Source organism: Lolium rigidum, chromosome 5, assembly GCF_022539505.1.
Source record: "Lolium rigidum isolate FL_2022 chromosome 5, APGP_CSIRO_Lrig_0.1, whole genome shotgun sequence".
Classification (NCBI taxonomy): domain Eukaryota; kingdom Viridiplantae; phylum Streptophyta; class Magnoliopsida; order Poales; family Poaceae; genus Lolium; species Lolium rigidum.
The window spans coordinates 136,710,118-136,782,206 of record NC_061512.1 but is presented as its reverse complement, the minus strand read 5'-3'; the positions used below and the strand labels follow the sequence as shown (position 1 = coordinate 136,782,206).

At 47.4% G+C, this 72,089-nt stretch overlaps 3 protein-coding genes across 4 annotated transcripts in view; 2 read left to right on the top strand and 1 right to left on the bottom strand.

Moving 5' to 3' along the window:
• Positions 1-37,206: 37,206 nt before the first annotated feature.
• On the bottom strand, positions 37,207-41,529 carry LOC124653161 (eukaryotic translation initiation factor-like). Of its 2 annotated transcripts, none has more exons than XM_047192226.1 (7): positions 41,405-41,529; positions 39,521-39,680; positions 39,271-39,368; positions 39,046-39,133; positions 38,618-38,968; positions 38,296-38,538; positions 37,207-37,642 (listed from the first exon to the last, which is right to left on the bottom strand). In XM_047192226.1, the coding sequence occupies exons 2-7, from the start codon at positions 39,560-39,562 to the stop codon at positions 37,328-37,330; spliced, it is 1,137 nt and encodes a 378-aa protein (XP_047048182.1). In that variant the 5' UTR covers positions 39,563-39,680; positions 41,405-41,529; the 3' UTR covers positions 37,207-37,327. The 2 variants fall into 2 exon arrangements, with proteins under 2 accessions (XP_047048182.1, XP_047048181.1); XM_047192225.1 differs by having other exon boundaries at positions 39,521-39,583; positions 41,405-41,416.
• Positions 41,530-46,409: 4,880 nt separating this feature from the next.
• On the top strand, positions 46,410-48,776 carry LOC124653068 (probable serine/threonine-protein kinase PBL16). Its single transcript, XM_047192119.1, has 5 exons — positions 46,410-46,759; positions 46,981-47,276; positions 47,483-47,618; positions 47,731-47,991; positions 48,257-48,776. Exons 1-5 carry the CDS (start codon positions 46,696-46,698, stop codon positions 48,601-48,603), a joined length of 1,104 nt encoding a protein of 367 aa, XP_047048075.1. The 5' UTR covers positions 46,410-46,695; the 3' UTR covers positions 48,604-48,776.
• A 19,951-nt stretch (positions 48,777-68,727) lies between these two features.
• Positions 68,728-72,089, top strand: part of LOC124652637 (xylan O-acetyltransferase 4-like) — a 4,338-nt gene continuing 976 nt past the window's right edge. Inside the window, exons 1-3 of the mRNA XM_047191682.1 lie at positions 68,728-69,468; positions 69,568-69,939; positions 70,045-70,200. Of these exons, the coding sequence (XP_047047638.1) occupies positions 68,981-69,468; positions 69,568-69,939; positions 70,045-70,200 (1,016 nt within the window). The 5' untranslated portion in view covers positions 68,728-68,980. The remainder of the gene's footprint in view (positions 69,469-69,567; positions 69,940-70,044; positions 70,201-72,089) is intronic.

Sequence of the window (72,089 nt, the reverse complement as noted above, 5' to 3'; positions counted from 1 at the left end):
CAATTTTACAGCCCTAGAGCAGCAGCAAGCAAAATATACCCAATTTTACAGCCCTAGCAGCAGCAGCAAGCAAGCAAGCAACCTAGCAGCAGCAGCAAGCAAACAACCTAGCAAGCACATAGCAGACAGCAGCAAGCAAACAACCTAGCAAGCACATAGCAGCGAGCAAGCTAGGACTCTTGTCTCACATACAGCCAAAGCAGATTTAAAATTTCAGTCCAACAACTTAACTCACAAATTGCCAGAGCACTAGGCTAAAATGATCACAACAGAGTCATATATTCACTCAATGTAATTTTTGGGTAAATTGGTTGGTGCATTCAAATTTTTCAGCTGCTAAACCTACTACATATTTACCATGAAGTTCTTTGATCAGCCAAATTTTCAAACCACTAAACCTACTCGTCAAGAGAGAACATTTACAAATTTCCATTTCAACGAGAGAACATTTCCAAATTTTAAAACCACTAAACCTACTTGTCAACAAAGACACTTGTATGCTTTCGAGCCATATTATATATGGAACTATAAATACAAGAAACAGCAATGCAAGTAGCATATGTGGGGAAAACCATAGACTTCCCAAAATAACATAATATACATGTAAACATCAAAATAAAGGATGGGCTCAATGAGCTAAATGATACACATATGCAGCAAGAACATCAAGCTTTCATCCAGTAAGCTAAAAAAACTAACTGCTTTAAATTGTAAGCACATAGCAGCAGCAAGCAAGCTATAAGCTACTGCCACCTAAACCTAAATTTCCTAAACCTACCAGCAGCAACAATCAACCTAGCAGCAGCAGGAGGGGAGGAGCACGGCGGCTACCTGGGAAGGATGCGGCAGCGTCAGCGGTCGAAGGCGAGGTCGCAGGCGTGCGGCTCCTCCGCGGTCGAGGACGAGGTCGAGGGCGTGCAGCTCCTCCGCGGTCGAGGACGAGGTCGCGAGCGGCGTGCGCTTCTCCACGGTGCGCAGCTCGGGGAGCGATGAGGCGAGAGGATGGGGCGCGGCGGTGGGAGAGGTGGTCGCCGGCGGGGATTCGAGGGGAGTGCTGCTCCTGCTCCTCGCTCCGCGGACGTGCGCGACGTGATGCAACTCGAAGAAGGTCGCCGACGTGCTTCTCCTGCTCCGCGGCGAGCTTGAGAGGATCCGCTGGGGAGAGACCGTGAGGTGGGTGGGGATCGAGGGGGGAGGCCGCCGGCGGGAGGTGAATCGAGGGGTACCGCGCGACGCCGCCGGGGTCCGTGGTCGCCGGGGTCGCGCGCGTCATCGGGGTCCGAGGTGAATCGAGGTAGGGGTGTCGCCGGTGGGAGGTGGCGTCGGAGAGGGCGTCGCCGGTGGGAGGTGGCGTCGAAGAGGGGGAGCCGGTGAGATCGAGATCGATGCGCCGGTGGGGAATGGGGAATGGGGATGGGGAGAAGAAGATGGTCGGGATTAATTTGGCTAAGTCCCCGACCCCCCTAAGCAATGGCGCATTGCTAGGGGTGCGCCACAGTCATGGCTTAGCAATGGCGCACCACTAGGGGTGCGCCACTACGACTTTAGGATAGGGTCAAAATCAATTTGGCTCGTATTGTTGACAAGATCCGCACCGTACCGCAATGGCTAGCTATCTGTCCCCTGTTTGGTTTACCCTGGCCGGCCAGGTTCGAACCCTGGCGGCTCCAATTTTTTTAACTTTTTTAAAAATGATTTAACCTAGTAATAAATAGCATAATACACCAAAATAAAAGGCATAAATAATTAGAATTATGTAGAATATTTAAAATACTGTAGAATCTAGAAAATATCCAAAAATATAAATTATATGTCTATTTTGATCGGTACAATATAATGTGTAGATTAACAATATGACATCCATTATTCATACAAGAAAATGATACATAATTATCTTTTCACAATCTTCTTGCCCTTCTTTCTCGCGGTTGAATAATTTAGCCCGGAACTCCTTGACTTCTTCTCTTGAATGGACGGCCTTTAGGTAGGGTGGTCCTGCTTCTTCTTGTTGTGTATGGTTCTTCATCATCGTCGTCGTCATCTTCCATCTTCGGATCGCCGTACTTGGTCAAAGTCTAGCTCGTTGGCGGCTCCATCCATTCCGATGATGCTCCTTTTGCCTCTCCTCACGACAACACGGCTGGGCTTTTGCGGGTCGGCAATGAAGAAGCATTGGTCCACTTGGGAAGCTAGTACCCATGGCTCATATTTCGCGGTGACCTTTGCGCCCGCTGTCTTGGATTTGGCTTCGGGTATAACCATGGTGGTGAAATGCCGGTCTTCTTTTATGACGTTCTTGGCCCACCTGACACGGAACATCGGCACATTCTCTCCGGCGTAGCTCAGCTCCCGGATCTCCTCGATCTTTCCGTAGTATCTCTCGCTTGACGTCACCGGTGTAGGACTCCATCGTTACCCCGGAGTTCGATAATCGCTCTTCATGTCCTTTTCCTCGGTGTAGAATGTGTAGCCGTTGATATCGTACGCCCGAAATGTCATCGAGGTTGTGTTCGGCGCCCTGTGACAAGGCGAATATGAGTTTTTCTTCCGCGAGAAGAATCCTCGTCTATAGGGTACGTCAGCATCTTGTCCTTGAACCACCGCGTGAAGGTTGAGTTGTGCTCTTTGATTATATCTCCGTCCGTCCTCTGTTGGCCCCGATCACTCGTACGTCTTTGCGATGAAGGTTTTGTGCTCTACCACCCAAGGATCGACCACGTCTATGTGTTGTAGCGCGACTAGGTTTGCTCTTTCAAAGTCGGCGATTCGACCCTTGAAGTCGACATGCATTTCGCGGCTACCGTCGCGGTGACCCCATCCGGCGAGCTTCCCGAGATGCCTGTTTACGGGCAGGCCAACGGGGTTCTCGATTTCTAGATAACTCGTGCGGAAGGAGATGCACTCTTCGGTCGAAAAGCCCTTGGCTATGCTTCCGTCCGGACGTGCCCTGTTGCGAACGTACCCTTTGATGACACCATTCATCCTTTCGAACGGCATCATGCTCGTGCGAGAACGTCGGCCCCGGTTGGATGATATCCTCCACGATATGTACCAGCGGATGCACCATAACGTCGAAGAAAGCGGGCGGGAAGTACATCTCAAGCTCGCACAGTATCACCACGATCTCTTCCTGTAGCCTTCTAAGTTGCCTCACGCCAACAGACTTCCGAGAGATGACGTCGAAAAAGTTGCATAGGCCAAAAAGCATTTCATGGACGTGCGCGTCCATGATCCCACGGATTGCAACCGGAAGTATCTGCGTCATCAGCACGTGACAGTCGTGAGACTTCATCCCGCTGAACCTCTGCTTCGCTTTGTCTAGGTACCTGCTTATCTTCCCCGCGTAACCGTAGGGAAGTTTTACTCTAGGAGACAGTCGAAAAACTGCTCGATCTCCTTCGACTTAGAGTGAAGCACGCGGGGGCGGTAATATTCAATCTTTTTGGCATTTTTTCCCTTGCGACGACTTTGCGTGTCCTCCGCCTCATCATCGTCATCGTCATCATCATCATTAGGGCGTCCCGCGTGAAGCTCCTCCCCGATCCCAATTGATTGCAAGTCGTACCTTGCTTTCGGCCCATCTTTGGTCTTCTCGGCATGTTCGGGAGGGTACCAAGCGGACTCTCGCACACGTTCTTCGTGATGTGCATGACATCAAGGCTGTGAGGCACACGGAGGATCTTCCGGTACGGCAAGTCCCAGAAAACAGACCTCGTCTTCCATACCTTAAGCAGCGGCTCCGGCGCCTTTCGCTTCTTTCCCGGCGGTGGGCACTCTTTCCAATTTTTCAATAGCTCGTCTATTTGCTCGCCGCTTCTCGTACGTGGCCGTCTTCGGGGTTCGTCTTCACCATCGAACAGATCCTTGCGTTTCCTCCATGGGTCGTCCTCGCGAAGCCACCTTCGATGTCCCATGAACACCGTTTTCGAGGACCCGGGATCTCTATCTAGCTGGCGGTACGTTGTGTCGTCCATGCACCTTACGCATGCATTGAATCCGTGGACCACCTGCCCCGCGACATATCCGTAACCGAGAAAGTCGTGCACCGTCGTGAGCATTGCGGCTCTGTTATCACCGGAATTTAACCGCGATCAGGAGGTGGGCCGCGATCAAGATGAGCTTGGAAGAGTATGTATGGAAAATCCTGAAGCGGCCTGACACGAAGGAATTGGGCTGAATTGCCCGTGTATCTTTATGGTAGATTGTATGTTAGATTAAAAGTTAGAGTTTGTCTCGTGCACGGTTTAGTGCACGCCCGCATTAGAAAGTCCCCTGGACTATAAATATGTACCTAGGGTTTATGGAATAAACAACAACTCACGTTCAACCCCAAAAACAAACCAATCTCGGCGCATCGCCAACTCCTTCATCTCGAGGGTTTCTATCGGGTAAGCGACATGCTGCCTAGATCGCATCTCGCGATCTAGGCAGCACAAGCCCACGTTGTTCATGCGTTGCTCGTCTTGAAGCGCTTTTGATGGCGAGCAACGTAGTTATCATTAGATGTGTTAGGGTTAGCATTGTTCTTCGTTTAAGCATGCTTACGTAGTGCAACCCTTGCATATCTAGCCGTCCTCACGCCTATCTCAGGTGTGGGGGCGGCACCCGCTTGATCATTATTTAGTAGATCTGATCCGTTACGATTGCTCCTTGTTCTACAAGGATTAGTTTAATATCCGCAATAGTTTGGCCTTACAAAGGGGGAGGATCCTGTGGCACGTAGGGTGGCGTTCGCAAGTCCTAAACGGGATGTTCCTAGGATCAACTTCATGTTGGTTTTCTGGCCTTGTTTAGGATCGGCTTACGAGCACCGTGCGTGGCCATCGGGCCCAACCTGGAGTAGGATGATCCGATTATGTGGTGAAAACCCTAGATCGTCGTAGATCTCATTAGCTTCATCTTGATCAAGCGGGACCACCAAGTATTCGTACACCCCGTACGGATCATGGGTGGATCGGCTCTTTGAGCCGATTCACGAGGATAACTGAGAGCCGATCGAGGCTCGTATTTAACGTTTACGTGTATGCCCTGCGAGAAACTAAGCGAGGCAATCTCATCACCTTCACGACCAGGTATAGGTCGGGTGGCACGCCCTTGCACTTCGCAACGCCGCGTGTGACCGAGAAGAGCATTGCGGGCCGTCGCTCGGAGGGGTCTCAGCCAGCCGCAGCTCTAGGCTCCCCCGGCTCTACGGTGTTGACAAGGCCGCTGCCCGCCGGTGGGTTTTGGCGATCAACACATTACGGCACGCCCGGTGGGACAATCGTCTACATCAACCACATCGCCATCTACATCCGAGATGGCGGACGGCACGCCGATCACCTACGAGGATCTGCCGACGACCTCAAGAAGCAATACAACGAGATCAAGGCTACCCTCGAAGCCGACCTCATCGGCTCTTTTCGGAGAACCCGTTCGGTGGCATCGAGATGGAAGGGGTTCTCACCGGAAGGTGCACTCGATGGGGTAGACCTTTCTTCCCCGTCGGAGGAACGCACCGAGGTGCTGCGGCAGGAGATCAACTACACGGTGGCTCACTCGCTACACCGCCACTGCGAGAACTTGGTCAACGTGCTTGGAGCGTGTCGCTCTGCGCGTGATCCGAGGAGATCATGAGCCACCGGTACTCGCCGTCGGGACCAGCTCTCGGGACGCATCAAGGAGAGTTGCCATTCCGGTCCCGTCCACCGCTGCGATTTGCGTTGGCAGCACCTGCTGAAGTGCCGACTACACCGGCATTCCGCGTCTACGGGATTGGTGGCGACCCCAGTGACTACCAGTTCTTAATGGAGGCGCCTAAGGAGATCCCTCATGGGTACGCGTGCATGTATGTGCCGGATTGTGGTGACTGGGCACTCACAAACCAGGCCACAACATCGGGGACTCCGGCGAAGACTGGAGGAACGTCGGCGACGGAGCAGACGTGGCTAACTAAATACGCCACACCGACGAAACTCCCGAGCCCAGCTCCTGCAGCTGGCTCAGAGCTGGAAAAGCAAACGTGGGAGGCCAAGTACGCCACCCCGGCGAATCTTCGAGTGCAACTCCTACGGCCAGCACGGCGGATCAGATCGGTACCATGCGAGAGACCGGTTCGGCATGATGCCGAAAAGAAGGGCGGTCGGCTATTCCAAGCCGTACCACGACGATTACGAGATGATCCCGCTGCCACCAAAATATCGGCTCCACGACTTCTCCAAATTCAGTGGATCAGATGGCTCCAGCTCCATCGAGCACGTCGGCCGATATTTGGCTCAACTAGGACCGGCTTCGGTGTCGGATCAGCTACGCGTGAGGCTCTTTTCACGGTCCCTCACGGGATCGGCTTTTGGATGGTACACCTCTCTACCGGCGAACTCCATCCAGTCTTGGAAGCAATTGGAAGAACAGTTCCATATGCAATACCATTCGAAGCTTCCGAGTCCGGCATTGCCGATCTAGCACAACTACGTCGAAGCGCGGGGAAACGGTGACGAGAATACATCCGGCGCTTCGGGAATCTTAGGAACCGATGTTATTCGGTTCGTATAACTGAAAAGGAAGCGATCGAGTTGGCGGTAGCAGGCCTTGCAACACAGCTCAAGGACATGGCCTCCCAAGCAGATTATCCCTCGCCGGCGCACATGGTTCGAAACTATCGGCATATGAACAGCGCCACCCCGACCTGTACCAAGACAAGTTCAAGCGTGCGGTAGTCATGGTCGATACGGAGGAGGATGAAGTGCCTGCGGGAGGCCAAGAGATAGCGATGGCTGAGTGGACTCAGGGAGGAACCCCTGTGGCCTGCAAATGGGTAAAGCCACCAGGGCCGCCCAGGGGATTTGATTTTGACGTGACCAAGACTGAACAAATCTTCGACCTCCTGCTCAAGGAGAAACGGTTGACGGTTCCTGAAGGTCTCAAGTTCCCCACGGCGAAAGAGCTAAACGGAAAGCCGTACTGCAAATTCCACAACTCGCTTTCCCATGCCACCAACGACTGCCGGGTGTGGCGTCAGCACATCCAAGCGGCGATAGAGAAGGGGCGGCTAATTTTCAACCGGTACGCCATGAAGGTCGACACCCAACCCTTCCCCGCCGTTAACATGGTAGAAATCACCTACCACGAAGGTTGCCGGCCAGGCCCCTCGTTCAGCATCAACATGGTAGGGCACTGGAAACCACTGCGGCAAAGATGGAGATGAGGGCAGCTGCTCTCACAGCAAGGATACGGATGAGGCCGCTCCATGCGATCGGCTCCGTCATGATGGCAAGCGCTATGTCACGGAGGGAGAGGTGAAGAATATAAGATATCGGCGACCCCTCTCCGATCACCTCCTCAACAAATATGTTAATCGGTATGGTCAACGCCGGCGACCCAATTACGGTGATAGAGAAGATCGTTTGGCTAGAGAAGCCGGAAGATATCGTCGGCGAGGATCACGATGAGGAGGAGCATGAGCGCTATGCCACGGAAGCATCAAGGGAGCAAGACGACAACGCCGGGCATTGGGACTGCCCCTTCTTCGGACACTCGCTGGGATTCGGGAATGAGCCGATTGCCCACAATCGGCAATTGCCCGAATGCAATCGAGAAAAGAAGGAGGCAGCCAACGTGTCTGTGTTCGAGCGCTTAGGGCCTCTCCCACCACAAAGCAAACGCGCTGAGTCACCTCGTTGGGCAGATCTTGAAGATTCAGAAGACGAGGGAGAAGTGGAAGAAGACAGGTACCACCGGCCAAGGTGGTGCCATGACGGACTCAGCCGTTCCCAGAAGCGCAGGGTTCAGCGATTGCGCGGCCTGGAGGAAGCCGAAAGGTTGTACCTGCATACGCTAAGAAAGGCACGGCCTGATCTGGCTGCAAAGGTTCGGCGAACCCTGGATGAAGAGGGTCGTCCACGGAAAATGGAGTGGCGCCCTAAACAGAGGAAAGCCGATGATGAGACATCGGCTGGCACAAACATGGTACTCGTCTTGCCGACGGAGCGTAGCGCTCCACGACTCTACGGAGCACACAAGGTGGACGACGGCAGGCGCATCAAGTCGAGAGGTTGGGTTGGTTTCATCCAGCCTGACCAAGTAGCAAGATCAAACCAATGGGCAAACCGAGGAGAGGCTGATCCTTGTGATCGGCCCCAAAAAATTTACGAAGGGAACTTACAAAACCTTCAACGAACAAGCAACGTGGAGGCCGATTCCAGCAATCGGCCAAAATTATCCTCACCTACCTTTCTGCCTGGGTTCAACATGTTATCCAACAGAGCCGATACCATCAATTTTCTTGACGAGAATCGGCTCGGGGGCACCCGAGTATATGGAAATACGAGGATATACAACAGAAGCATCTCATCTTTTGTTGATGGGTATTGGAATATGGGGGCCGATGCACAGGTCGGCCGTAAAAAAAAAAAATGAAAATTCGAAAATTTTCGAACACAGCCGATGCAGCAGGCATCGACTTAAGGACATGAAAGCCGATGCAGGGCCATCGACTCAAGGGAAATTTCTTCAAGGACAATGTCAGGAGCAGCATGTCAAGAATCAAGAAACAGCCGATGTGTAGCCATCGACTCTAGTTGTGCGAGGATTATCAAGCCTTCACCAAATCCAGGATTTCCAACCGGTGGGGCTAGTTATCGGGCATTCAGAGGAAGAAAGAGGGTCGGCAGTTCTCGCCTCGAGTAAGAGCTCGGGGGGCAGCTCACCTTGAATGCTTTCCGCTCAGAGAAGCCGATTTGTGTTCAAATCGGCTGACGCCGCATAAGGAAATTCCCCGCACACGATCAGGCCCAGGTCTACACAGTTCATGCGCGTATTCCTCGTCTCTGTTTTGCATTGGCTGAGACTCGGGGGGCAACAGGCCTGGTAGATCGCTCTGTTGAAGGGCCGGTGCGTTATTATCGGCTTATTACACATTGGCAAAGAGGGCAAATCGGCAAGGTCAGTAGGAGAGGCAAATCGGCTCAATCAAACTCAGAAGAAATCGGCAAAATCAAAGTGGGGAACAGTTCTTCATTGATAGGCGGGATTTCTTACATAAAGAACTGAATTGCTCTCAAAAGGAAATACGAGGGGATACATTGCCCCATCTACCACTACGACCCTATGACGAGAGGTCCTATCTACGGGCCGTCATTGTCCTCATCATCATCCTCCGAGCTCTCATCGGCGCTGCTGCCGATGGGCTCTTCGTCGCTACTCCCGTAGCCCTCCATGGGGGCCTCATCCCCATCCTCGTCGTCGCTCGCTGTCGTCGTCCCACCACATGCGAAGGCGCTTCGCTGGTGGGTAGCCCTCGAGGAGTCGTCGTCGTCGTCCTCCTCCTCCTCCTCTTCTTCCTCCATCACCCCCTCGGAGGAGGTGAAGTCGTCCCGGGAGAAGCGATCGTCATCGCTCTCCTCCTCCGGTTCCCGTCGGCGAGGAAACGGAGGTCGCTCTCCCCGTCCGTCGAGGACTGGTCGTCCTCGGACCGGATGGAGAAGTCATGATCTCGACTCCTCCCCGGCCGCAATGGCGCGGCGGGTATTGGCCGCATGGACCGCCGGCTGGGTTGTGCTCCGGCGTCGGCTCACGGGACATGGAGGACTGGGCTGGAGGAGTCCGATGGGGCTGAGGAGGAAGAAGACATGATGGTGCGAGGAGGGTTTTTGGACTGCTAATGCGAGGATGCGAGTGCGGAACTGTTCGTAGCGGTTAAATAAAGGGGGATGGTGAAAATTCAATGCCACAGCAGTTTCCGAGGAAGTGGTGTTTGAAAGAAAGAGAAAAGACTGCCAAGTCACGCGGAGAAGTTGAGAAGGCAAGTCATCATGATAACGGATACTGCGACGGTTCTGCCACGACATGACCCGACGGGAAAAGAACATGATGATTTTGGAAATAATATTTCCAAAACCAGGGGGGCATGTGTTATCACCGGAATTTAACCGCGATCAGGAGGTGGGCCGCGATCAAGATGAGCTTGGAAGAGTATGTATGGAAAATCCTGAAGCGGCCTGACACGAAGGAATTGGGCTGAATTGCCCGTGTATCTTTATGGTAGATTGTATGTTAGATTAAAAGTTAGAGTTTGTCTCGTGCACGGTTTAGTGCACGCCCGCATTAGAAAGTCCCCTGGACTATAAATATGTACCTAGGGTTTATGGAATAAACAACAACTCACGTTCAACCCCAAAAACAAACCAATCTCGGCGCATCGCCAACTCCTTCATCTCGAGGGTTTCTATCGGGTAGCGACATGCTGCCTAGATCGCATCTCGCGATCTAGGCAGCACAAGCCCACGTTGTTCATGCGTTGCTCGTGCTTGAAGCGCTTTTGATGGCGAGCAACGTAGTTATCATTAGATGTGTTAGGGTTAGCATTGTTCTTCGTTTAAGCATGCTTACGTAGTGCAACCCTTGCATATCTAGCCGTCCTCACGCCTATCTCGGGTGTGGGGGCGGCACCCGCTTGATCATTATTTAGTAGATCTGATCCGTTACGATTGCTCCTTGTTCTACAAGGATTAGTTTAATATCCGCAATAGTTTGGCCTTACAAAGGGGGAGGATCCTGTGGCACGTAGGGTGGCGTTCGCAAGTCCTAAACGGGATGTTCCTAGGATCAACTTCATGTTGGTTTTCTGGCCTTGTTTAGGATCGGCTTACGAGCACCGTGCGTGGCCATCCGGCCCAACCTCGGAGTAGGATGATCCGATTATGTGGTGAAAACCCTAGATCGTCGTAGATCTCATTAGCTTCATCTTGATCAAGCAGGACCACCAAGTATTCGTACACCCCGTACGGATCATGGGTGGATCGGCTCTTTGAGCCGATTCACGGGATAACTCGAGAGCCGATCGAGGCTCGTATTTAACGTTTACGTGTATGCCCTGCAGGAAACTAAGCGAGGCAATCTCATCACCTTCCCGACCAGGTATAGGTCAGGTGGCACGCCCTTGCACTTCGCAACGCCGCGTGTGACCAGAAGAGCATTGCGGGCCGTCGCTCGGAGGGGTCTCAGCCAGCCGCAGCTCTAGGCTCCCCCCGGCTCTACAGTGTTGACAAGGCCGCTGCCCGCCGGTGGGTTTTGGCAGTCAACAGGCTCTCATAGGGAAATATTCTTCCGCGGCGGCGTCCCACGTATTGGCAGGCGTGTCCCATAGCGTGGCTAGCTCCTCTTTCAGAAGCCCCATATACAGATTGATGTCGTTCCCTGGTTGTTTCGGCCCTTCAATTAGCATACTCATTTGAATGTACTTCCTCTTCATGCACAACCGGGGGGGAGGTTGTACATCCACACAAACACGGGCCAGGTGCTATGCGTGCTGCTCTGGCTGCCAAACGGATTGACTCCATCGGTGCTCGCGCCCAGCCTTATGTTCCTAGGATCGTCCCCAAATTCCGGGTACTCGAGGTCCAACGCATTCCACCGGCTAGCATCCGAAGGGTGTCTCAACATCCTGTCCTTTTTCTTTTTCTTCGGATCATCTGCGTCATCTTCTCCCTTCCTCATCTCCGCGTGCCGGCGCATTAGCTTTGCTTGCTTAGGATCCGCGAAATACCGCTGCAGACGAGGAGTGATTGGAAAGTACCACACCACCTTCCGAGGAGCTTTCTTCCCCTTCTTGTACCGACTGACGCCGCACTCCGGACATATGGTACACTCTGCGTGCTCGTTCCGATAAATGATGCAATCGTTCAAGCACACATGGTATTTCACATGCGGTAAATCCAGAGGACACACGATTTTCTTGGCCTCCTCGATACTAGTCGGACACGTGTTACCTTTGGGAAGACGTTCCTGCCGAGAATCACATGTTGTCGTTGAAGGATGTGTCGGTCATTTTGTGCTTTACCTTCATCTCCCGAGCCATGAGCGTTACTTTCGAGCGGGTATCCTCCGGCCTGCATCCTTCATACAATGGAGTAACAGCGTCTACCTCCGGTTGATCCATCTTGGCTTTCTCTCGGGCGGCAGCTCTTGCGTTACTCGTACGCTTGAGAAGCAGCTCTTGAAGATAAGGGTCCTGCACCCGGTCCATCGACGATGGTTCATCGTCTTCATCTTCATGATCGTCATGATGACCTCCATCTTGATCTTCCTCATCATCGAGTCCAGGATCCCCTACATTGTGGTCATCATCATCTCCGGGATCTTCTACATCCCGATCATGCCCGAGATCTTCTACATCCCGATCACCTCGGCCTTCCTTACTTCTTGTTGAATTCCCATGGACAAATTCATAATCATCTTCGTCGCCTTCCCACCGATAGCCATCCATGAAACCACGCATGAGAAGGTGGTCCCGCACCATATCGGCTTTAGGGTCCATAAGGCTCGTTAGCTTGCATCTTCGACACGGACATCTTATCTCCTTTTGGTTATTTCTAATCATCTCGTCCGTCGCGGCTTTCAAAAACCTAGCCACAACGCCTTCGCTCATCATGCGGACCATGGTCGCTCGCGGATATAGAGAAAATGGATATCTTAGCATACCAAAAGAAAATTTTGGCATGACCTTCCCTAAAAATAGGACATGTATATGCGTAGTATGCCCAACATTCGCCGAAACGGAAATGAATCAACGTTTCGGCAAAATATTGGCAACTCCATCGCATTTCAAATCCTCGCAAACAAAAACACATGCAACACATGTGTGGAGGCTTCGCATATACAACACACATGTGGATCCGGAGGCTTCGCATACAACACACATGCACGTGACGCTTTTCGCGCATGCGCACGTACACATGATATCATCGAGCTTCGCACATAACATATGTGCATGACGTGTGTGCAAGACGATCGGAACCGTTCACACACAAAGCATAAAACCAACAAAGTTACCGATACGGCGAGACCTAGAGTGTTGGATGAGGTAAAAAGTTGAGATTGAGTAGGGTATTGAGCTAAGAAAACTTCACCGTTAGTTACCTATGAAGAAAATTAAGTTTACCAACTTAATTTTGGTGAATGAAGAGGTGAAAATGAGGTGGGAAGGAGGGGCAACACGACCAGATCCAGATTTGGTGGGAGGTGGTGGTGGAAGAGTGTTTGGGGAAAGTGGGTGGCACATGTGAGTGGAGGGTGAAAAGCGAGGAAATGGTCCCGGGTTAGCAATGGCGCACCACCTAGCCGTGCGCCACTTGCTAGGGTGACATAGCAATGGCGCACTTGCTAAGTGGTGCGCCACCTGCTCACCGTTACACTGTAAACCCACGCCCCTGCCCAACTTAGCGGTGGCGCACCATGTCGGCGGTGTGCCATACCTAGTAGTGGCGCACCAAGCGATGCGCCATTGCTAAAGCCCTCATCTCCGAAGGGCCCTGGCCACCTCCTAGCGGTGGCGCACCACAAAGACATGCGCTATAAGTAAGCCATGTAGCAGGTGGCGCACCATGGAGACGTGCACCACTATTAGTTTTGGGTGGGAGCTGGCCTCCTGCCGGGAATTAGTAATGGCGCACCACAAACAAGGTGCGCCACTACTACATTTGTAACAGTGGCCCACCATTTTGTGGTGCGCCACTGCTAAGTAGTAGTGGCGCACGGCCATCATGGTGCGCCACTGAAGTCAACCTTACGGCTAGGCCTTTTCCTAGTAGTGACGGACGCGCTTTACCGTAGACACTTGTATCTGTCGGGGGCGAGCGGTAGGCTGGGGAAGCCTTAAGTCCCCACGACATTGTCCGTAGACACTTGTGGCCCGAGGAACAAGCGGTAGGCTGGGGAAGCCTTAAGTTCCCCACGGTATTGCGGTCTATGATGGGTTGCAACTACCGGCAAAGGAGTTTATGGTAAGAGCCCAGAACTGTTGTTGTGGTCGGGGTCCACCCGTAAGTGGGAATAATGGGACCGACGAGGACCCAGGGTCGGGGTATGCAACAAAGGGTGAGTGTGCGAGGTAGCAGAGGAACATGATTGACTAGGACCTTATACCGGGCCTCACACCGAAGGAAGTGTGGATGGGAAAGCTGCCCGGTTGGCACCAAGGTTAAGATCTCTTATGGGTAAAGCAACAAACCTATGCAGAGTGTAATGAATCGTGACCTATCACTCCTTGTTCCGGGATTTGGAACTGCGAACGCTGCAGGAAAGGAACTCCATGAAGTTCTAGTAAACTGGTGAAGGCTGACGGACATAGTTCTTCGGAATAAAAGCAACCTCTTGAAGAAATGTTTATCAAAACTTGCATTGGTATTAGACTTTCTGGTCTAGTATCGTAGCTAGTGCATTAAACACCTCTTTTCTATAATGAACTTGTTGAGTAAGCTCATACTCATACCACTCTTAAATCCCCTGCTTAGATTGTCTGAGCTATCTGGAGGAGGACAACGACAACCCTGAAGGAGCCGACATCATCGGCTATGAAGAACCAGACCTCTCTGGAGGTATCGAAGGTGTAGACTACCTTATAGTCTACGGAACCGGGGAGGGTTCCGGAGGAGAACAAGCTTAGACCGACAAGTAGTAGTAGTATCCGAGCAGAACGAACTTCTAGTACTTAACTGCTCGTTGGAATAAATGTATCACCTAGTAAGACTTTTATATTGTAAGTTTAGATGGGTTCGCCTCGAACCCAGGAGTATCCCTCTTAGGACCCAGGAGGAGCTCCGAGATGATATGTACATTATGTTTGTAATAATAAATGAATGAGTTATGGACCTGCTATGTTCTGTTGTACTACTCTGAGGGATGTAAATATTTGCGGAATGGTACTTCGTGAATGTTATATCAACGACTGGCATACTACAACATGAAGTGGTATGCAGGGTCACCACAGTTGGTATCAGAGCAAAAGCTTTGACCTTAGGTTGGAACCTAGTAAATGGGACGAAACGATAGGAGTCAAATAGGATTAGTAAAGAATTCTCTAAAAATATGGTGTATATTCACTTGGGAATAAAACAATCATATGTTTTAGTGCGATAATTCTTTATTATCACTATTATGATGCATTATTACTAGGGATTTCTATTTTCGTGCCCTCGGGTCCTTAGTTGTACTCAGTTTTCCCCAACTCCTTAGTTTTTCCTCAGTTTTCCCCAAGCCCTTGTCTGTAACCCGCAGAAGGAGCTCGGACGGAGGATTCCCGTTTAGTTGACGTTGGTTGGTGCTGGCAAGTGGGGCCGCTGTTGGTGCCCCGCAGTGGACATGTCTCCACTTATCCAGATCATCGTGGGACCCACAACTTGTCCACGTTAGTGCGCCGGACCCACAGCTTACCCGGGTGACCGTTGCAAAATGGGAGCCCGAGCTAGCCCCGCGCCCGTGCCCGTGCCATTGCTTCCCCTTTCTTTCTCCGCGCCCCATTGTTCTTCTTCTCCGCCGCCGCAGCCCTTCTCCGGCACGCGGGTGATGTCTAGTTTCTCTTCGACCTCCCGTTCTTCATGGCCGCAGTATGGACCCGTGCCTTTGACAAGATGCCCCGACCGCCCACGTCGGGAGCCTCTGAGCGGTCGATCCGTAAGACGGACGAGAACGGCAAACGTGGACGTGAGTTCGTTGCATGCGAGAGCTTGCCATATAGAGAGGGGGATAAGGTTAGATCTCGCTCCAATTTCTCTCGTTTTCTCTCGATTTTCTTGTTATTCCCTCGAATTTGGGATTTAGGGTTCACGTTGTTGTTTTCAGATCTTGAAGAAATGCAGGCATTTCGAGTGGATCGATGTGTACGTTCAGAGGCTTCAGTTGCAGGAAACAATTGGCGCTATTGGGGGGCCCAATTTGGGAGGGGGGGACTTCCTGTAGAGAATGCGGCGGAGAGAGGAGCCGTTCCGATTAGGGACCTTCCGATTATGCCTAATGCTCCCAATGCAGAACTGGTGGAAGTGAAGGGAGAAGTGAAGAAAATGAACAAGCAGTTAAGGCAGCTGATCGAGTTGAAGAAGCAAGCTAATCTGATGGATGGTTGTTTTTTTTTGTTGTATAATTACGATCGGATTCTTATCATTGCTCACCAGGCGCTAGAAGTTGTTACAAGGGATACCTTGTTACAAATCCATTATTCGAGTTACATGTACTTGTAGTTGTTTTCAAAGTTAGTGTGTGCATTCACCGAAATTACCAACTATATTCCCTAAAAGAAAAGGAAAGCTAAAGATAGTTGATAATTGTTAGAGGGGTGACAAATAATGCAATCACCGAAATCCGCAAATATGTATGCCTCATGTTTATACCAAAATTATACCACTTTTAGGCCTTTCAAAATACCAATACTATATCCCAAACTATATTCCCTAAAAGAAAAGGACAGCTCAAGATAGTTGATAATTGTTAGAGGGGTGACAAATAATGCAATCCCCGAAATCCGCAAATATGTATGCCTCATGTTTATACCAAACTTATACCACTTTTAGGCCTTTCCAAAATACCAATACCATATCCCAAACTATATTCCCTAAAAGAAAAGGACAGCTAAAGATAGTTGATAATTGTTAGAGGGGTGACAAATAATGCAATCGCCGAAATCCGCAAAAATGTATGCCTCATGTTTATAACAAAATTATACCACTTTTAGGCCGTTTCAAAATACCAATACTATATCCCAAACTATATTCCCTAAAAGAAAAGGACAGCTCAAGATAGTTGATAATTGTTAGAGGGCTGACAAATAATGCAATCACCGAAATCCGCAAATATGTATGCCTCATGTTTATACCAATACTATATCCCAAACTATATTAAGTGGCAAACTCGTTATTGCATTCTCCACCGACAGAGAGAGAGAGAGATGGGTGGCCACGAAGAGAGAGAGAGAGAGAGAGAGGTTGCCACGAAGAGACGGATAGGGGTATACTGCCTGTTAGATCGGTGGATCAACGGTTCGTGGAGTCGATCCGTGTGACAACGGCTCAACCAATCGGGATAAGTTTGGGCTTCTCGGAGCATTTGTGACAGTACTTGAGGGCAAAACTGAGTAGTACTAAGAATCCAAGGGCACATAAATAGTAAATAGACTAAGGGATTCAAACAAAAGAATTACAAAATGAAAAATGTGTGTTTTGTACAATATAATTCATATTGGGCTACATCAATTCAAATATACATGAGTGTGACAATTATGGCATCATTTAGACAAACTATGTTTTGGGAAAGATGTTTTGCAAAGGGGTTTGGGTGGAAAACCATGCATCTTCATAGCTACACTAGTGATTCTGAGAAGTGGCAATTTGTGGTAAAACTTGATTTATATATGTTTGTTAAGGTTTTCTAGGTGGCGAGGTTGCGTAGGAAGACTCCATGAGTAGTTGCCACTATGTTTTTATTTTTCGGATTTTTTGCGCATGAAATGACTCAATTAGCTATGTTAATCTCATTTGTTGACTCTCTCGTTGACCAGCTACTTGAGGGTAAAACTGAGTATATTGCACTTGCCGGTCTAAGTCCTCGAGGGGAAAACCGAGTACGGATAAAATTTCTGTATAAGGCCCGAGGTTATAAGCGAGTACACCAAACGTCCCGGGGTTAGACTCGTGTAGCGGTGCACGCTGCAGCCGTGCATAGCGGACGCGTGTTGCGGTACACGCCACCTTCGTCTTTATAGAGCCCCTCTTTCTCTCCCTCGACGCACGTTCTCACTGGCTCACTGCAACCGCCTCTCATGTCCCATCATCTTCTCCACAACCGAAGAAAAAACCCCGAAGAAAACCGCCGGCGATGGAGAAGAATGAGATGCCCATTGTCGGCACATCAGCCGCCGCCCCCGTCCAGGCCCCTGTCGCTGCTTCCAACGTAGCAGGCCGGCGCATCGGCCGCCGCCCCGTCCAGGCCCTCGTCGCTGCTTCCAACGTAGCAGCCGGCGCATCGGCCGCCGCCACCGTCCGGGCCCTCGTCGCTGCTTCCAACGTAGCAGCCGGCGCATCGGCCGCCGCCACCGTCCGGTCCCCGTCGATTGGGACCCGTACGAAGCAGTGCAGTACGACGCGCCGGAGAACCCCTACGACACCACCATCGTCGACAACGAGCCGGAGGTAACCCTTTGTTCCCTTGTTCTTATCTCATTTCAATCATTTTGTGTTAGATCTAGCGTTATTACGGTTCGTCCGTTCCTAGTTCAATCCTTTTTTGTTAGATCTTGCGTTATTACTGTTCGTCTGTTCCTAGTTCGATCCTTTTGTGTTAGATCTTGCGTTATTAGTATTTGTGATTTGCTTTTGTTTAAGATTTGTGCCGATGATGATGAATATTTGGGCATAAATTGATTCGGGGTTTGGTCAGTAAACAATTGGTGTGTACAAATTTGTTGTGCATGATCTTTGGTTTGCTGACTCAAATCCTGGATATAAGTGTGTCCAATGTAACTGAGGCTACCTCTTTTTTTCGAGCCCATATTATCATGCATGATTTTTGTTCACTCTCTGTTCCATCATCGTTGCAATTGACTCCGTGTTTTTTGCACGATCTTTGGTGCTACGTGACAGGTGCAGAGCAACGACGTCGACAGCGACGACGAGTCCTTCCACACCAAGACTCTTCACGTCCTCGGGAGGCTGCAGTCCGGCCATTACGATGGCCCCTTTGCTCGAGGCATTTACAAGTACCCCTTCGCAACGAGAAGCTCCGCGCCACCGACTTCAACTCCCTGGTGAACCATGCTGAATCCATTGGCGGATGTGGCGCTAGAGTTGGAAGGACCGTGAACGTGCATGCGTACATGGCCAAACACAAAGCACTTGGGATTCACTGCGCAACCTCCAAGCGAGTCACACGCGCTACCCGGAGGCGTTGAACGTGCCTACTGCACTCTCGTATGTGACTCGCTCTATCCGTAGAGCAGCTTAATTTCATGTAAAATGTAGCTTATGTTGGATCTATCGGTACTACTTTTGGATCTGTCTCGAATATATCTATGCTATGTTGGTTGCTGTATGCAGCTTATCCTATATTTTCTCTCGGATTTGTGCCCTAGATTTCCTACCCGATTGGGTAAAAACGAAGGCATAAAGAAATGAATGGCGTTAAAAAACAGAAGGAGAAGCTGCTCTAGATTTGCTACCAATTTGGGCTATCAAATATGAATGAGATCGAGCGATAGAGAGGAAAAAGGTACATTGAAAACTGCTAATCTGGGCGAAAGAGACAGAAACCACTCGTGCCCCCGTCCCGGACCCACACGGCTCCACACGCTACGGCCACACAAACACGGCCTCGTCCTGTCCCACGCGGTCCCTTCCTACCAGCCCCACACGACGCGGTCCCACACGACGCGACCCCACAAACGACACGACCCCACTCGTCAGCACGGAACGGTCAACTTAACGGATTCCTTCCGTCCGAGCTCCTTCTGCGGTTCAGACAAGGGCTTGGGGAAAACTGAGGAAAAACTAAGGAGCTGGGGAAAACTGAGTACAACTAAGGACCTGAGGGCACGAAAATAGAAATCCCTTATTACTAATCTTATATTCTTTCTATTCTACAGCCAACTATGGCAAGTTCACGCCCGGGACGAAACGTGAAAGTGAAGCCGTCAAACTTGAGTGAATACGATGGAGGACTCGCAGACATTCTTTGTGCCATGTTGCTTGAATTTGGGTGTGATCCCCAAATCCAAGTAATGAAATACTGGTACTACGACGGACCAGTACTGGCGAAGTGTAGGGTAGGGCTAAGACTTCCGTAATCCCTAGGTATGAGCGTAGTGATGCCAGCAGGTGAGGCTAGACTATCAACACAGCCTACCACATAGCCATTATGAGAGCCATCACTGATATTCGGGAGCATAAGACGAAGGAGCTTATGGGTTCCGAATTCACTCATATTCCTCATATGGAGGAGGAACATGATCCTATGCTTAACCACTTCAAGTTTGCAAAACGCAAACCAGCAGAAGCCGCTAAGTATATGGATAACAGCCGCAACCTCATCGTCATTGTTCTATCGGTTGAACCGTCATTTGACGGGAGCAATTGATACAATGCTAGAGGAGTTCACTGAGCCCAAGGAGGAGACCAAGGAGAGTGCACCAATGGAGAATGAGGTTCACACACCAGTTTATTCAGCTGGTGATTACATCAGTATTGATCATCCCGAACAACAAACCACACCCATGACACCTAGGTACTTTCCTAGTAGTTCCCATGGAGGATATGAGGGTGGAGATGAATCCGGAAACAATCAGTGTTCCGTGACTCCTATAGAAAACTCCACAGGTTGGCGTTGGGGATCAGATACTGGAACCCATAGTGATTCAGTTAGATATGACCAGGAGATGAATGAGGACGCCACGACCCAGAACCAGAGTTATCCGCATAATGGGGAAGATGATGGAGGGTATCCGATACAGGTTGAGTCGGATACGAATGTTGGAAATACCTATGGTGGAGTTACAGGGGAGTACACCCGATGGGTGGATTATGATGCACTGAATGACCAGTTCATGAACACAGATTTCTCCCCGGGATCATCCTCCGATTCCGACTACCAGTCGACGGGTAGACCTTATGTTCCAGGTTTTGTCAGGAGGACTACACGTTCCACCGGATGGAAGCCTGGAATGTACCGGGAGTGAAGCACGACTAGAGACTACCATAGGAGGCGAGACTACAATACATTAGTACCACATGTATTGTAGTATGTAATATTTTGTAGAAATTTGTACATATACTTTAATAAGTGAGTTTGCATACTCACAACGTCACTGAGTATTGTAATAAGACCACTTAAGTATGTATATACAGGGTATATGTTTTGTATGCTTTGGATTTGCTTCTTGATTTCCATTGCGTGACTAGTTCTGTGCACAAAGTTGAGCTCAGAAAACTTGCGCATGGAGTAATTATGAGTACCACTTTGTGTTGCAGAACTAGGGGGATATGTCGGGACCGGTAGGTGAGGAGAGTGAAGCGCAGCGTATGGAGCGCGAAGCCAAGCAGAAAGAAGAGGCCGATGAAGCAGCCGGAAACCGCTTCCACCACCACCACCACCCATGACGCAGCAGAACTTCCTCCAATACATGCAAATGTTGGAGGAAAGGCAACGTATAACTTTGGAGCAGCGAGAACAAGTTCTTATAGGAGCTGCTTCAACAAAACAGGTGGAAAGGCCCGAGAACCAGGGAGTCACCTTGTCCGACTTCCGGAACACTAAGCCTATATCCTTCGCATACGCGCCCGAGCCAATGGACGTGGAGGATTGGTTGATGGACACGGAGCGAAAGCTCAACACCGTTGGATGCAATGACCTGGAGAAGGTCAGATATGCAACACACTTGTTGTGTGGACCCACCGCATCATGGTGGGATAATATAGTAGCCGTTTATCCGGCCGAGAAGGTATTTACCTGGGAGGAGTTTAAGAGGAAGTTCAGGGAATCCAATGTCCCTGAAAGCATTGTGGAGTTGAAGCGTCGAGAATTTGAGAGTCTCAAACAGAAAGATAAGGCCATCCTGACTTATGTCAGGGAATTTTCAAAGTTGTCCCGATATGCTGTTGAGGAGGTCAACACCGAGGACAAGAAGAAAAAGAGGTTCATGCGGGGATTAAATCCCCAGTTCAAGGTTCAGCTCAGAATGATGAGAGCGACTGAGTTCTAGGAGTTGGTGGATGCAGCCATCACTCTTGAAGATGACTTCAAGCAACTGCAAGAGGAGAAGAGGAAGAAGGCCAAGTTTGAGCCTAAGAGATATGTCACCAACAAGTCTAATACTGGTTTGAGTTTCATACCAAGGTACAACAACAACTACTACTACTACTACTACTACAATAGCAGGAGGAACCAAGCGTTTCAGACTGCAAATCAAATAGTTTGTCGAAGCTGTGGACTCCCAGGACATTTTTCCAAGGATTGCAAGAAGCCAAAGATAATATGCTTTGGTTGTCGCCAGGAGGGGCATATGTTGAAGGATTTCCCCAAGAGAAAGAATGGAGGAGGTCAGTCAGGAGGAGGAGGAAATCGAGGCGGAAACACCGAAGGGAACTGGAAGAACAAGAAACCCTTCGGCAAGTTAAACTGCACCAGCTTGGAGGAGGTGGTGAACTCCGATCAGGCAGTGATAGGTACGCTCTAGATACTTACTCATCCTGGCAAAGTACTTTTTGATACTGGTGCAACTACATCATTCATTTCTCAGCAATTCATCATCAAACATGGGATTAGTTGCACTAAGTTAGATACACCCATAACCATACTTTCCGCGGGGGGAACGATAGTAGTAACGCATACCAAACAAGGACAAGTCATTATGATCAATAAATGCGCATTTGACGCAGACCTGTTCATTTTACCGATGAAGGACATTGATGTCATTCTTGGTATGAACTGGTTAGAGGCTAATGGAGCATTGATCGACTGTGTGAACAAGACTGTGTCTTTGAAAAGCCCCGATGGAAGTAGGATGATCTATCAAGGAGACAAGCATACACAGATCGAAGTCGAGCTACAATTGAATAGCATGAAGGAAGTGAAGTTGGAGGATATACCTGTAGTAAATGAATTCCAGGATGTGTTTCCTAAGGAATTACCTGGAATGCCACCAGATAGGGAGATAGAATTTACTATCGACCTAATTCCAGGCACAGCTCCGATTGCTAAAGCACCATACAAGATGGGGCCTAAGGAGTTAAAACAACTTAAGGAGCAATTGGATGACTTGGAACAAAAAGGATTCATACAAGAGAGTATTTCACCATGGGGATCATCAGTTATCTTCGTGGATAAAAGAGATGGAGGTAGAAGGATGTGCAGAGACTACAGGAATTTGAATAACGTTACTATCAAGAACAAGTATCCACTTCCTAGAATACAAGATCTATTTGATCAAGTTAGAGGCGCGGGAGTCTTTTCCAAGATTGATCTAAGGTCCGGTTATCACCAGATAAAGATCAAGAAGGAAGACGTTCCGAAAACAGCCTTTGTCTCGAGGTACGGACATCATGAATATCTAGTAGTACCTTTTGGATTAACCAATGCCCCAGCAATTTTCATGAATCTCATGAATAAGATCTTCATGCCATGTCTAGACAAGTTTGTCATCGTATTCATTGATGATATCTTGATCTATTCCAAAGATAAAGCTGAACATGCTGAACATCTGAGGATAGTGTTGCAAACACTAAGAGAACACCAACTCTATGCCAAATTCAGCAAGTGTGAATTTTGGCTAGATCAAGTAGAATTTCTTGGTCATGTTATTAGCAAGGATGGAATAGCTGTTAACCCAAGTAAAGTAGCAGCAGTTTTAGACTGGGAAGCACCAAAGACTGTCAAAGAAATACGAGGATTCCTCGGAATAGCAGGATACTATCGGAGATTCATTGAAGGATTCTCCAAGATAGCAGGACCGATGACTAAGCTGTTAAGAAAGAACACACCATTCGTATGGTCGGAGGAGTGTGAGAAGAGTTTTCAAACTCTGAAGGAGAAACTCACCACAGCACCGGTGTTAGCAGTTCCGGAAGTTGGCAAGGATTACACTGTGTACTGTGACGCATCCAAACATGGATTGGGTTGCGTACTCAAGCAGGATCGGAAAGTAATATCCTATGGATCAAGGCAACTTAGACCTCATGAAGTGAACTATCCAACACATGACTTAGAGCTAGCAGCAGTTGTATTTGCACTTAAAACATGGAGACATTTTCTCTATGGAGCCAAGTGTGAACTCTATACGGATCATAAGAGTCTCAAGTACTTCTTCACTAAGAAGGAACTCAATATGAGGCAGAAAAGATGGCTTGAACTAATCAAGGACTATGATTTGACCATCAATTATACACCAGGAAAGGCTAATGTTGTAGCAGATGCCTTGAGTAGGAAGAGCACTGGAGGAGTGGAACAAGAGTTATCACCGGAGTTGAGGAAGGAAATAAGCCAAGCCCAAATACAACTTTGGGAGAAAGAAGCTCATGAAGGACTATCGGCTTTACAAGTGGCCGATGAGCTAAATGTTAACTTAAAGAATGAGATAATGATGGGTCAATTGGATGATCCATTCATCGTAGAGGAGATGAGAAGGATAGATGAGGGTAGACCATCAGAATTTCACCGAGGAGAATCCGGATCATTATGGTTTCAGAAGAGGATTTGCGTTCCGGATATTGCTGAGATCAAGGAAGTAATACTCCGGGAAGCCCATCAAACACCATACTCTATACATCCGGGAAGTACAAAGATGTACATGGATCTCAAGGAATTATTCTGGTGGAATAATATGAAAAGGGAAATATCACAATACGTGGTGGAATGCCATACCTGCCAAAAAGTGAAGGCTGAACATCAGAGTCCGGCAGGAAAGTTACAACCTTTACCAATCCCAGAATGGAAATGGGAGGAAATAGGAATGGATTTCATCACCGGACTACCCATGACAAATAAAAAGAAGGACATGATATGGGTAATCGTGGACCGGTTGACGAAAAGCGCAGACTTCTTAGCGGTAAATCAGCAGGATAAAGAAGAAAAACTCATTGATCTTTACATCAAAGAGATCGTGAGTAAACATGGAGTGCCCAAGAAGATCGTGTCAGATCGAGGATCCGTGTTCACATCAGCATTTTGGAAGCAACTACATGAAGCTTTATGATCCAAGTTAGATTATAGTACCGCCTATCATCCTCAGACAGGTGGACAAACTGAAAGAACCAACCAGATCCTAGAGGATATGCTTAGGGCTTGTGCCCTAGACTTCGGAGGATCATGGGAGGAGCACTTGCCACTAGCAGAGTTTTCATACAATAACAGCTATCAAAGCAGCATCAAGATGGCACCATTCGAAGCTTTGTATGGACGAAAATGTAGATCACCCATATGCTGGTATGAGGCTGGAGCAAGCAAAGAGTTTAATCCTGATTATGTCAAGGAAAAGCAACAAATCATTGCCATTATAAGAGATAGGTTGAAGATAGCCCAAAGTCGGCAGAAGAGTTATGCCGATCAGAAGAGAAGAACATGGGAGCCACAAGTTGGAAACATGGTATATCTCAAGGTGAGCCCGATGAAAGGACTTCCGAGATTCGGAGTAAAGGGGAAGTTAAGCCCTAGATACATCGGACCTTTCAAGATACAATGGAAGCATCACCCCGAGAGGGAAGCCACCTGGGAAAAGGAAGAAGACCTGAGGAAAACATACCCCGAACTCTTCAGGTATTACAACCACAACTTCGGGACGAAGTTTTCTTTAAGGGGGAAAGGCTGTAATGTCCCAGGATTAGAGACGATCGAGGGGTAGATTTTAGAAAGGGATGTGCATTGCATCGTAAATTCTGGGGAAATTTCGCGCTTTTAAAACAAAACTGCATCGAAGGGGGACAAGTTTCTCTCTCGACACCTTACAGGGTTAGGGTTTCGAGAGTGCGACAAACTTGCTCCTATTAAACTAAATTAGGGTTTCGAGAGTGCGACAAACTTGCTCCTATTCAACTAAATTAGGGTTTTGAGAAGAGAGAAGAGATATTGCATCACAAACTTAAGTTGCATGATTGAATTCAAATTTAAATTGCATGATTGAATTCAAATTTAAGTTGCATGATTGAATTCAAACCAAAGTTGAATTTGAATTTCAAATTCAAACATTAAATAAGTACCATAATTCCATTGTGAGTAAATTCATTAAGTAAGTAATAAACAATACACATTATGAATAATTCAAACAATAAGTAAAGCTCATTAGAGAAAACCTTGAGCTTTATTGATTATCACACAATATACATTGTATTTACAATATTCACAATTGAAATAAAGAAATAATACAACACATTACAAGAATTGGAAAAATAGAAAAAGACAAGAAAAGAAAAGTACAATATATTGACCTATCCTAAATCTACAAGCTAATCTTTATTTAGTCTTGAGCTTGATGATCTTCATGTCCATTTGATCATCATCTTGATCCCTGCACACAAACACAATAAACACAAGTTATGCCAAGTGGCATAGCCACTTGGCAGGTTAGAAATAAAATGGAATTGGAGAGGATATGACCAAAGCTGCCGAGCTGATCTTCTCACAGCTCAAGTCCCAAGCCTCTGGTACACACATACACACAGGCAGCACACACAGCATGTGTGCATGCACAACAGCACCACACACAGAGTGAGTCACCAAAGTGAACTGGTGGAGTCGTCGACCGGGGAAGCAAGGCAGGCTAGGTATAAAACCTTTTCACCAAGCCAAAACCCTAGCAGCTCCATCGGCAGAATCTCCAGGGTAAGAACACAAGTACAGCAAGAACAGGAAGAACAGCCACTGCTGTTCAACCTGCCTAACTCACCATAGCACTGAATCAAGCACCACAAGATTGCAAGGAGGAGCAGGGCAAGCATCATCACCACACTGAAGAAATCCTCTACACCAACACCCATTTTCTAGGAGCTGGAGTGAGGTATACACAAAAGAACTCGAGCAAACACATGCTTTGCTCATCAATAAGCATACACATGCATCACGGAATCAAAAAGGGTATGAAACCCTGGATGTATCATCACTTGGTTGCAAAACCATTTGGTGCCGACAAATAAAGCAAAGGCTAGAAGGAAAACAACCAAGGGAACACTGGTTGTGTCAACACGATGACACAACCGGAGAAATCCATCATGGATTTGATCCTAATTAGCCATTCCAAGTCACCAAGCACCTAACAGTCTAGCTACACCATCGAATGGTAGAAATACAAGTTTCTACCGGTATTGTCAACATCAAAAGGCTTACGGCGATCGAACATGATCAGCCAGAAAGCATTTGTCCATGCACAGCAAGCCATAGAAAGGGGGAGCTACCCTTGACAACATCACAGTGCTGCCAGGGCTACCTCAACCCACAACCAACACTTAGAACCACCACATCATCACCAGAAAGGTTCAGTAGTGGGCTAGGGTACCCAACCAGTGGTTGGCATCCAGCTAGCCCTAACAAATTCATTGAAATGATCATCACCGAATCACGAGTTCACATCATTCATCCATCTATTAAAGCCAGATAAACAGATAAATGAATCAGACAAACAATTGATGCACCAGGGTCTTGCAAATGATCAAATGGATCATGGCAGGCATCAATTGATGCTTAAGCAAGCAACAGCACACATCAGGCAAAGCCTGTGTGATGCATACACAGCACAGAGTGAGCCCCAGAGAGCCACAGAAGGAAGCACAATAGTTAACCATCAAGCAAATGATGATCAGATGATCATCAGAGCTTGCTAGCTCTTGCTACAGATTGCCATAGCCAAGTACAGCAACAGGAATTAACCAGCTACTGAAGAAATCCAACCAAGTCATAACTGAATAAATAGATAACTGAATTAATGACTTTATGATTGTATCCAGAAGCACATCAAAGGCTTGATGAACCACTGGATCAAGATACACAAGTAAAACACATAGCATTCATCACTGAAGAATACTATTAAGCCAATAGCAATGCTCAATTGAGGATGCTCATGAGTTTGAGCACAAGAAATAGCACACCATGGCACTGGCACTTGCAAAATTGCCAGGAATACACACAGTAATCACAGCCCGGGGCAAATAATTGAATACACTTGCTGATCTAGCAGGTAATAGCATCAAGGACAAGATCAAAGAGATAGAATTAAGCAAGAATTGCAAACATAAGCAAGCACAGAGCCTAGGAATCTTGCACAGAATCATGTATAGCATGGCAGGATAGCACAACAGTAGTAACCATGGCAGTAGCAGGCCAGCAGATTTACAGCAGCAGCACAGTAGCATAGCAACACAAGCACAGCAGCACATGAACAGGCTAGCAAGGCACAGCAGCAGCGCATAGTCACGGCAAGCATCTCAACATGGAGATGCAGGCCAGTGGCTGAGCAAGACGAAGAGGATGAGGAGAGAAGTGAGCAGAGCAGAGAGGGAGAGAAGGAGGCGATGGATACTCACCGGTGAAGCGAAGCGCAGGGCACGGCCATGGCGGCCACGGCGGCACACGCCGAGGGCGCAGCAGCGCCAGGCCAGGCCAAGCCATGGCGGCGCCATGGCACCAGCACCACCACGGTCAGGCACGGCGGCGCCACGGCATCTGGAGCGTCGGCGGCGACGAGATCGCCACGGCACTCCACGCCAGGCGACCAGAGACGAAGGGGGGCAAGACGAGCAGGCGGCGCTTCACAAATCGCCACGGTGGATCTGAAGCGCCGTTGAACGGCGGTTCAGATGCGCCATATCTCGCCGGCGGCGATGGCCGGAGATGGCCGGAACAATTCGGAGAAGACGGCGGCGACGCGGGTGTCGCGAGAGCGTGGGCGAGGGCTAGGGTTTGCGAACGAATGAAGGAGAAGGGGTTGGTGCGACCGACCGAGCCCAAGTGTGGCTCGGGTTAGGGTTAACCACTGGGCTCCACTGGCATGTGGGCCCAGGGGCAATTGTGTCATTTCACAATTCTTTAAAATGCGTAAACTTTGAAATTGCACAATAAATGTTTAATAGCTCTAAAAAAATAATTAAAAATATGAAAACCACTCAGCATAAAAAACTCTATCATAATAAAATATGAAATAGAATTTTTGAAGAAAAATAAGAATAAGTTCAAATTTGATGATTAAAATAATCATTTAAATCACATATATTATTTTCAATAATGAAAATAAGTCCATAAATTCTTTTGGACTTTAAAAACACCTTGACAACATTTCAAGGTTGTATTTTGCCCCAAATAGAGTATTCCCAAAATTATTCTTAGTATTAACCTCTCACATGAAATAATAACGACATCGGAAGGGGGGAAACCCTAAAATTGGAATCATGCATCAATGCTTCTTTAACCATTGCCCTTATCGGACAATGATGCTATTTTTCAGCAACAGAGGACAAGGGTCAGTCCACACCATCCAACTGCAACACTTTGCGGTGTTCGTGCAAGTTCATCACTTGCTCATGTCATTCGAGTATTTTTATCAAATTACTTGCAAAGTACTATGTTTATCACTATTGCATAAAAAGGCAAAACCACTATTTTCATAATTATGAATATGACTAAGTGGTGGGCAATGGAACCATGGATTGTGTTGATATGGTGGAGGTTCCATTGCAAGGGTTTATATCCATCTAGGATTAAACAACAAATGTCGTCTAGTGATTCTTGTGCCGTAATACCCGTGTTAACCATAAGATCTGGAGTGGGACGAAGTAGTCAAAAGTGTTTCCACCTCTAGTACATCAACGGACGCGCTTTACCGTAGACACTTGTATCTGTCGGGGGCGAGCGGTAGGCTGGGGAAGCCTTAAGTCCCCACGGCATTGTCTGTAGACACTTGTCGCCCGAGGAACAAGCGGTAGGCTGGGGAAGCCTTAAGTTCCCCACGGTATTGCGGTCTATGATGGGTTGCAACTACCGGTGAAGGAGTTTATGGTAAGAGCCCAGAACTGTTGTCGTGGTCGGGGTCCACCCGTAAGTGGGAATAATGGGACCGACGAGGACCCAGGGTCGGGGTATGCAACAAAGGGTGGGTGTGGGAGGTAGCGGAGGAACATGATTGACTAGGACCTTATACCGGGCCTCACACCGAAGGAAGTGTGGACGGGAAAGCTGCCCGGTTGGCACCAAGGTTAAGATCTCTTATGGGTAAAGCAACACACCTATGCAGAGTGTAATGAATCGTGACCTGTCACTCCTTGTTCCGGGATTTGGAACTGCGAACGCTGCCGGAAAGGAACTCCATGAAGTTCTAGTAAACCGGTGAAGGCTGGCGGACATAGTTCTTCGGAATAAAAGCAACCTCTTGAAGAAATGTTTATCAAAACTTGCATTGGTATTAGACTTTCTGGTCTAGTATCGTAGCTAGTGCATTAAACACCTCTTTTCTATAATGAACTTGTTGAGTACGCTCGTACTCATACCACTCTTAAATCCCTCGCTTAGATTGTCCGAGCCATCCGGAGGAGGACAACGACAACCCTGAAGGAGCCGACATCATCGGCTATGAAGAACCAGACCTCTCTGGAGGTATCGAAGGTGTAGACTACCTTATAGTCTATGGAACCGGGGAGGGTTCCGGAGGAGAACAAGTTTAGACCGACAAGTAGTAGTAGTATCCGAGCAGTACGAACTTCTAGTACTTAACTGCTCGTTGGAATAAATATATCACCTAGTAAGACTTTTATATTGTAAGTTTAGATGGGTTCGCCTCGAACCCAGGAGTATCCCTCTTAGGACCCAGGAGGAGCTCCGAGATGATATGTACATTATGTTTGTAATAATAAATGAATGAGTTATGGACCTGCTATGTTCTGTTGTACTACTCTGAGGGATGTAATATTTGCGGAATGGTACTTCGTGAATGTTATATCAACGACTGGCATACTACAATATGCAGTGGTATGCAGGGTCACCACAATTGCCCCGCTAGGGATACCCCTCGGCGCAAACGATCTCTCTTCATTCTTGCATCCGCGGGCTGATGCAACCAAACGTGCGCTTTAGGCGTCTAAAATGCGTCCAGCTCTATCGTGTGCCACGCGTCTATGGCCGGCCCCACCTACACCTTGTCCTTTTACCCTGTTCTTTTCGGACTCAGCTTCAGTGACTTACTGGTCATAAGTGACTCTAGAGACTTAGTCCAAATCTCAGCTATCCATTGCAAATCTAACAAACTGAAACGGCCAAAGGCAAGAGCTACAGCCTTGGCCATTTTCAGCAACTGTACAGGCGCGGGGCAGGATCGATTTCTCCGATTATTTGACAAAACGGACCTCCCTCCCCAATTCATTGACAAAAAGGACCACCTGTGAATCGAATTGGCAAAAAAGACCCCCTCTGGCGTGGCGGCAGCGCCCCCTTCCGACACGTGGCCACATGCCGCCGGAGGGCGTGGCGGCAGGGCATGCCGGCGAAGAGCGTGGCGGCACATTAGCCGTCCGAGTCGTCCGTCCGTCGCTGTTATGCGGGGCGGGCCATGCCGCCCCATGGCCTGGCGGCAGGATGACGTGGAGGTTGCCTCCGCTTCCGGTGGAGGCAGGGCTCGGCGATAGACGACACTAATTACCACGCGACTGACAGTTTGCTTTCCGTGCGACGAGACGTGTGGCTGTCGGAGATTCCCGCTCGATACAGGAAATTGATCACCGAAAGCAGCCTATATGCGTAGGAATTCTGTGTTGATACATCAATTAGAGCACCGACAGCCGATACCAATAATTCTGCACTAATTTTTTGGTACTGCTCACACTAATTGAAGGCTATATAAGTCGGCTTCCCCGCATACAAATCGAAGCAGCAGGATCGAGTTTACCTTCTCCGCATCTCTGTTTCGTGCGCAAAATATTGGAGTGAGTATGAGTGTGCCTTGCTCGGACCAGGATTTTAGGCCGGTGAAGGGGAAGAATGCAAGCTTGCCACCGGGGGTGAGAGCAGAGAGGTGTTGGTGCGGCCGCCTTGCGAAGGTGAAGGAGGTGGTTGATTTTTCGATAAGTTCGGCATGAAATATTTCATGTGCGCGAGCTATGATCATGATCCACCCAGACAATCAAGTTCATCGTCCTCGAGGCCTGCGGTATGTTCTAACAGCATGATTAAAAAATTTAATTGTATGTCATTAATTTTCGTTTATTAACCTTATTATTTGTGTTGTAGTCTCCCCCGCCCCTTTGCATGTGGTTTCATTGGATAGACCAGGAGCAGCCGGATTGGGCACGCCGTGAGGTGGAGGAAAAACAGCGGCGTGCATGGGCAATGTTGCATGAGGAAGAGCGTAGGGAAAAGGCTGTTCCTAATGCTAAAGCAGAGAGAGAGACAGATACAAAAATTAAGGGCGGAGCAAGCTCAAAATCGTGAGGTGAATCAGAAGAGGATGGATGATGAGGCTGCACGTAGGTATGCAGAGGAAGAGATGCGCAGAGAGGCCCGTGAAGCAGAGAGGAAGAGATTAAGGGAAAGAGCTGCCGAGGCGCAAGCGGCAGAAGAACGCGGCGACAAGTCCGGAAAATGGCCACGGTGGACACAGGGCAAATAGAGTGATCTGTTGTATTAGCTATGTATGTTAATTTCAGTTTTACTTTCGCGTTGTATCTTAAAATTCGTTGCAGTTATTATGTTGTATCTTAAACGTTTTTACTTATGTTGTATCTTCATTATTGGAGTTAATTTAGAAATAAACTTATTGGAACTAATATTAATATGTCTCCGAGATACATAAAAAAATGTCTCATACATAGATTAAATGTTTGTCGCGCGCATAGATAAATGTGTATCATTCATCTCGATGACGACGATGTTGCTGCCGTGGCCTTGGACCGGAAGGCGACAACCGGGGATGAGGGGGATGAGGTGGACGCAAACCTCGGCCGTACTGATTTTCCTCATCCTCTGTACGTGTCTCATCTGCTGGTGATGGAGTATGAAATACGTATGAAGATTCCTGATTTGGGGGAATCAAACTGGCATCTGAGCTAAAAATAGCACCTCCGAAGAGTTCTTCAACTATCCCGGTAACATCATCTCGAGGTTGTTGGGAAGTGCTGCCGTAGTATTGTGGTTGCTGCGTCATATCAGGCCATGTCGGGACTAAAGATTCATGCGTATTGAACGGCTCCGTCAGAAACATGCACACAATAATCATTTTGGTAATTAACATGCATTAACCTGAGTTGGGTATTGCGATTGCATGTGGTCACGACCCCGCAGTGGGGGCATATTGTGGCCTAAACCAGCTCCCATGTTGGACCACGTAGGGTCAACAGATTCCTGCAAACATCAACGACATGTCATTAGTAGGCATGTAAGTAATCACGTGTCGGTAGGTAATTATTAAATATGAGCATACCTGAGTGTTGAATCTTTGCGAGTATTCGCCTTCTGTGTAGGAGAATCGTTGTCCAGATGGATATGACGGAAAATGATCGTCCTCCTAATACAATTGGAAAAAATGTGTCATTGTTGTAAGTTCAGGAGGAATGTATGTACGCAAGTTGATTATCTGTGTGGCGCCATGGCGTTGAGATATGTGTGCGGACTTAGATCGGTCAAGTAAAGATGAGTCGCGTCGTGGATTAGATGTATGCGAGGTAGAGGGAACTGGTACGGTCGGTGTGGCGGATGGCTGGCTCATACGTACCATACTCGGTATGTTCGACGGTGCCTCCGGCATGTCGAATGCTCGGCTGACAACATCATCATGGCGGCTGCAACCAAGATGCCTAAGCCCTTTAATGGCAGTATTAAAAATACGTTTTACCATGGATTTTCCCTCCGTACTATCCATGTTGCGCAAGTTCAAAGTGTCTTGGGCGTCCCGTGCGATCTGCCTGAACTCGTCAATCTGAATGAAATAAAAAATTTAATATTGGCTATAAACACATATTTTCTTAATTACATTTATATAACAAGTACCGAAGTGTCACGGTGGTAAGCTGAGTCCCATGTGAGGTGTGTCGGACTCGATGGTGGGGGACCGGTGAGCAGAGTCCGTGTGCTAGCGCGATACCATTCATTATATGTTGGCAGTATCTCACCGTTGTACCGTCTGCATCAGTGATAAATTACATTAGAAGGTACATGATGATAAGATGAATTAAAATATATAATTACCTATTTTCGCGTACTCCATCGGACTCTGCTTCATCAATCCATTTCGTAATCCATGTTTGATTACGGTGACTCCAGTCGAAACAACTCATGCCTTTATTGTCTTGTCTATAATCCAATAAATTTTATTAAATAATGAAATCAATTAATTGAAGTGAAATTTATTGTTTCTATTAGAGTGACCGAACTTACGTATGAACATCAGCAACAAGGCGTCTTGGTGATAGTGGGGGAATATCCTGATGCGGACCAAACTGCCGCATGACACGCTCTGGGTTGTATGGCTCAACCATCCAAATAAAGAGTAGGTTGCATCGTGTGAACCACAACCGTAGGTCTCGCAGCATATCTGGTGGTGGTTTAACAAGACCCCAGACAATGTACACATCATGTGCCGTATATGGGTCCCATTTGACCATGGTCTCCTGCAGCTCCTCAAACTGTTGGTGGTATTCAGGGTAGCAACCGTGTGCCACATTATTTGACCACCGTTTTTTAGCATGTACCCATCGACTTCCAAAAGTAAGAGGGGCATATTGTTCGGTCTCACTGCCGTAGGGGTGAATTGGTTTCAGGATGTGGGGACGCCCAACTGGTAGGTACTCCCACGACCATAACTGAAGAAACTCTGCGCTTACAACAAGTATATGTCCCTTTGAAGGTGCATTGGTTTTCTTTGTTGCATCACATAACCCCCTATAGGTATACGCGAGCATTGCAGAACCAAAGCTGTATATAGGGCTGGGTGGTGGGGGCGAATCTACTATGTTCTCGGCTATCTTAATAAGACCCGGGAGAACAATATCACCATGGGACGAAGGAAACATTATACCAAGTAGGTATAGTAAATACGCAAAAAGATGTCGCCTCATGATCGCATCATCTGCTTCAGCTGGTAACTCTTGAAAATTATTGACCAACCAGCTTAGAGGGACCCCCTAGGACGTGACCCTCTGCGGGTACTGCTTCCGGCACCATCATCACCTGATATAAACTGAACATACACCATAGGCTCTCTGTACATAGCAGCACCAGGTGTGCTTGCAAACCTCATGTACGTACCCCAATTTCTATCACTCTTTACCTCCCGCAAACCCCATCGGGCAGGTGTCCCATCATTCCCTCCTACGACGATGAGAGCCTCAACGGTCATCTTCTTCCCCCGCAACTCACGCCCAAACTGTGCTCGGATGCATCTTCTAACATCCAAAAATTCTCTATTGACCATGTCTGTCACTACAACTTTCATCGAGTCGCAGCGCGACACATCGACACCAGAAAATTCGTCGCGTATGACGTCTCCATAAAACACTAACACCGTTTCCATCATACCTACCGCACAACCATATTTTTAAAGTAATGTTAGATTACAACACTAACATGTGATTAACAATTTTAAATAATCGATCTAAAATACACGTTCAACATATTTACTTAGACCATTAATTTTTCAGCGTCATATTTCTAATTACAAGTTCATCATTCGTACGTGATATATTTCTACGCACATAAAATCATAGCCTATATGTTACGCATGTTGCATAAATAAAACATAACTACACAGACTCAATAATACCTATGCATGCATGCATGCAACTACAGAACATGCATTAACTAAACTAATTACATGCATGCAATTACATAAACTAATTACACTACAGACTTAATAATACCTATGCATTACATAAACTATAGACTCAATAATACCTATGTATGCATGCATGCAACTACAGAACATGCATTAACTAAACTAATTACATGCATGCAATTACATTAACTAATTAAACTACAGACTCAATAATACCTATGCAATTACATAAACTACAGACTCATATACATGCAACTACATAAACTAATTACACTATACAACTAATTATGCTTGCTTCTTCAAATCCTTACCTTGATATTACAGATTGAGCAAACACTTAATCAACCAACAAATCTTCAGCTGCGAGCAGGAGACATCAACTATGTGAGGAAATACTAAATACCCGAAGATATGTGAGAGTGAGATGCTGTGAGAGTGCACAGAGTGGGAGTGAGAGTACGGAGAGTGAGAGTGAGAGTGAGAGTGCGCGGACAGTGACAGCCTTTAAATAGACTCAGCGCATCTCGACGAAATCAACAATTAGCAACAGTTTAAGTGCCGAAAGCTGGCTAATTTGCAACAGTTTGAGCACCACCGAAAGCAGACTAATTTGCAACAGTATAGCCTAAAAATCAGTGCGATGTTGTCGGTCTGTCCGGACAGATTCTCTCGCGCGGGAACTGCTGCATACATACACCGAACACTTAAAGAGCATTAAAATCAGTGCAATTAGCAAAGTCAGTGTGATGGACCTGTCGGCCGATTCCCGTTGTCGGCTGATTCCCGCTCAATTAGCAAAGTCGAGGCCTACCTCATCAGCATCAAAATCAGTGCAATTTGCAAAGTCATGTGATGGGACCTGTCGGCTGATTCCCGCTCAATTAGCAAAGTCGAGGCCTGCCTCCATCTGGTGTGGCGGCAAGTGCCACGTTAACTTGCCGTCCCATGCACCGGCGGCATGGCCCACCGGAGCAAACGACAAGTGACGGCGAGCCGGAGCAGCTAACGTGCCGTCACGCCGGCCGGCGGCGGGTCCCTGCCGCCACAGCAGCCGGCGGCAAGCTCCACGTGTCGGCTGGGGGGGCTGCCGCCACGTAGGAGGTGGTCTTTTTTACCAATTTAATTCAGATGTGGTCCTTTTTATCAATGAATTGGGGGCAGGTGGTCTCTTTTGACAAAATTTACGATTTCTCCCGCGCTGGACGACGGAGGCAAGGATTTGACGCGGGAGCGCCACCACCGAGAGCCGGGGAGAGAGGCGAGCTCCGGCTGAGTAGCGTAAGGAGGGGGAGGGCTTCGGCCGGCCGCGCTTCCGCTTGCGCCTCGCCGACCGCGCTTTCGCTGGCTCCTCGCCCACCACGTCGGCGGCGGCGGCTTTGACCTTGCGCCTCCCTGCGAGGACACAACGCCGCTCGTGCCGTTAGCATTGCAACACCTGTGCGGGGAGAGTCATCCGACTGATTCAGCCGGCAGTTGCAGGTAATTGATGTTTTCGGTAGAAGAAAAGAATCCGGTCATGGCGTTGTGCGTGTGTGTATGGTGTAACAGAAATCTTGATCGGTCCCTACCCTACATACTACATGTAGTAACTGAAATGTTTCCGTTACTTTCTGCTGCTTTGCATCTGAACATGCTGAAATTGGTCTTGCCACTAGTTGAACCTCATATTGGCAGCAACAAAAGAAAAAAAGTTGATGTACAACCTCAAGTTGAAGTGAAGGATGATGGCCACAAGAAAGAAGCCAATGTGGAGAGTGAAAAGTACAATGTCATCCAGAGTTCGACCCAAATTCCTCACAGCTCCTTCTACTTGTGTTGATGATAGTCTTTATGGTGGAAATATGTACTAGCGTCTAGATGTTGGTTACATGGTACTTCGGGAGCTAACTATAGTCTTTTGGGTGTATTTTGGGGTTAACTATAGTCTTTTGATTCCAAGCACAACTTGTCATTTGATCATTAATACTTGTTTTCACGTAATTCGAATGATATGCTACAGCCAAATAAAATGTTTGTGATGTTGTGAACTTTACAATGCGTAAATAGTAGAGCTCCAGGGATGTTATGTGTGTCGTAAGGGCATAATCAGGAGATCAATTGTAATTACCATAGCTCCACATGCGAATAGCGCCATCTTCAGTACCTAGAACTAGAATAGGAAAACGTCCGTCAACTCGAAGTAGTTGACTAAATATATGCTTGGACACACATAATCACCACATCGCACAGAATTCGTGTTTCCAAACATCATCGGTCCAAGGTTTATAATATGAGCACAGTACATTATTTGAAACGATTCAGTGTTCACTTCTTCATCACACCTACAACACATACACAAAGAATGGCAAATAGAATTGCCACTGTCAGCTTCAACACCTTAAGTATCTCATTCTTGCAATCCTTGTTATCTTGTAACAAAGCAGTGAGCAACATAGTCATCCTTGTGACGTTCATGTCTTCATCGCTTAGCTTACAGGTTTGCTTCTGCTGTCCCTCAAGTGCAATCCTCTTCATCTCTGACTCCAACTTCTCCGTCTCTGCTCTTATGTAGCTGAGGTTTGACAAATAGTTCGTGGATGCATCTTGCCAATGCCAAATGTCACAAGGAACATCCCCTACCTAATGCAACTCAAAATGATACAAAAATAAATCAAACCAGAGGCCTTGCTTCTTTATTTCAAATGTGAAAAACTGACCATCTGATGCATTTGTAAATAAAATAAAAACAGTTGGGATGAACTAGTGTCTTGATCATCGAATCGCCTCACCACCTGTCACTTACAATCTGGACAAATGATGAGCGGGAGCTCAGTTCGACCACGGTCATCATCCCAGATGGGCTACTCATGGCAGACATGGCAACTTCGACTTGGGTGCTAGTGTGCCGAATAAAAAGGCTATGTGGTGGCTCTGCAGGCTTCTAGAGAGAGAGAGAGGGAGGGAGGGAGAGGGAGGGAGAGGAAGGAGGAAGAGGGGAAGGTGCTACTTACGCCTTTGCCATGTAAGCAAACCATGAAGCTTAAAAGCTCATGCACCATAATAGTAGCATTCACTTAAGGTCTTAAAACCCTTCACATGAAGTGAAATGCATCTTCTGGTAATATGACACAAAATACTAAAGCGAGATATGTAGCAGTACCCCTAATTATACCTAAGCGGCTAAGCTCATATACTACACCGCAATAGCTGCAGACTAGTAGCATCAAAAATTAATATCACAATGAAAGCTACTGCATGTAGAGTAGCTAGCCATGCAGTTTGATTCTATTTACCTCCCCACGTCGAGGCGCCCAGTTGTTAGAACGGAGAGCAATCAAATCGAGAAGCATGAACTTTGAGCGTGGAGTCAACTCAGGGTTTGCTACTCGATCCTTAATCTGGATGAAGTAGGTATCATTCATTCGGCAAGACCCTGGGTTCTCATCAAGATGTTTACCAACCGTATTGAAGAACTGACAGAGGGCTTCGATGTGTTCCTCGTCAGGGCAAGCCTTTTTATCAGACCCTAGTAATTCCTACATAGTGCATACAGCAAATAAATTAGAAAATTCTTACAAGGAACGATAATTGTGTTGTCAACTTCTTCATGTGTACCTTGATAATGTGATGAACTATCTTCTCAGGAACCATCCTTGCCTTCATTAGCTCACCAATTAGACGAATATTTCCAAGTGTTATAAGTTTGAAAATCATGTCCTGATCCCCTCTTTCCATCACTTGGTCAGGGCCAGTCAGTCTTGCAATCTCCACCCTTAGGCTATCAGGATCTTCAAAAACTTGCTGACAATTGTTCAACAGCAGACGTCTGAATATAATATTTCTTCCTCCTGGTTCTTCAGCAGGGAATGACGGGAGGTAGTCATGGACTTCATAACAAAGTTGAGCATACATGGAACAGAAGGTGGGCTCAGAAACAGCCTTCCTAAATATGAGAGACGTAACATCCTGAATCAAAAGCAAAAGACAAATAAATCACCAATAAACCATTAGAGAGTAGGAAAATAATGCACAGCTGGAAAAACCTTCAAGATATCAGCTGTAGTAATTCGAGTATCCAGCAGTTGCCCCTTGAGTAGCTCAAATTTCTCTAGCGTCAGTTTGTTCAATATACTGTGCAAGCAAGAGAAGATAAGCAGCATGCAAAGGGCAATAAGGAACTAGGTAATATCTACTTAGTTAACAAGAAAAATAACCGCTTCAAAAAAGAACAAAAAAAACAAGAAAATATAATCTACTAGGAGTATTACCCTTTCACTTTTTTCAGGACTCTCTCTTTCTCCGAAAGATTGCCTCTTCGGGCTGACCAAGGAACCTTAGCCTTGACTAGAGCAAAAGGGGGGCCAACCTGAAATATGGAAAACAAAATGGCATTGTTCAGAAGTAGGTAAAGGATAAACACTATTACACAGTACACACATGTTCAGAAGTATCTCTGTAGACAAAATAAGTTCAGTTAAAATCAACAAAGCAACTAAACATGAATTGTTCGCCAGTTACTTCTTTGTATTCAAAACCGCAACTTCTGCATGCTGTTTCCATTGGATGGTTGATAAATTCTTCCTGACAAGGCAGAGAGAGAAGTTAAGCAGGGCAGGAAGTGTTCTCCCTCTTCCAATTGACGTTTGCAGGTGCTTCAACGCAGTGATCAAACCCTGCACTAAAGAGATGCAAAAAAAAAAAAAAAAAAAAAAATCACTCGTCAAACTGAACAGCAATAGTTCTCTATTGTAAAATCTTATCTTAAACATATTGCTGACAGAGTTGAGGGTGAGATGCAAATCTAAACAGAAAGGCTTGTGAAAAAAAAAGATAAATGCATAAGCACAATCTAGATTTCCAGCTCCATGGGAGATTCAGGGACAGTAATAGAACAATTGTTGTTTGGGTAAACCCAATCTCAGAGACCTTAATATTTCTGCTAGCCTCATGTATCAGAAGGTACCAGCTGGATGATCACAAGATATCGAAGCAGATTATTCAATGTAAATGCAGTGTCCATAGATGTAACATTTTTGCCTGTAATGCTGATCAGATGTCACCTTTTTCAGAAAGGGGTTACATGGGTATGAAAAGCTGCACTCTGGATTTCAATGGGTAATAGGTAATGGTAAATCTTTGAAGTTTTGGTGTGTCCAAAAAGAATCTGTAAGTTATGGGAAGATCATTGGTTTGAAGGCACTAGCCTTGTTATTCACTTTTGGGAGGTTTATTTTGTGTGTAATGAACATAGTTCTGCTCTAGCCCAAATCTGAAACAGAGGATAGACAAAAATCACCTTTAGAAGGGTTTTGGTGATCATCTAATATCTCAACTGCATCAGTTGGAACAAATTGTAAGAGTTCCGGTACTTCTTAAAGACGGCGACAGATTAGTTTGGAAAATGCATAGTTCGGGGCTCCATAGCTCACATAGTTTTATATGCAGTGATCTACTTTACTACTTTAGGGGAGTGACTGCAGTTTATATTCCGGCTGTTTGACAAATTCCTATGGCTACTATCGCGATAAACTGTTGACCAGGGATAACAGGCAGAAAATAACTGATCATTGCTTTTTTTTTGAAGGGAGGCAAAAGCTTTGCCTCATTTATTAATTAAGAAGAGAGTGCCCAGTTTTTAGGAGAAAACCAAGCAAAAACCTACAACCACAGGGCCAAGCCCACACAAACAACACATCCACACACACCCACAACCAAACCTAACAGAGACCCGAACACCAAGGTCCCACCCACCCAAGCGAACACAAGAGACCACAAAGCGACCCGGCCGAACACTCACTACCCAACACTCCAGCACTGCACCGACAAAGACTGGTCATTGCTCTGAAAACAAACTGAGGAGCATGTTTTCTTTGAATGCGATCCCAGCTGTTAGAAACAGAGTGCGCTGGTCAGGGAAGGCATGGACTAGATCTTGGATGTATAGAATGAATCGAACTCTGAAGTTTCACATTACGGTTTGTTCTTAGCTCTGGAGGATATGTAAACAAGTACTCAAAAGAAATCTGAAGCACAAACTTGGATCAACTGTAGGGATGCAGCAGCTACCTGCCCAGAAAGCATCCAAGTAGAAGAGATGCTTAAGAAGACCAGGCTGTACTCTCAGCTACCCTGCCTGGATTGAACAGAAACGAAAGAGATGGGGATTCTTTTCCATAAAGGGATTTATTACTTAAGAGATGGAGATATGAGAGAGTATGCGCGAGTAGAGTGACTATTTCGACGGCTGAAAGGTGCAGCCAGGATAACCACGGTAGGTTTGAGCATTATTAAGATTCTTCCCAAAAAGGTGACGACATTTCAACTTACTGAATATCATGTAAGAATTTTTTGGTACTGAGAGGAAACATGGCACCGACAAATCACAAAAAGGGGAAAGAATACCTGCACCATCTCTTGCGCCGGCTAGCGTTTGGTTGCTACGCCTGCGCAATCCCGTGTCGCCGCCGCCGCCGGAGCTGCTGCTGCTGCTGTCGCAGCCGCCTCTTCCTCCAGGGCTATCTAGTCGGCCTCCTCATCCGAGTCCATCGGTGGCGTTGGCTAGGTTAGGAGCTCAAGGCGTGGCGGCGGCGTGTGCTGGTCGGGGAGTGGAGCTGAGTTGCTGAGGGAGCTGGGCTGTGACCCGCGTGAGGAATTTTGCACGATGAAAATGATTCGACCTTGTGTGACCCGCGTGAGGAAGTTGCTATACACCGCTCTCAGCGTCATATTGGCGCGACGCCGCACACCCCCGCCGTAAAAGTGCTCGGCCCATATTGGTTTATCTGCTTCTACTGTTTTTTTATTGGAGCGTACGCCGCTGCTTCTTCTCCTCCTCTAGGCACCTATATGCATACAAGCAACAAGCAAAGTGCCCACGCATTGAAAACTTGCAACGGCTCTAGAATAAATAAATCAGTAAATACTCACAAATATAACATGTTTTCTTTTGATATTTTGTTCTAACCATTTGGAATGTGTCAGTTTTCACTTTACATATACTAGTTGAATGCTCATACTTCGTCACGGCATCTAAATTTCTTTTATTATCACACATGTACATGATACACCTAATAATTCAATAGTATACAAATATACATATGTGTTTTTATGGAGCAACATGGTAATCATGTAATCCTCCGACTCATGCCTCAGCCAATCATATTACAACTACTTATACTTTCATAGACAGATAAAAAAAAATCTAACTACAACATGTCTATGAACAAAATATTAATGTGAGGAGAACCAACCTGAGGTTGGGTGGTTGTACCCCTAACCCACCAGAATCCAAAACCCAGGTTTGACATATGTGTGTCTCATAAAGGCGGAATATTCATTCAGTGGGAGGCGATGTTCTCGTCGACAACGAGGCGTCTGTGGTGACTTCGTCAATTTTAATATCCAATCCGCCGGCTCAGTCTTCCAGAGGTGTTCATAGGGGTAGGATATGCGTGTGTACGTTCATAGGAGTGAGTGTATACGTTTGTATTGTGTTTCTCAAAAAAAAAAGTGAGATACACCAATATTAGTACATGTACATGCAAACACTACAAGAAAAGTTCCCATGGCCGATGAATTGAAAGTCCCGCCGTGGTTATTGATGCATCATGTCCGACGATTTTTGCTCTCTCTGTGGTGCATGTCAAAACTTTTTTTCTCGTTTTTGAGGCCATCTAGCCCGAAGTAAACGTGGAAAACGCCGCGTATGGTGGCCCAGGACGTGGTGCATGATGAATTCTCGGGTGCGCCGGCCGAGTCAACGCAAATCCGCACCGCCCAGGAATATAGGGCCCAGATGGCAGCCTCTCTAGCATTTTTTTCTCGATCGCGCCATCTCGTTCAACGTTCTCTGATCGAGCCGTTTACGATGCATGATCATGGGTCCCGCATGTCATCCTCTATGAATGAAAATTCTTTCTTTTCTTGGATTTTTTTGACCCCTCATTTCTGGCTGCTTCCTTTTTCTTTTGATCCCGTGCCGCCTCGGAAATATTGAGACCGCTGCTGCAAAATGGGCCCCGGATGTCATCTTCTATGTGCAATCAAGTTTCTTTTCTTGAAGTTATTTTTGGCACCTGATATTTGGTCTTTGCCTTTTTATTTCGATCTCGTGCCGCCCCTGAAATGTTGATACCGCTGCTGCAAAAAGGGACCCGCATGTCATCCTCTATGTATAATCAAGTTTCTTTTCTTAGAGTTATTTTTGGCACCTGATATTTGGTCACTTGCCTTTTTCTTTCGATCCCGTGCCGCCTCTGAAATATTGATACCGCTGCTGCAAAATGGGACCCACATGTCATCTTTTATGTACAATCAAGTTTCTTTTCTTCGAGTTATTTTTGGCACCTGATATTTGGTCACTTGCCGATCTCGTGCCACCTCTGAAACGTTGAGACCGCTGCTGCAAAATGGGACCCGCATGTCATCCTCTATGTACAATAAAAATTTCTTTTCTTGGAGTTATTTTTTGGCATCTAATATTTGGTCACTTTCCTTTTTCTTTCGAACCGGTGTCACGTTTGAAACGTTGACACCGCTGCTGCAAAATGGGACCCGCATGTCATCCTCTATGTATAATTTTTTTTCTTGGATTAATTTTGGCTCCTGATATTTGGTCACTTGTCTTTTTCTTTCGATCTCATGTCGCCTTTGAAACATTGAGACAGATGCTGCAAAATGGGACCCATAGGTCATCCTCTATGTACAATAAAAGTTTCTTTTCTTGGATTATTTTTTGCTCCTGATACTTGGTCACTTTCCTTTTTCTTTCGATCTCATGCTGCCTTTGAAACGTTGAGGAACCTACTGGCTCATGGAACCGCATGTCATCCTCTATGTACTATAAAGGTTTCTTTTCTTGGATTTTTTCCACCCTCTGATTTTTGGCTATTTCTTTTTTTCTTTTGATCCCCTGCCGCCTTGGAAACGTTTAGTAAGCTGCTGGCTCATGAGACCCGCATGTCATTCTCTATGTAGAATGAACTTTCTTTTCTTGGAGTTTTTTTACCCCTAATTTCTGGCTACTTTCTTTTTCTTTTAATCTCATGCCGCATTTGAAACGTTGAGACCGCTGCTGCAAAATGGGACCCGCATGTACAATAAAGTTTTTTTTCTTGGATTATTTTTTGTTCCTGATATTTGGTCACTTGCCTTTTTCTTTCGATCTCATGCCGTCATAGAAACGTTGAGGAAGCTGCTGGCTCATGGGTCCCGCATGTCATTCTCTATGAACAATAAAAGTTTTCTTTGTTGGAGTTATTTTCGATCCCTAATTTCTGGCTACTTCCGTTTTCATTTGATCCCGTGCTGCTTTTGAAACGTTGAGGACTCTACTAGCTCATGGGTCCCACATGTCAGCTTCTATGAACAATAAACTTTTCCATTCTTGGAGTTATTTTGACCCCTAATTGCTGGCTATTTTGCCATTTTTTTTGGATCCCGTGCCGCCTTGAAAATATTGAGGATGCTGCTGCCTCATGGGTCCCGCATGTCATCCTCTCAGAACAATAAATGTTTCTTTTCTTGGATTTTTTACCAACTGGTTTTTGGTTTATTTTTTTTCGATCCCCTGCCACCTTTAAAACGTTGACGACGCTGCTGGCTCATGGGTCCCCGATGTCAGCCTCCCAGTACAAGAAACATGTGATATGTTGATTATTTTGCAGACAATAAATAGTGTATTTTGCTCTGAGCTATTGCAAATGGATAACTTAAATATTTATTTTTACATAAACAAACTTATATGTTGAATCTCGTTGTTTTTGTTTTTGCGAAGCATAGGACTTTTCTGTTTTGGAGTGGGCTAAAATTGTACGAGTCAAAAGGCGTCCAGCAGGATAGTTCGAAGGCCCAGATGGCTAGATGCAGCCCCAATTGAAATATTTGTCACTCCCTTTTTTTGGCGGCAATAGTTTCGCCAATCCTCTTTGGAATCATAGAAGGACATGATATTTCAAATCAAGAAGGTTGCAATCCTCTTTCTGCAAAGGTTGTATTTCTAGATAGCTAAGTGGATTCGAATCTGTCGTGATTCAGGCAGCTCAGGTAAGCTTTCTTGCACTGATTAATGGAAGTTGTGTATAGCAAGATCAAGACATGTGACTCGGTGTAATGAATCTATTTAAATCATGTTGTGGGTCAATCTGATAGTTATCTAACACGTCAGTAAAATACAAATTAAGTTTTTTTTCTAAAATGGAAATGCAAATTAAGATGAACACAAACATTAGTTATCATAATAGTTGATCATACATACATACATACTTGCTAAGAGCAAAATCTTGCCACAGTTTTACCACCCATACAGTTAACAACAGATACTAGGCACTATGCACATACAATCTTATAGCTATTACATGACCAATCTCATCCAATCCCTACCATTCCCTACAGCCTACAGCGGGGAATTACTCACACATGGATGGGGAAATCATGGATGGTTGATGGAGAGGCGTCGGTGATGGCGATGGCGATGATCTTCTCCAAATCCCCGTCCCGACAGGGTGCCAGAACGGAGTTTCTGGTCCCCGGATTGGGGTTTCTGGTCCCCGGATTGAGGTTTCTGGTGACGGCGGAGAGCGGAACTCTTTCTGGAAAAACGTCGACCCCCCCTCGGTTTTTAGGTCAGGGGCTTCTTATAGTGCGAAGGAGAGGTCGAGGGGGTGGCCGAGGCGACCAGACCACCCCTAGGCACGGCCAAAGCCTGTCCCGTGCCTAGGGTAGGTGTGGCCCCCTCGTGCCTCCTCCGTCTCGTCCTCCGCCTCCGGGAGTCTTTAGGTGAAATATGAGTTTTTCTATATTTTTCGGAAATTTTCCTGAGAGTTGGATTTCTGCATAAAAACGAGACACGGGAGCAATTCTGCTGAAAACAGCATTAGTCCACGTAGTTGTATTCAAAACACAAAATATAGAGGCAAACAACAGCAGAAGTGTTCGGGAAAGTAGATATGTTTGGACGTATCACACCCCCAGACACAAACGAACAATCATGACCTAAATGTCATTTTCGCATCCGTGCACAGTCATTTTCGGTAACAAAAATGCGTCGGGCCGATGAAGATGCCCTAAACACACGTCCGTCCTTGACCACAAGGACGTACCTATACCTCTTGGGTCAGGGCACCAAGTACATGCCCAACCACTAGGGATAGATAAGCAATGGTGTTGTGTTTGTAATTTATAAAGTCGACTCGGCACACGAAATGCATTTACGGACCAAACATGAATTTTTGCTGATGCATTATGCTCATGTGGTGTACCAGAAACAGGGCAACTGCCTTATATAATTGCAAGTTTTATATGCCTTTTGCGTAGCGTGTAATTAGTGATTTCTCATGATTAAAGACAATGATAAAGGGGAGAAAGGGATGGCTCACTTGAAGCGTACTACTGCCTTTGTTCCTTCTTCCTTCCTTCCTGCTGCTGTCGGAGAAGGAGCGGTACCTAGTACCAACCCTCTCCCCCTCCTTCGTTGTGAGTAGCTTCTGTCTCCTCTGCTTTGGCTCTTCTGTTCACGACGAAACAGCTTTCGTCGTCCCGAGTCGCGCATATACACCAAGCGATCCTCTTCTTCATCTCTACCAGTTTCCTGCTCATGGTTGGTGTGGTCCGAAGAAGAGCAGATGGAGGCTTCTCGCGAATTAAGCTTCTCATATCAATCTCTGAATAGGAGAGTTTAATAAAGACTGCCTCCCATGGGCAACTGCTGGTTTAGGGGGATCTCCTACGTCAACAGGGTCTCCTCCACTGCAAAATCAGGCGAGTAATACTCCTCCGTCCTGCTATTTCCTGTCTACCGTGTGAAGTAGTAGTAATCAGTCTATGTGTTGATCTCACACCGCCAAATTGAGAAAGATGGAATTTTTTATAGTCAATAGCGGGATTCCTAATTGATTACTATGTTTCAGTTTTGGTTGTGAAAATTTGAACAAATCCGTTAGTTGGTATTGGTGTTGAAAGTTCTATTGGTACGTGTGCAGAGACTCCCAAGATCCAGAGCCCGTCGGAGAGGGACCGGAGCGATGAGAGCAGGCTGCCGTCGAACGCGAGGGAAGTGGAGGCCATGCGGCTGGACTCGGCTGCGCGGAATCCGCTGACGGCCTTCTCTTTCGAGGAGCTCAGGAAGGTGACCAACGGCTTCCGGCAGGACTCGCTCATCGGCGGCGGCGGCTTCGGCAGGGTGTACAAGGGCGCCGTGGGCACGGGGGAGCCCCTGCAGGTCGCCGTCAAGGTGCACGACGGGGATAACAGCTTCCAGGGCCACAGGGAGTGGCTGGTCAGTCTCTCTAATAGTGACACCTAAATTAAATTCTCACATTCTCGAAGACATCTTATCGGTTATTTATTTCCACTATGTAATTCTTACAAATCATAACTTCATTTCTAGGTGATCCAAGCATCTTAGGTGCAATTTTCCGGTTGTTGGTACGGCTAATCTGACATCTCAACTAGAGTACGTATATTTGTTTGTGTTATTTGTAGGCGGAGGTGATTTTCTTGGGCCACCTGTCGCACCCGAATCTGGTGAAGCTGGTGGGCTACTGCTGCGAGGACGACCACCGTGTGCTCGTCTACGAGTACATGCCGCTGGGCAGCGTCGAGTCACACCTCTTCTCACGTACGTACTAGCTCCTCCATGCTCCGTCGCTGATATGGAACGTCATGGCAGGCCAGGTGTGAATTGAAGTTGAATGGAAATTGAATCTGTGTCTCGCCCTGATTAATTCCAGGGGTGATGGCGCCACTGCCGTGGGCGACGAGGATGAAGATCGCGTTGGGCGCGGCGAGAGGGCTGGCGTTCCTCCACGAGGCCGAGAAGCCGGTGATTTACCGCGATTTCAAGACCTCCAACATCCTCCTCGACTACGACTTCAACTCGAAGCTCTCCGACTTTGGGCTCGCCAAGGACGGCCCCGTCGGTGACATGTCCCACGTCTCCACGCGCATTATGGGAACATACGGCTACGCCGCCCCAGAGTACATCATGACAGGTAGATAACTACTTTCAAAATATATAGCCTAGCCTTTCAAATAGTTCATATTTTTCAAGAACTTGGCTAGTATATCAATTCAATATGGTATCAGATATAGAGGTCTCAAGTTAAACTCAGTCTAACGCAGTATTTAATAATATAATATAAAAACAGCTCCAGCCTCTCATCTATCCCACTTCTAGAGTGTTAAAACAAAAACAAAAAAGAATGAGAAAATGTTGCTGCTCTCGCTGGAATTCATTCGATCGATCCATCGTATCAGGGCATCTGACGGCGATGAGCGACGTGTACAGCTACGGGGTGGTGCTGCTGGAGCTGGTGACGGGGCGCAAGTCGCTGGACAAGTCGCGCCCGGTGCGGGAGCAGACGCTCACTGACTGGGCGCTGCCTATGCTCACGCACAAGAAGAAGGTGCTAGCCATCGTCGACCCCAGGATCGGCTTCGACGACTACCCCGTCAGGTCCGTGCAGAAGGCGGCCATGCTCGCCTACCACTGCCTCAACCGGAACCCCAAGGCGCGGCCACTCATGCGCGACATCGTCGCCTCCCTCGAGCCGCTGCAGCAGCCACCGCTCCTGCCTGACGACCACACGCCCAGCGGCAGCTGATCGACCTGTGCACTTTGTGACGTTTTGGTCGCCGCCTTGCTCGTGGAAGCAAAGTAAGGTAGAATTCATGTGTATTGGACTAGTGTAGCAGGTAGGTCTAGTGCTTTTGATACTGTAAATGATTGTTGATTCTTGCAACTTTCTCGATGCAAGAGGAAATCGGGCGCTGGTAACTCTCTGGACATCCGGTAATATCTACTTAGTTAACAAGAAACATAACCGCTTCAAGAAGAACAAAAAAAAAACAAGAAAATATAATCTACTATTACCCTTTCACTTTTTTCAGGACTCTGTCTTTCTCCGAATGATTTGCCTCTACGGGCTGACCAAGGAACCTCAGCCTTGATTTATTAGAGCAAAAGGGGGGCCAACCTGAAATATGGAAAACAAAATGACATTATTCAGAAGTAGGTAATGGATAAACACTATACACACATGTTCAGAAGTACCTCTGTACACAAAATAAGTCCAGTTAAATATAACAAAGCAACTAAACATGAATTGTTGTCAGTTACTTCTTTGTATTCAAAACCGCAACTTCTGCATGCCGTTTCCATTGGATGGTTAATAAATTTCTTCCTGACAAGGCAGAGAGAAGTTAAGAAGGGCAGAAAGTGTTCTCCCTCTTCCAATTGAAGTTGGCTGGTGCTTCAGCTCAGTGATCAAACCCTGCACTAAAGAGATGCAAAAAAAAAAAACACTCGTCAAACTGAACGGCAATAGTTTTCTATTGTAAAATCTGATCTTAAACATATTGCTGGCAGAGTTGATGGTGAGATGCAAATCTAAACAGAAAGGCTTGTGAAAAAAAAAAGATAAATGCATGAGCACAATCTAGATTTCCAGCTCCACGGGAGATTCAGGGACAGTAATAGAACAATTGTTGTTTGGGTAAACCCAATCTCAGAGACCTTAATATTTCTGCTAGCCTCATGTATCAGAAGGTACCAGCTGGATGATCACAAGATATCGAAGCAGATTATCCAATGTAAATGCAGTGTCCATAGACGTAACATTTTTGCCTGTAATGATGATCAGATGTCACCTTTTTCAGAAAGGGGTTACATGGGCATGAAAAGCTGCACACTTTGAATATCAATGGGTAGTAGGTAATTGTAAATCTGTGAAGTTTTGGTGTGTCCAAAAAAACAATCGGCAAGTTCTGGGAATATCATTGGTTCGAAGGCACTAGCCTTGCTCTTCACTTTTAGGAGGTTTATTTTGTGTGTAATGAACATAGCTCCACTCTAGCCCATATCTGGAACAGAGGATAGACAAAAATCACCTTCCGGAGGGGTTTTGGTGATCATCAAATATCTCAACTGAATCGGTTGGAACAAATTGTATACAACGAATCGAGCTCTGAAGTTTCACTTTATCGTTTGTTCTTAACTCTGGAGGATATGGAAACAAGTTCTCAACAGAAAGCTGAAGCACTAACTTGGATCAGCTGTAGGGATGCAGCAGCTACCTTCTCAGAAAGCATCCAAGTACAAGAGACGCTTAAGAAGGTCAGGCTGTATTCTCAGCTACCACGGTTAAGAAGGGGTTACACGCTGGATTGAACAGAAACGAAAGAGATGAAGATATGGCAGAGTATGCGTGAGTAGAGTGACGATTGCGATGGCTGAAAGGTGCAGCCAGGATAACCACGGTAGGTGACAATTAAGATTCTTCCAAAAAAGGCAAGCACTACAATATGGAGAGAAAAAGTTGGTAAATCTTTTTGAGTCGCAAGCTGACAAACCATCCCTTGTATCAATCAGTCTAAAAAATAAAAATGTGACAAGTAGCTCCACTTGTGTGATGATTTGATCTAGTACACACCAGAATAATTAAAATCTGTAGCAGAAGTGAGCTTAGCCGGGGCGAACATTTTAGGGTTTTTTTTTAAGCACAAGTGCAAATTTACTGAAAAAATAAATGGCTGTTGAGATATTCAATTTTCAGAAAGGGGTTACATGGGCATGAAAAGCTGCACACTCTGGATTTCAATGGGTAGTAGGTAATGGTAAATCTGTGAAGTTTTGGTGTGTCCAAAAAAACTGTAAGTTTTGGGAAGATCATTGGTATGAAGGCACTAGCCTTGCTATTCACTTTTGGGAGGTTTATTTTGTGTGTAATGAGCATAGTTCTGCTCTAGCCCAAATCTGAAACAGAGGATAGACAAAAATCAACTTTAGAAGGGGTTTTGGTGATCATCTAATATCTCAACTGCATCAGTTGGAACAAATTGTAAGAGTTCTGGTACTTTTTAAAGAGGGCAGCAGATTACTTTGGAAAATGCATAGTTCGGGGCTCCATAGCTCACAAGTTCTTATATGCAGTTATCTACTTTACTACTTTAGGGTAGTGACTCCAGTTTATATTCCGGCTGTTTGACAAATTCCTATAGCTACTATCGCAATAAACTGTTGACCAGGGATAACAGGCAGAAATTAACTGATCATTGCTTTTTTTTGAAACGGAGGCAAAATCTTTGCCTCATTTATTAATTAAGAAGAGAGTGCCTAGTTTTTAGGAGAAAACCGAGCAAAACTCGACAACTACAGGGACAAGCCCACACAAACAGCATATCCACACACACCCACAACCAAGCCTAACAGAGACCCGAACAACAAGGTCCCACCCACTCAAGCGAACACAAGAGACCATAAAGCGACCCGGACGGACACTCACTACCCAACAGTCCAACACTCCAGCACTGCGCCGACAAAGACTGGTCATTGCTCTGAAAACAAACTGAGGGACTTCGAGACGAAAAGGCTCTCGCGACCGCGTCGTCCCCCGCGGGCGACGGGGCCGCGCCGCCACCCCCCTCGTCCAGCTCCCCCTCCCCCTCTTCTCCTCCGCCGTCGTTTGCGTGCGTCGCCGGGCAAGGCCCGGGCGGCGCCGGCGGCGCCGGCCCCTCGACTTTCCCCTCTCGGCGCTGCGCCTGCGCGGGGTAGGTGCGGCCGGGAGGTGCTCCTCGGCCGGCGGCGGTTCGGCGTGGCGGGGTGAGATCCGCACGTCGGGTGGGAGGAGGGGTGGCGGCGCGGCCGTTGGCGGCGGAGCTGCGCAGGCGGCGCCATGGCAAGGCCCGCTCGTCCCAGATCTGGGCCCAGGCGGGGCCGGAGGGGCACGGCGGTTGTTCTGCTCTTGGCACGCCGGCGGCGCTCCCTGGAGGAAGAGAAGGCAGGGCGGCAGTGGGTGGGCGGCGGCGGCACTTCGGCCGGCCAACTGCAGCGTAGCAGCGGGGCTTTACGGGCCCTTTTGGGTCCGGCCGGGCCAGTTTGGGCCTGGTCTGCCTCGTAGCCTCGTCCGGTCGGCTACTGCGAAAGCGGTGGAGGCAGTTCCCTCCCGCGTGGCTGCGGTGCTGCTACCCCCGCCCCCGCTGCATCCCTTTTCTTCGTCTAGGCCCTGCTCCGATGACCACAGTTAGGCGGCGAGGATGGCTACAAGACCGTGGTGGCGCGTGCGGGTGGGCGGCATGTTAGGTGGAGCACGTCTGGGCGTCTGGGGTGGTCGGTTTGGTGGTCGGGAGAAATCCCTGTCGGCAGGCTCGACACCGACGCGGTGACGCCTACGGGTGTCACCTTGCCTTCCTGAAGGGTGTCGGGTGTACCTCCTCCTCAATCCCCTCCGCATACCGGGGGAAACCCTAGGACTAGTCCGGGCAGCAACGGCGTCATCGTCGTCTCCTTGGTGAAGGTGTTGCTTGGTATGCGGCGCCTCGGCGTGCTAGGAGCGTGGTGGTACTTCTCCAGAGGGCGCAGAGGTTGCGGGTCATCATCGTTTTCGTCGATCTGCCGGTGTCGGCATTATTTTTTCTTTCCTTTCTTTTTCTTTTCTTTTGGGCTTGGTTGTGCTGCGGCCCCAGCGCGTTCGTTGTATCGGGTCGTTTGCTATATTAATATAGCATGGCGAAAGCCTACTTCGAAGAAAACAAACTGAGGAGCATGTTTTCTTTGAATGTGATTACAGCTGTTAGAAACAGAGTGCACTGGTCAGGGAATGCATGGATTAGATCTTGGATGTATAGAATGAATCGAACTCTGAAGTTTCACTTTACTGTTTGTTCTTAGCTCTGGAGGATATGGAAACAAGTTCTCAACAAAAATCTGAAGCACTAACTTGGATCAGCTGTAGGGATGCAGCAGCTACCTGCTCAGAAAGCATCCAAGTAGAAGAGATGCTTAAGAAGACCATGCTTTACTCTCAGCCATGGGCGTAGGCAGAGGGTGGGCCGGGTGGGCCGGGCCCACCCTAAATTTTCTGAAATTTCTGTACTACCTCTAATCTGTTGCTTCAGAACGTGGCCCAGTTAGCCTTTTCCCTGCGTATTGACGTTCCAGGCTTCAGTGTCGAGTGCGCGCCCATTTTGTTATCTTGCCCCGGGCCCCCGACATGTCAGGGCCGGCCCTGTCCCCAATCCATCCGGAGTTCCGCGCAATCAACAGATAGCTCTCAAGTCTCAACACGCGCAGGTAATCCGCCTAGGTCAGGCTGCTATTCTTCGAGAGCTCGGAGCCTGTGACGCCGCGACGGCCGACGTGTACGTGAGTTGATCTGCGTTTCTGTGAGGACTACGTACGTCATGGCGCTAGCGCGCGGCCGTTCCGACCGATGACGGAGGCGGCGGCGGCATGGCGACGGCCGACGTCTCCAACCTTGCCGTCGTCCCGAGGATGGTGGCGGCGCCAGGCAGCATGGAATAGTCGGATGCAGCACGAGCCAGCTAGATTCTTGCTTTCCGGGTTGGGTCGGGATCGCCACTTCGGCACGGCCGGCCAACAACCAGCCTCAACCACGGCAGGCCAGGAAGCAGCATCTGTACCTGGTTCTTGATAACCAGGAGACCGGATTCAGCATCAACAAGCTGGACCTAGACGATGACCTGGACGTCGGCTGCGTCTCCACAGAGACCCCGCTGCCCCTCCCTGAGCCACCTCTGGACGTCGGCTCCATCTCTACACAGACCCCGATACACCTGCCTGTGCCTGAGCCGCAACCACTCCCTGGGTCAGCCGTCCTCCTCCGCATAGAGCCTCCGGCAGTTTCACTCCGCGCAAAGTTTGCCGCCATCGGCACCCACATCATCGCCATATCTCCCTCCACCATGGGAATGGCAATGGTACAGCAACAGAGCCACAGCGTTACCTCTACCTTCGACACCATGACTATGAAGCTTATCGTGTCGCATGTTTACCCGGAGAAATTGGTCTGCGGCTACGAGGTAGCCATAGCCGCCAGGGACAGGCTATACTTCTTCGAATCGTTTACCCATGGAGCCACCGCTGCTGCCTTATATCCTTCTGATTTCTACTGAGGACTGCACTGCCTTTCTACGGGTCCCGCTGAAGACGACAGCACCCACTGGTCATGGCAACCCTTGTCCTGTTGCTCGCCGCTCGTCTGGAGCTGGAGCCATCGCGTATCCACGTTTTCGTTTGATCCCAAGACAATCACCGGGCATGCCGTGCATCCTAAGACGGGCACCATCTTCGTGTCTGCTTGTGCACATGACATTTTTGGTACATTTTCTTGTGCCATGGGAGGACGTGGCAAGTGGCAGCGCATTGGTGATTGGGTGTTGTCATTCAAAGGCCCTTCCCACTATGACCAAGAGCTGGACGCATGGGTTGGGCTCCACCTCCGCTATGGTGCTGCTGATGGGCATCTTTGTGTGTGCCCTCTCGTGTCCGGCTCGCAGCAGTCGAACTGGAAATTAGGCAAGGAGATGCTTTTTCTTAAGCACCCACATTGGAGTCATGTCGCTGCGAAGCTAGTACATATGGGCGAGGGAAGCAAGTACTGCCTCGTGGAGCGCCTCCTACCCAAGGGAGCGGACAAGATGAAGAGAGAGGACAAGATGAAGTATGTGCTCCGTATCGCAACGTTCATTGTCAAGTATGATGAGGATGGGAATCTAATAATCATGGCTCACCATCTTGCTCGTTTCTACAAGGCACCTGGCTATCGTCCTCGTCCTCACACCGACATAGATGTGTTCTGGATGTAGTTCATGCACAAGCTTATTCATCTACTGGGCTTAGTTTGATAGACTCCTTGTCCAGTACTAACTACAAGTTTCTGCACTGCTATTTCTTCCCCGTTTAGGAGGCTTCCTTGAAAAAGATTATTGTTTCAGTGGCAAAACATACGGCGTTCAGTAAGTCTCAACTGCATTCATATTTGTTTATACCTTATACACTGTTTCAAAACCATCTTCTCCTATCTTATGCTTCTCTGATATGTTTCCAGTTGCCTCTGGCAGCGTAGAAAAATCGTAGATAGTGCACTTTCCACTTGCCATTTTGTTAAATGCTGGTTGTACACAGGAGTGAGTGATCCATAAATTACAAGTTGCAATATTCAGGAATTTGAGAAATCAACCAACTACTCAACATTATCATGCTTGTTACTGTTAGCATTTCTTCTCTTTGAGCTCAGTTGAGAGTATCATGCTCTAGAATATTTGTTAGCATTTTTTTGTGCCATGGGAGGACGTGGCAAGTGGAAGTGCAATGGTGATTGGGTTCTGCCATTCGAAGGCCTTTCTCACTACGACGGAGTGTTCGTGCTCGAGAGAAAATAATGAAGTGGTTATTATTATATATTTGTGTTTACGATAAATGTTTATATCTCATGTTATAATTGTATTAACTGGAAATATTAATACACGTGTGTTTTATAAACAAACCGGAGCCTCTAGTAAACTTATTGTTTAACAAGCTTGTTGATTAACAGATGAGCAATGCTTCCTCGTCATGAACATTAAATATTGTTAATAACATGATCATATCATTCTTCATCATATCATTAGAAGAATGATATGATGGACATATACCCATAGTAAGCATAGCAATAAGATTAAGTCATTAAGTTTATTTTGTTGTAGCCTTTAAATGCATAGTAACCTAATCCTTAGACCATGCAATTGTGTTCATCACTAACACCGGAGGAACACTTTGATGACATCAAACGTCCTTAGACACGAAGACGACATCACCCACTGGTCATGGCAACCGTTGTCATATTGCTCGCCGCTCGTCTGGAGCTAGAGCCATCGCATACCCACTTTTCCGTTCGATCCCAAGACAATCATTGGCCATGTTGTGCATCCCAAAACGGGCACCATCTTCGTGTCTGCTCGTGCGCATGAAATTTTTGGTACATTTTCTTGTGCCATGGGAGGACGTGGCCGGTGGGAGTGCATTGGTGATTGAGTGCTGCCATTCAAAGGCCCTTCCTGCTATGACCAAGAGCTGAACGCATGGGTTGGGCTCCACCTCCGCTATGGTGTTGTTGATGGGCACCTTTGTGTGTGCCCTCTCGTGTCCGGCTCGCAGCAGCAGAACTGGAAAGTAGGCAAGGAGATGCTTTTTCTGAACCACCCATGCTGGAGTCATGTCGCTGCAAAGCTCATACACATGGGTGAGGGCAGCAAGTACTGCCTCGTCGAGCGTACCCAAGGAAGCGGGCAAGATGAAGAGATAAGACAAGATGAAGTATGTGCTCCGTCTCACAACGTTCATTGTTAAGTATGATGAGGATGGGAATCTAAAGATCATGGCTCACCGGCCTGCTCGTTTCTACAAGGCCCCCGGCTATCGTCCTCGTCCTCACACTGACATAGATGCAATCTAGATGTAGTTCATGCTCAAGATTGTTCATCTGCCCTATACCTGGCCATGGGCACCCTGGTCGGCCCGGCCCGGCCCGGACCGGCCCGAAATTCCCGGGCTAAGTCCGACCCGACCATGCCTCTGGGCCGGGCATGGGCCTAATTTTTTGGCCCAATGGTTAGGATGGGCCGGCCTGGGCCATCAGTTTGTGTGATTTAGTGAAGTGGCCCAAGGCCCGATGGGCTTTTAGTGTGATGGGCCGGGCCTGGGCCTATTTTTCCGGCCCGACAGTCGGGTCAGGCCGGGCCGAGCCTGGGCCGAGATTTTCCGCATCGGGCCTTGGTCGTCCCGGCCCGGGCCGAGAAATGCTGAGCTATAATCTTCCCGCCTGATTTTGAGAGATTGTACTTTTCATGTTTCCTGTTATTTATTTATTTTGCCTTTCTATATGATAATAATCAATCAGAGTTTAATGTGTTGTATAAAAAAAAGGTTCTTATGTTGGAGTTGTGCCAAAACCAACACTGCATACGTATTCGATCTATACATATCAGCTTAAAGAAAGAAACTCAAATACGTAGTCGACTAGGATTCTTGTAAACCCTAACCTGGTTGCATATATAAAGTCAGGCAAGGGCGCCCTTTAGATCATATTCTGATATCGCATAGTACTGGACTGGATTCAATCCCTCTGCCTACGGCGGTACCCTGTAACTTAGACAGCGAGATCACAACCACGATTAAAGGGAAGGATGTCGAATTTGTCACAATATATGTATTTCAGTTCTGTGGGGCTTTTTTATTTGCGACCAGTGTGGGGCTTATATTGATCATGCGTTGCAAGCAAAGCAAGCTGATCTCCTCTCCCTTTGCTCTACCAGCTTGATCCCTACACAATTAACCAGTTAAGCGTCTATATCAGATGAAGTGTGTCTTTTGCATCACAGACCCGTCGTTTTCGCTTTGCTGCACGTCTCGAATAATCTACCAAGTCATGATTGATTGACACAAATAGCACAGTAGGTCAGTGCTGCCTGCTTAACTAACTTGTTTCATTCAAGCAGTATCACAAATATATCCCTCGAAATGGATGTTGTATGCTGTAAAATTGCACTAGTTTTGCCTGAAAAAACACTGATAATAATGTTCAGAGATTTGTCATGCGCATATCCTTCCCATGCATGCATAATGATTCTCTAATCTCCTGATTGCACAAACGTGCTGCTGGAAGCTCACCCCTGATGCATCATGGCACGACAGACAGACTTAATCATGTTTACTCAAAAAGGGAGCTTTGATTAGTTATTGTGCGTATGTGCAGGTACGTCGCAACAGCCAGCTGGTCCAGGTAGGTAGAGCGAGGTAGCTCAGACTAGTGTGTTTGTCCATCGGTCTCCATCCATCAAGAGTGTTCTGCAAGAAGACCATGGTCGATCGTGAATCGCTCTAGAAGATTCAGCTTAAATTATCAATTTTGTTTGTCTGACGGTTATTAACTTACTTAACTGTTCTATTGACTAATTTGGACTGGAGGATTTCTCGTGCATTACTCCGTTATGCATTTGCTACAAACATCACATCCTCCATTTTCTGTGTGTATTGAATTGCAGAACGTGCAGCACCTAATTAAATTATACACTGTACAAAATGATGTACTGAATCCCTGATCCGAAGCCCAACAACAAACACGCAAGTTCTTAACATATATGCTGGACAAACATATGAACTGATTGTTCAGTGTAAATATATGCTTTTAAGCACTTTACAGATCGAAATGGGCATGCATGACAGTATCAGAAGCAGAAGACTCTTTTGAGAGCTGGTCCAGCTGCACCAGAAAGTTGGTGGAACATTGTCCTGCGTCAACATCGCAAAACACGTGACGATCCTCTCACTTACACTACAATACACCGTACACCAACTGCTGGAAGCAATCGCATGAGGCTAGCACTCTCACCCGCCACGTCAGCTTTTTTCTTCACTCTCACCCCACTCTCACCCCACGGTGCTTAGGTCATGCGGTATAGTCTCAGACTTTCTTCTCTTTCCTCCACGTCAGCTTTTCTCTCTCCTCGACATCAGCATTTCATTTTCAGATTACAACAATATAAATAATGCAAGGAAATTATTTAATTGAACTAAAATTGTTACCGATTACATCATAAAATAGTGCCAGCTCTATTTAAATTTTTGTGCAAAAAGCCCCTCAAAATTTGGCTCAAAACACCCTAAAATGCCAAATCCTACCATGTTATTATTTTTCCTAAGAAAATCCTAAAGTCCAGGGGGTTTTCTGCAAAACCCCCTTTGTCTTCTTCTCCACGCACGCAGCCAAGCTGCTGCTTGTCGACGCCGTGGCCGTCGATGGCGCTGGCGGCCAGGATGGCCCTCGCCGCCCCTGGCTCCGCCGCCATTGGCTCCGCCGCGACGTCCTGGTCCTCCTCCACCAAGCGCCGGCCGCCGGGGAGCCCTCTTCTGCGCCAATTGGGCGATGTCTGCGCCGCCGGTCTCCGCCGCTCGTCGGCGATTCCGGCCCCTCCCTCTCGCCCCGTGCTGCCAGCGCGCCGCCCCGCCTATCGCCCGCCTATCGCCTCCCTCTCGCCCCCAGCACGGGCGGTAGCCGGGCGGGAGCGGGCGATAGCGCCCGGCGCCAGCGCCACCGCCCCGCGCTGCCATGTCGCCCCTCTCTCGCCTCTCTCCCGCCCCGCGCCGGGCGGTACCGCCTCCGCTCGCGCCTGCGTTGGCACCAGCCTGAGAGGCCGACAGGCGGTCCCATTCCATGATCGATATAGAAACAAAAGCTTTCACGGAGGATTTTTCCCAGTTACTTGGGAGGGCGCAGAGTAGAGAGCATTCGGTGGATCTGGGAGTGCTTGACATACCGACTGCTGAGCTGCAGGAGTTAGATGACATGTTTACGGAGGAGGAGATTTGGGGAGTGGTCAAAAACCTGCCCCCTGATAGGGCACCCGGACCTGATGGATTTAATGGAGCTTTTTATCAGCGAGCGTGGCCAGTAATCAAGAGAGAGATTTTAGCTGGGCTGATCAAGCTCAGCGTTGGAGATGGTCGTGGCTTTGCCCGCCTAAACAGAGCATTGATCACGTTGATCCCTAAAAAACCGGATGCCACGGAGGTGAAGGACTACCGCCCCATTAGCCTGGTGCATAGCTTTGCCAAACTATTCTCCAAGGCAATGGCTAACAGACTTTGGAGAAGGTTAGGAGATGTGGTGAGCACGAACCAATCGACGTTCATTCGAGGAAGGTCCCTACATGATAACTTCATCCTAGTGAGGCAGGTGGCAAGGAAGATTAACCTTCAGAGACAGTCAGGGGTGCTTCTGAAGCTAGATCTTTCGAGAGCGTTTGACTCGATATCTTGGAGTTTTCTTTTTGAGGTGCTTCGGCGCATGGGGTTTGGAGAGAGGTTCCTAAAGTGGGTTTCTATACTGCTGAACACAGCAAACACCAGAGTCCTAGTAAATGGAGTACCGGGACGCCGGTTTGTGCATGTTAGGGGGCTGAGACAAGGTGATCCCACATCACCTATGTTGTTTGTCGCGGCAATGGAGGTGTTAACTGCGGCGATTAAGAAAGCCACAGAGTCATCTTTTCTCCGTGCTAGCGGGGATCTCGGACCTCCAGAGAATCTCGATTTATGCGGATGATGTGGTCATTTTCTGTAAACCGCTGAGCTTCGAGTTAGAAGCGGTAAAGGCCATACTACGAGTGTTTGGAGAGGCCTCTGGGCTAAGTGTAAATTACAGAAAAACCTCGGCCACACTGATTAGAGGACATGACAGAGATGCCGACAGAGTTGCGGAGGTGTTGGGATGTGAGGTTGTGGGTTTCCCCATCAAATACCTGGGCATGCAATTGGCCTTGAGACCGCTGACTAAAGCGGAATGGCAGCCGCTGATTGACCAAGTCATACACTGCGTCCTAGCTTGGCAGAGGGGGATGATCCAGAAATCGGGGAGGCTTATTCTCATTAAGTCGGTGATAAGTGCACGACCTATCCACCAGTTGATGGTCGCGGAGGCCCCAGCATGGGTGCTTGAGGAGCTGGTCAAGTGGATGAGAGCCTTCTTCTGGGCAGGAAAGAGAGAGGTTAATGGAGGTCAATGTCTAGTAGCGTGGGATAAGATTTGCAAACCGACTAGATATGGAGGCCTTGGGGTGAAAGACTTAAGGTTGCAAGGTTTGGCTCTCAGAGTGAGATGGAGCTGGCTGCGTCGTACGGATCCGGCTAGACCATGGCAAGGGCTGCCTGCACACAACGATCCGGAAGCTAATGAGGTGTTCCAGAGTCTGGCGGAATTCGAAGTGGGGGATGGAGAAAACACTCTCTTCTGGACCGACAGATGGATCAATGGGAGAAACGCAAGGGATATTGCCCCGGAGGTTGAGGCACTAGTCCCCATAAGGAGGAGGAACGCTAGGAGGGTAAGTGACGCCTTACAGGATGACACCTGGTTATCGGATGTTGTGGGAGAGCTGTCGATTGATGGTTGGATGCAGTGCTCCCTGTTATGGGAGGTGATGGAGAGAGTACCCCGGGAGGGGGGCAGGCCGGATCAGATTACTTGGAAGGGATCGGCGTCGAGCAGGTACACTGCGAGCGCGACTTATAGCATGCTTTGCCAAGGGAGGATCGTTTGGGCGATGGCAAAATCGCTTTGGAGGTCCTTTGCACCCCTAAAGTGCAAAATCGTTGGATGGTTGGCACTGAGGTACAGGCTTTGGACTTCGGATAGGAGGGTTCGGCACGGGCTGCAGGAGCATTCGGATCCCTGCGCTACTTGTCTTCATGAGGAGGATAATGTTGACCATATACTCGCGCACTGCCCGTATGCCAAGATGGTGTGGTTTGGATGCTTGAGAAGATTGGGATCTCAACTCCAGGAACCACAGGGGAACACCAACCTAGAGAGATGGTGGACGGAGGCGAGGAAGAGGCTTCGGAGGGAGGATAGGAGGGGCTTTGATACGCTTGTCTTGCTGATTGCCTGGACGCTTTGGAAACAAAGGAATGCGAGAGTTTTTGGAAACCTAGAGAGGCAGCTGCCCACAGAGCGGATTATAGACACAGTTCTAGAGGAGTTCAGCTTATGGAGGGCTGCGAGGAGAGGGGAGCGGAGAGTCATGCTGCGAGAGTAGGTTTCTAGGTCTGGGTGGTGTGAGTGGGTAAGCCGCGGACAGATGTTCGCATCCGCCATTGGTCTCTTGTAATTTGTTTGCTTCCTTCTATAAAGATTTGGCACGCTTTTCGCGTGCCCACGAAAAAAAAAATTGTAACTGCCAGGAAGCTTTGTGAGCAAACAATAATAGTACTAGCTAGTGGCATGCATGTTGTCAAAGAATATTTGGCTACAGTAGTGGTTGCTGAAAGGCCATCGATCACTTCAGAAGCACACGGAATGTAAGTTTTTGTACCCATTTTTGCATAAAGAATTGCTAGCTATAGATCGTGTAGCGACATGCTGACTCTCCCTTGACAGATTTGAATATATGGAGATTTTCTTTAGCAACGTCCACCCTTGCAATCAATTTTATCAAGACCCACTACTCTCACACATTCATAGCTGTTGTTGGGCCAACATGGGATTAAGAGCACTCGATTCAATAGAAAAGAGAAAGATAGATCTGCTAAATGTTAATTTGAAGTAAGGAAAACGTATAGGTAGTGTCTTTCTGCTACTGCCGTTTTTCTAATGCTATTAACTGATTCTTTCGATTTTTTGGATACTATACCATCAAGCGAAAAAGATTTTTCTAATGTGCACAACTCAAAATGCATAGATCCATATCACATTTAGCACAACCAAGCGGACATCTTTATTTATGTTACCATAATGGAGACTTGCTACGAGACTGAAGACTGAGAAGGCGAGGAAGGAAGGGAAAGGGATGGGATCTATGCATTTTGAGTTCTGCTATGAGAACCTATTTCATGATACAATGTTGCATACTGAATAAGCACTTTGTCGCAAAATAGTTTAGTTCAAATGTCACTACAAAGAGTTGGATTGATCATCTCACAACAGAAAATGATCAACCAACACCCTTGGATATCATTTCGATCCTACATAGGATGCTAGGCTTTGGGCCAATTGTTGGACCAAGAAAAGGATTGAGCAATGGAATGCAGGTTTTATTTAGGTTCCCTGCATTTTTTGTGGATTATGTGGAACATTAGAAAGAAAACCACTAAAAGTTATTTACCTATGCAACAATTGACAATGGATGTTACTCCTGAAAGACAAGGATTAGACTATAGTGTGCAATGGATGATAGAACACACGAGGAACAAGCAATGCACCTCTTAAACTTAGTGATGCAAACTATGTACGAGGTTCTGGAGATGTTTTTGCGATATAAGTTGTTTGTTATTACCTTTAAAAACTCTAAGAAGTAAGAAGGCCGTGTATGCTACATATGAAGAGTGTTTGGCTACCCAAATGCATGGATGCACGTACAAGATATAAGATGTAATTTGTTTGATTGTTTGCACATCCTGGTCTAGGCCAACTTGAACCTTAAGGCCAACCACCGAGAAATACAATATTTTTGGTACATCCTTATTGTTGGACTAAGATGGCACAGGGTCGCTACACTTGCTCCCTTTGGATGGTCTTTTTCTGGATTTTTCATTGGTATATTTTCCATGGTGACACATATAACTCCTTCATCCCTCATACGACAAAAAAATGCCTCATTGCTGAAGCATGGCCAACACTAGAATGCATGTCGTCCGCTCCTTCGGCATCCACGTGGCGAAAGATAAAATCCGCCACCACCGCCAAGTTGCTTGTCGAAGAGCCAACTGTGTAGTCCACCTTCCATGGCTACCACCCCTTCATCCGACCACGATCTCGCACATGCAAAGCAACATACACCACCACAACAAGTACAACAACACAAACGAGGAAGGTCAGTGCAAGATAGTCAGCACTTGGAAGTTGAAATGCAACAAGCACGGCAGACACGATGCCTCTATGCCTCCTGCAAGTTGTATCCGGCAAAACCCTAAATGGCCGGTCGCTGGATCTAGGCCCGCTCTGCCCAGATCTGGTGCCCACACAAGCAGGGAGTGTGAGAGCCTCCCAATGTAGATGAGAATGAGTGAAACAACACGCACCGGCCGCAGCTCGCTGGGCCAAGATCGGCCCCAACCAGGGCGAGATTTGACCTGCGTCGCTTGGCTAGTGCAGGCGCACAACCGCACACCATCTTCGTATGTCCTCCATAGATCCTCACCGAGCCCATCCCCGCCACCACTGACAAGCCACAATCGTCGGGTCGAGATCCCATCGCCTCTAAGGCCGCCTAGGGGGATGACTGATACGTCTCAAACGTATCTATAATTTCTTATGTTCCATGCTACTTTTATGATGATACTCACATGTTTTATACACATTATATGTCATTATTATGCATTTTCCGGCACTAACCTATTGACGAGATGCCGAAGAGCCGATTGTTGTTTTTGTTGTTTTTGGTTTCAGAAATCCTACAAAGGAAATATTCTCGGAATTGGACGAAATCAACGCCCAGGGTCTTATTTTCCCACGAAGCTTCCAGAAGACCGAGGGAGATACGAAGTGGGGCCACGAGGTGGAGACACACTAGGGCGGCGCGGCTCAGGCCTTGGCCGCGCGGCCCTAGCGTGTGGGCCCCTCGCGTCGCCCCCGACTCTGCCCTTCCGCCTACTTAAAGTCTTCGTCGCGAATACCCCAGTACCGAGAGCCACGATACGGAAAACCTTCCAGAGACGCCGCCGCCGCCAATCCCATATCGGGGGATTCAGGAGATCGCCTCCGGCACCCTGCCGGAGAGGGGAATCATCTCCCGGAGATATCTTCATCACCATGATCGCCTCCGGATCGATGTGTGAGTAGTTCACCCCTGGACTATGGGTCCATAGCAGTAGCTAGATGGTTGTCTTCTCCTCATTGTGCTATCATGTTAGATCTTGTGAGCTGCCTAGCATGATCAAGATCATCTATTTGTAATGCTACATGTTGTGTTTGTTGGGATCCGATGAATATTGAATACTATGTCAAGTTGATTATCAATCTATCATATATGTTGTTTATGTTCTTGCATGCTCTCCGTTGCTAGTAGAGGCTCGGCCAAGTTGATACTTGTGACTCCAAGAGGGAGTATTTATACTCGATAGTGGGTTCATGCCTCCATTGAATGCGGGACGATGACGTGAAAGTTCTAAGGTTGTGGATGTGTTGTTGCCACTAGGGATAAAACATCGATGCTTTGTCTAAGGATATTTGTGTTGATTACATTACGCACCATACTTAATGCAATTGTCTGTTGTTTTTAACTTAATACTGGAAGGGGTTCGGATGATAACCTGAAGGTGGACTTTTTAGGCATAGATGCATGCTGGATAGCGGTCTATGTACTTTCTTGTAATGCACTGATTAAATCTCATAGTACTCATCATGATATATGTATGTGCATTGTTATGCCTTATTTATTTGTCAATTGCCCAACTGTAATTTGTTCACCCAACATGCCATTTATCTTATGGGAGAGACACCACTAGTGAACTGTGGACCCCGGTTCATTCTTTACATCTGAAATACAATCTACGCAAACTACGTTTCTTTACTATTCTTCGCAAACAAACATCATCTTCCACACTATACATCTAATCCTTTGTTTACGAGCAAGCCGGTGAGATTGACAACCTCACTGTTACGTTGGGGCAAAGTACTTTAATTGTGTTGTGCAGGTTCCACGTTGGCGCCGGAATCCCTGGTGTTGCGCCGCACTACACTCCGCCACCAACAACCTTCACGTGTTCCTTGACTCCTACTGGTTCGATAACCTTGGTTTCTTACTGAGGGAAAACTTGCTGCTGTACGCATCACACCTTTCTCTTGGGGTTCCCAACGGACGTGTGTCTCACGCGCATCAATGACAAGGTGAATGAAAGAAGAAACATTTGGTGACTCACTAAAAACAATGCATGAAGTTTGGATGAGCATAAGAAAATGTGTATATGTACCGGTGAAAATGAGAGAAACAATCGGATTCAAATTGAATTATTCTCCCGGGTTGAAGCACATGATTGCCCTTTTGTCTTGCGCACATGATTGCCTCTGTGAGATTCTTTTGGGCCGTGTTTGGTTGCTAACAAAGCCTTTTCAATATTTAGTGGACCAAAATTCGGCCGTTTGAAAGCCTAGGTCACATGGAAATTTCGCACGGCACAATGTTTAAAGCAGGCCAAAAGTTGGCCCGGGGGAACGACAGATTCGGCCGTTTTTCTAGGGACAGGCCCCACCGAGCGCAGCGTGCATGTTGGTTTGCAGCGTGCATTGGGAAGCACGGGAAAATGGGATGCATCACCTAACTCCCCAGTCCACTCCCCTCACCACCAACTGACTATCTTACCTCCCTCGGTTTCTCCATGCCGTCGCTCCTCCTCCCCCCTACGCACGGCGGCCTCCCCCCCATTAGGCAGATGTCCGCCATAAAGTGTGGGCGGCGCTCCAACTCGAAAAGTTAGCGTCCGGCAGAGCCGCTAGCCTTGCAGCCGCACTAAAGATGAGCCCGTCCCCGATTTGGCGGTTTTTTTCCACCCCCTCCAGCGGCTGCCTCCGACGGCGCGGCGGCTCTTCTTCCTGGACTCTGGCGGCTCGGTCCAGGTGTCGGAGCGTTCCTCCGCCGAGAAGAGCGCTTGATTTCTCCACAGTAAGTTCCCCATCACCTAGACTTTTGTAGCGGTTAGGGTTTGGTACCGGCGGCAACCGCCATTGACTTAGCTTTCTCCGGCGAGCACCGAAGGTAGTTAGGGTTGTAATGTATTGTATGCGCTTGTTGGTTAGATTCCCAAGCACATACATGTGGCTTCTAGATTTTCCAATTTGGGGAGTGCAAATGTAGGTGTGTCAAATGATTGCACTCTTCAAATTGGGAAATCACTGTACTGTCATTGCCAATATGTATATGCTTTTGATCATGCCATTGCTTTTCCAATGTGTAAATGCTTTTGATCATGCCAGTGTGTTGCCAATGTGTAGATGATTATGATTATTCCATTGCCTTGCCAATGTGTATATGCTTTTGATCATGCCAGTGTTATGCCAATGTGTAGATGCTTATGATCAATCATGCCAATGTGTAGATGCTTTTGATCATGCCATTGCCTTGCCAATGTGCAATGGCTTGATCCAACCACTGTTTTGCCAATTGCAATGGCTTGATCCAACCATTGTCTTGCCAATGTGCAATGGATTGATCCGGCCACTGTCTTGCCAATGGCAATGACAATGGCATGATCATGCCACTATGTTGCCAATGGCTTTTCCATCATCATCGCTCTAATACCCATTTGATTTTCCTATTAGGTGGTAATTAATGCTGGAGTGCGACAAGGTGGGCAAGGGGACCTTCCCTCCACCCGGCTACTAGGACCACATCGCCATGAACCGTTGGACGAGGGCACTGATGCCGGAGGTGGTTGGCAGGGTGGAGGTTGTGCTGATGCCACCTCACACCATGGGCCGCCAGCCTAAGCGGAGGCACATCGCCAGGGCAATGATGTCGCGGTGGTTCGTCATGCAGCTAACCACGGATGACCTACATATGCTCGTCGTGCCGCCATGGTTCCAGCACGCATTGCGGGAGTGGATCAAGATCCCGCTGCCTTGCAGTGTGGCCTTATCTTCCTACCGCTTTTGCGATGAGTGGGTGCAAGTCACCTACCATGGTGGCCAGGTGGTATTCGGCAGGAACTAAGCGTAGACAGTCTACAAGTATGATCTACAACATGTCGGCGTAGTGGAGTTCAACCTCCATGCCTTCTTCATGAATATGATCATCTACAAGACCGACTCCTGCACCGCCAGGCTCTACACCTGCCCCGATCACGGCTAGGCGGCAACCCTACTAAATTTTATGCATGTTAATGATGTCCATAAGTAGTTTTAAGTGAACTTGATCATGGTAAACCTTAGCTGCTACGAAAGTGCTAGTGGCTTTTGATCAAGGGGTTCCCCGGGCTTCTATGCCCCTGGACGAGTCCTTGCTTTTCATAAGGGTTTTATATCTTGCACTAACAATGCTTAATAGCTACCTTAGTTAGCGTATGTTTGTTGTCATGTGTACTTACTCTGATGTGCCCATATGTGTTGTGCACTTGTGCTTGTGCTTTGTAATGGTTGGTTAGAGGGTGAGAGCACCAGTTCAATAGGGAGGCAACAACATCGCTAGTTAGCACAAAACCAAACAGCCGATTCTTTCCTTGTCAGCCAACATTTGAGCGATTGTTGCCTACCAATCGATATGCCAAAAACTGCACCATGAAACTTTTTTGGGATCCAAACATAGTGCACATACATGCGCAAGCTTCGTTTCTCTTCATGGAACATCCAGCGGACCAAATCAAGAAACAACGAAATTTCGCTACGAGCAACCAATGAGGCCTTCGATGAATCCGAATCTTCAAAAGCCGCATCCAAAGTCCAAACAAGCTCCAAATCCGAAAATCTAACTCGGCTCACGAGTACGTATGAATTCATTATACGGAAACAACATATTTTAAAATATCAGAAAATTGTAAAGCAAAATTTTGCATGTATATCTAGACATTCTATGTTCACCCATAAATTTTCGAAAAAAACATTTGATGTGTCCATGTAAAAAAATATTTGATGCCACAACATGATTCATGAAAACTTATGTACAAACGTAGAATGTCTAGGTGTACACGCGAAATTTTATTTCCGATTTTTTTGATCTTTTTAAATTTGTTTTGAATTACTTTTTTATAATTGGTTCATATGCACATATGAGCCAGGCGAAGCCTCTTCCTTCCGCTCTTTCCTTTTGTACAATACTATCATATACTGTGAGTTAACTCTGAGAATCTCAACTGTAGCTTGGGCTATATGTAGCCCGGTTTTATTTTTATGTTCGAACTTCAAAACTTTTGATTTTGAAGTTTCATAAATTCAAACAAGTATGTAGACGTAGAGAATATTGCAATCTACCAGTGTATAAATTTCTAGATTGAAATATGTTGTATTTTTCCCCGACTAAAAATAAAAAAATCTCACAAAATGATAAAATGTAGATTTTAGTGTACTGTTCATTAGTGTTCGCCAAGAATAAAATAAAGATCTATTGTTTTTCTGAGCCTAAAATATAACATACTTCATTCTAAATGTTTATACACTTGTAGATTACAATATTGTTTATATCATGTTATTTTTTCAAAAAAATTGACACTCCTAAAATAAATAAATAAACCATAGGTTCAAAAGCGGCATATATGTAGACCGAGGTACTCCCTCCGTCCCATCAAAATTATTTGAAATACATTTAAATTTTGATAAATCTCAGACTGGAAGGAAGTACAAAAGTGCACCGTCGAGTTAACTCTATCGTAACTCAATTTTTTCATGAACCAGGATCTTCCAAAGTCGCCTCCGAACAGCCTCGAAGCCTCTTTCTTCCTCTCTTTCCTTTTGAACTGTACTACTCCGTAGTGTTACTGCGAGAAATGGTATGGACGGCAGATAGATCTTGACCGACGCCACACGGCCGGACGCCGACAGGCTCCCTACAAATCAGGACACAAACCACCTCCTTGCCGGAGTCGTCGGAGTTGGGCAGGGCTCCTCCCCCTTTCTCACTCCACCACCACCCCAGATCCCCTCTCTCTGCCTCGACCGACAACCAGTCCACCAACCACTGCCGCGCGCGTCGCCGGCGGCGGTCGCACCACGAGCCGCCGCCATGCTGCCCACAGCCACCCCACCCTCCACAACCACCCCGCCGCCCCCCTCCACCCCGGCCCCCGCTCCAGCCGCCTCCAAGCCGCGACCGCGGCACCCGCTGGGGCTCGACACGCTCGCCTCCCACGCGCGGTCCCTCTTCGCCGCGGGCCGCCGCTCCCCGGTCACCACGCTCGTCTGCGCCATCGCGCTCCTCGCGCTCGTCATGTACGGCGAGGACGCGCGCACCATCGCCGAGCTCTCCATCGACGACTACCTCTACCCGGACGCCGACATCTACAACGTCTCCGGCCTGCCCCCCGTCGCGCTGCCCCCGTCCACCTGCGACCTCGCCCACGGCCGCTGGGTCTTCGACAACGCCTCCGTCCCGCTCTACCGGGAGAAGGACTGCACCACGCTCACCAAGCAGGTCACCTGCCTCGCCAACGGCCGCCCCGACCACACATGGCAGTACTGGACATGGCAGCCCAGCAACTGCTCCCTCCCCACGTACGCACGCGCTCCGCCATCTAAATCTCGCCTCTTGCCTAGATCTGCAGCTCGAATCCCATCTTCCGTTGCCTGATCAATCAGATCGTTTGGTATTAGGTTCGATGCCCGGAGGTTCATGGAGAGGATGAGGGGGAAGCGGCTCATGTTCGTGGGGGACTCGCTCAACAGGAACCAGTGGGAGTCGCTGGTGTGCATGGTGCAGTCCGTGCTAAACAAGGGGAGGACCAAGTTAGTCAAGAGGGGCAACTTCATCGTCTTCCACGCCAAGGAGTACCGTGCCACGCTCGAGTTCTACTGGGCACCGTTCCTCGTCGAGTCCAACTCCGACAACCCCAATTTCCACACCATCGTCACCCGGATCATACAGCCCGAAAGCATCGAGGTTCACGCGCAAAATTGGAGGGGCGTCGACTACCTCATCTTCAACACTTACATCTGGTGGCTCAACACCGCCGACATTAAAGTCCGGTCAGTGCTTCCTCCTCGCGTCTCTGTAAACAATGCATCCACATTATTCTGTCCGTTTGAGCTGCATGCTAAAATGTACTAGCTGTTTTGTTTCAATTTCCTCAGGAGGCCCGAATCAAGGCATTGGTCGGACCATGACGAGGTGCCGAGGGTCGAGGCATATGAGCGGGTGCTAAAGACATGGGCGACCTGGCTGAATGAGAATATCGATCCCGCACGGACATCAGTCTTCTTCATGACAATTTCTCCTCATCACGACAGGTGATTACAAGTTACATTTCTGATTAATTTTTTCTTGTGCTAGTAATGGTGTTTCCTTAGGATCTTTGATAAGTTCCTTTAGAACCTATATAAGCTAGAGCAATTTAACTACAACTCAATCTTCAATGCTTTGGGCAACCACTAAACCTAAGATTAATTGAAGGCATTCATTTTTTTCCGAAAAAGATTCAAGCGGTTCATTAAGTCCCACAGCGTTCTAGAGAACCAAGCTTTCTAGTTTCTAGTATGCAGGGCACAAGTCATTGTCCACCGGAAGATGTGGTCAATGGAGCTCAGCTGTTAGGTTTGCTCATGACTCACTATGAACAAAATTGGCCTAATTTCCGTCTCTTATAGTCCGCATGGCTACTGGCAAGTCAATTTCACACTTACCAATCACAAATCTGTAAAATATCTTTTATGGTATTATACACTTGGTATCATCACATTCTCATGGCACTTAATCCTTTGAATCTTCAAACCTGAAGAGTAATGCACTAGAGTTCTGTAGAAGATAAATGGACCTGATGAATTTCAAATACTTCTGTTTGAAATCTCTTGATGTACCTCTGGGGTGCTGTAGGATTCACATGCTATCTGAAGTCATTGCTTAAAAGCAAAGAAACTTCCATAGTGTTGTGTCTTTAAGATCCCAACAAATTTTTAGGTGGGTCCACCTAACAAATATACAATTAAAAGCAACATTTGGTACAACAACAAAAGGCAGACTGTTTCACATGGGGGAGTGGTAGGGTGTGGTCGAAGTGGGTGGCATCTTATGCACCACAAGCAACATCCATGCTTGGTTTGACTTATCAACATCCTCCAGAAAAGAGGAAAATAACAGAATTTAACACTGTATCTGGACCTGGTATCTTATTGTTTATTGGTGTTCTCACATATAGATATAAATCGGGCATACCCAGGTGATGTTTTTGGGTTATTTTCGCAGTTCGAGCATCTCTAACATGTGATGTATTATATGGCACCCAAAATAGGTGATTTAAAAATTATACATCACCAAAAAGTGGGTTTTACGTCACATGTGTAGTTTTTGATTTTCTAGGTGATGTAAAATAGGGCACGACTGCCACACAATGTGATATAAAATGGGGCACCACACACAGGAACGCACCACATTTAACTTTGCAAAATCACCACAAACATATAAAAACATATGAATTTCAATATCACAAAAGATTCACACATCCAACAGCCAAACATCTATACATCTGAAGTATTCGTACATAAATCATCTGATGGATTAACCACATACTCTCTGTCCCATCTCTTTGTCCAATTTCTCCTCTTAATCTCTCACACGCACCGATGGACACACTCAATCTCTCTCTCTCAACCACTTGGCGACAACAACAGATTAGAACCATGACAATCAGCAGCAATAGAAATTAGCGACAACAAGCACCAGCAACAGCACGAGCACGGCATCCCCTCTTCCTATCGATTAAACAGAGCCATACTATTTGCAGAAAAAGGCAATCAGCATCATGTCTGCCTCGCCGTTACGCTACTTCTGCAGGCCGCCTTGCGCCCCTCCGACGCCCCCAAAAGCTTCGCCTCGACGCCACGGTCTTCCTCGTACAAAATATACATCACTTCCAAAAAATATACATCACCTGTTGGAGATTGATTTTTTGCTCAATGGGATGTAAAAGTTAGTTTTTACATCACCTCCCCTATTATACATCACCTGTTAGAGATGCTCTTAAACAACCTTTTAAATGTATTTTTATCAGGAAGAAAACCCTCCAGTATAATTCAGGGGATTTTCAAAGATGGTCTTGCATAAGCATAATGGTAGGAGTAATAAATCAACAGTGGCGGCCGTTGACTTATCATTGATACTATTGCTACCATCACTAATTATG

Coding starts and splice junctions, on each gene's coding strand:
- LOC124653161 (XM_047192225.1), bottom strand. Junction 39,134..39,270: donor GTCCTGAAAAAAGTGAAAGG/GTAATACTCCTA, acceptor TTGCTTGCACAG/TATATTGAACAAACTGACGC. Junction 37,643..38,295: donor GGGCGCCTCGACGTGGGGAG/GTAAATAGAATC, acceptor GAGTTGCATTAG/GTAGGGGATGTTCCTTGTGA.
- LOC124653068 (XM_047192119.1), top strand. CDS start 46,696: ATGGGCAACTGCTGGTTTAGGGGGATCTCCTACGTCAACAGGGTCTCC. Junction 46,760..46,980: donor CTCCTCCACTGCAAAATCAG/GCGAGTAATACT, acceptor GTACGTGTGCAG/AGACTCCCAAGATCCAGAGC. Junction 47,619..47,730: donor CGAGTCACACCTCTTCTCAC/GTACGTACTAGC, acceptor GATTAATTCCAG/GGGTGATGGCGCCACTGCCG.